Genomic DNA, 72,089 nt, shown 5'->3' on the forward strand with positions numbered 1-72,089 from the left:
GTTTATTTTTGTGTATGGTGTTAGAAAGTGTTCCAGTTTCATTCTTTTACAAGTGGTTGACCAGTTTTCCCAGCACCACTAGTGAAAGAGATTGTCCTTAATCCATTGTATATTCTTGCCTCCTTTGTCAAAGATAAGGTGTCCATATGTGCATGGACTTATCTATGGGCTTTCTATTTTGTCCCATTGATCTATCTTTCTGTCTTTGTGCCAGTACCATACTGTCTTGATGACTGTGGCTTTGTAGTAGAGCCTGAAGTCAGGTAGGTTGATTCCTCCAGTTCCATTCTTCTTTCTCAAGATTGCTTTGGCTATTCGAGGTTTTGTTTTGTTTTGTTTTGTATTTCCATACAAATTATGAAATTATTTGTTCTAGCTCTGTGAAGAATATCGTTGGTAGCTTGATAGGGATTGCATTGAATCTATAGATTGCTTTGAGTAGTATACTCATTTTCAATATATTGATTCTTCCAATCCATGAACATGGTATATTTCTCCATCTATTAGTGTCCTCTTTGATTTCTTTTAGCAGTGTTTTATAGTTTTCTAAATATAGGTCTTTAGTTTCTTTAGGTAGATATATTCCTAATATTTTATTCTTTTCATTGCAGTGGTGAATGGAATTGTTTCCTTAATTTCTCTTTCTATTTTCTCATTATTAGTGTATAGGAATGCAAGTGATTTCTGTGTGTTGATTTTATATCCTGCAATTTTACTATGTTCATTGATTATCTCTAGTAATTTTCTGGTGGAGTCTTTAGGGTTTTCTACGTAGGGGATCATGTCATCTGCAAACAGTGAGAGTTTTACTTCTTCTTTTCCAATTTGGATTCCTTTTATTTCTTTTTCTGCTCTGATTGCTGTGGTCAAAACTTCTAAAACTATGTTGAATAGTAGTGGTGAGAGTGGGCACCCTTGTCTTGTTCCTGACTTTAGGGGAAATGCTTTCAATTTTTCACCATTGAGGATAATGTTTGCTATGGGTTTATCATATATAGCTTTGATTATGTTGAGGTATGTTCCTTCTATTCCTGCTTTCTGGAGAGTTTTGATCATAAATGGATGTTGAATTTTGTCAAAGGCTTTCTCTGTATCTATTGAGATAACCATATGGCTTTTATTTTCCAATTTGTTAATGTGGTGTATTACATTGATTCATTTGCTGATATTGAGGAATCCTTACATCCCTGGGATAAAGCCCACTTGGTCATGGTGTATGATCTTTTTAATGTGTTTTTGGATTCTGATTGCTAGAATTTTGTTAAGGATTTTTGCATCTATGTTCATCAGTAATATTGGCCTGTAGTTTTCTTTTTTTGTGGGATCTTTGTCAGGTTTTGGTATTAGGGTGATGGTGGCCTCATAGAATGAGTTTGAAGTTTACCTTCCTCTGCAATTTTCTGGAAGAGTTTGAGTAGGATAGGTGTTAGCTCTTCTCTAAATTTTTGGTAGAATTCAGCTGTGAAGCCTTCTGGACCTGGGCTTTTGTTTGCTGGAAAATTTCTGTTTACAGTTTCCATTTCCGTGCTTCTGATGGGTCTGTTAATATTTTCTATTTCTTCCTGGTTCAGTTTTGGAAAGTTGTACTTTTCTAAGAATTTGTCCATTTCTTCCACGTTATCCATTTTATTGGCATATAATTGCTGATAGTAGTCTCTTATGATCCTTTGTATTTCTGTGTTGTCTGATGTGATCTCTCCATTTTCATTTCTAATTGTATTGATTTGATTTTTCTCCCTTTGTTTCTTGATGAGTCTGGCTAATGGTTTGTCAATTTTAGTTATCCTTTCAAAGAACCAGCTTTTGGCTTTGTTGATTTTTGCTATAGTCTCTTTTGTTTCTTTTGCATTTATTTCTGCTCTAATTTTTAAGATTTTTTTCCTTCTACTAACCCTGGAGTTCTTCATTTCTTCCTTTTCTAGTTGCTTTAGGTGTAGAGTTAGGTTATTTATTTGACTTTTTTCTTGTTTCTTAAGGTATGCCTATATTGCTATGAACTTTCCCCTTAGGACTGCTTTTACAGTGTCCCACAGGTTTTGGGTTGTTGTGTTTTCATTTTCATTCTTTTCTATGCAAATTTTGATTTCTTTTTTGATTTCTTCTATGATTTGTTGGTTATTCAGCAGCGTGTTGTTCAGCCTTCATATGTTGGAATTTTTAATAGTATTTCTCCTATAATTGAGATCTAATCTTACTGCATTGTTGTCAGAAAAGATGCTTGGAATGATTTCAATTTTTTTGAATTTACCAAAGCTAGACTTATGGCTCAGGATGTGATCTATCCTGGAGAAGGTTCCGTGTGCGCTTGAGAAAAAGGTGAAATTCATTGTTTTGGGATGAAATGACCTGTAGATATCAATTAGGTCTAACTCATCTATTGTATCATTTAAAGTTTGTGTTTCCTTGTTAATTTTCTGTTTAGTTGATCTATCCATATGTGTGAGTGGGGTATTAAAGTCTCCCACTATTATTGTGTTATTTTAATTTCTCCTTTCATATTTGTTAGCATTTGTCTTACATATTGTGGTGCTCCTATGTTGGGTGTATATATATTTATAATTGTTATATCTTCTTCTTGGATTGATCGTTTGATAATTACGTAGTGACCTTCTTTGTCTCTTTTCACAGCCTTTGTTTTAAAGTCTATTTTATCTGATATGAGTATTGCTACTCCTGCTTTCTTTTGGTCTCTACTTGCATAGAAAATCTTTTTCTAGGCCTTCACTTTCAGTCTGTATGTGTTCCCTATTTTGAGGTGGGTCTCTTGTAGACAACATATGTAGGGGTCTTGTTTTTGTATCCATTCAGCCAGTCTTTTTCTTTTGGTTGGGGCATTCAACCCATTTACGTTTAAGGTAATTATTGATAAGTATGATCCCATTGCCATTTACTCTATTGTTTGGGTTCAAATTTATACACCGTTTTTGTGTTTCCTGTCTAGAGAGTATCTTTTAGTATTTGTTGGAGAGCTGGTTTGGTGGTGTTGAATTCTCTCAGCTTTTGCTTGTCTGTAAAGCTTTTGATTTCTCCTTCATATTTGAATGAGATCCTTGCTGGGTACAATAATCTGGGCTGTAGTTTATTTTCTTTCATCACGTTAAGTATGTCTTGCCATTCCTTCCTGGCTTCAAGAGTTTCTATTGAAAGGTCAGCTGTTATCCTTATGGGAATCCCTTTGTGTGTTATTTGTTGTTTTTCCCTTGCTGCTTTTAATATTTGTTCTTTGTGTTTGATCTTTGTTAATTTGACTAATATGTGTCTTGGGGTGTTTCACCTTGGGTTTATCCTGTTTGGGACTCTCTGGGTTTCTTGGACTTGAGTGATTATTTCCTTCCCCATTTTAGGGAAGTTTTCAACTATTATCTCCTCAAGTATTTTCTCATGGTCTTTCTTTTTGTCTTCTTCTTCTGGGACTCCTATGAATCGAATGTTGGAGCATTTAATATTGTCCTGGAGGTCTCTGAGATTGGCCTCATTTCTTTTAATTCGTTTTTCTTTTTTCCTCTCTGATTCATTTATTTCTACCATTCTGTCTTCTAATTCACTAATCCTATCTTCTGCCTCTGTTATTCTACTATTTGTTGCCTCCAGAGTGTTTTTTTATCTCATTTACTGCATTATTCATTATATATTGACTCTTTTTTTATTTCTTCTAGGTCCTTGTTAAACCTTTCTTGCATCTTCTCAATCCTTGTCTCCAGGCTATTTATCTGTGATTCCATTTTGTTTTCAAGATTTTGGATCAATTTCACTATCATTATTCGGAATTCTTTCTCAGGTAGATTCCCTATCTCTTCCTCTTTTATTTGGTTTGGTGGGCATTTATCCTGTTCCTTTACCTGCTGGGTATTCCTCTGTCTCTTCTCCTTGTTTATATTGCTGAGTTTGAGGTGTCCTTTCTGTATTCTGGCAGTTTGTGGAAGTCTCTTTATTGTGGAGTTTCCTCACTGTGTGTGGGTTTGTACAGGTGGCTTGTCAAGGTTTCTTGGTTAGGGAAGCTTGTGTCGGTGTTCTGGTGGGTGGAGCTGGATTTCTTCTCTCTGGAGTGCAATAAAGTGTCCAGTAATGAGTTATGAGATGTTTATGGTTTTGGAGTAACTTTGGGCAGCCTGTGTATTGGAGCTCAGGACTGTGTTCCTGTGTTGCTGGAGAATTTGCTTGGTATGTCTTGCCCTGGAACTTGTTGGCCCTTGTGTGGTGGTGGGTTTCAGTGTAGGTATGGAGGCGTTTGATGAGCTCCTGTAAGTTAATGTTCCCTGGAGTCAGGGTTTGGACTTAATCCTCCTGCTTCCAGTTATCAGTCTTATTTTTACAGTAGTCTCAAAACTTCTCCTTCTATACAGCACCATCAATAAAACCTCTAGGTTAAAGATGAAAAGTTTCTCCACCATGAGGTTCACAGTGTTACATGGAGAAGAGAAGAGGGAGGAGGGAGTTAGAGGTGACCCAAATGAGATGAGGTGGTATCAGTAGAGGAGTAAGTGGGCTAGCCAGTAATCACTTCCTTATGTGCATTCCACAACTGGACGACTCAGAGATGTTCATGGAGTTATACAGAGAAGAGAAGAGGAAGGAAGGAGACAGAGGTGGCCAGGAGGATAAAAGAGGGGAATGAAAAGGAGAGAGACAGATCCAGCCAGTAATCAGTTCCCTAAGTGTTCTCCACCGTCTGGGACACACAGAAATTCACAGAGTTGGGTAGAGTAGAGAGGGAGGAGACACAGGCGACCTGGTGGAGAAAGAGGAGAGTCCAAAGGGGGAGAGAGCAGTCAAACCAGTAATTTTGCTCCCACATAAAAAATGGGTACTGAAGATTGGGTTCTTAAAGGTACAAAATTGGTAACAAATACCTAAAAGCAAAAATTAAAAATCTAGAGTAGAGTTTGGAATTTCAAAAATATAATGTTAAAGAAAGGAAGAAGGAAAAGAACGAGAGAAAAAGAAAAGAAAAAAATTCACAAAAATTATAAGAAAATATAGGTACAAAATTGATAACAAATACCAAAAAGCATAAATTAAAAATCTAGAGTAGATTTTGGAATTTCAGAAATACAATGTTAAAGAAAAGAAGAAGAGAAAGAAAGAAAAAAAGTCACAAAAATTATTTTTAAAAATATAGGTACAAAATTAATAACAAATATCAAAAAGCCAGAATTAAAAATCTAGAGTAGAGTTTGGAATTTCAAAAATACAATGTTAAAGAAAAGAAGAAAAAAAAAAAGAGAAAAAAAAAAAAAACAAGGTTACAAAAATTATAAAGAATATATATATGAAGTTTGCTTTAAAAAAAAATAGGGTCTTTTTTTTTTTGCAAAGTAATAGTAGGTTATAAAAGTGAAAATTAAAGGAGTAATAGAGGTCTTAATTTTTTTTTTTTAATTAAAGAAAGAAAGGATGATCATAAAAATAGTAAAAATATATCTAGGACTTTCTCTGGTGTTGTGGGGTCAGTTCATTTTCAGCTAGTTCCTTGGTCCGGCTTATATTTCTCAAGATCTATAGGCCCCTTCCTATGTAGTCCGTACTAACGACAGGGTTTCAATCTATTGCCTGTCGCTTCCAAGGTGGTTCCCTCTGTTATAGGTTCTTCTGTTTGCTGGTCTCTTCAGTGTCTGATTTCCACCCTGATACAAAGGGGGCGGTGGTGGACACTTTTTTTTTTTAGGCTCACTTGTTCAGTCGCGCTGTGGGGAGGGAGGGACGTTGCAAACAAATTAACACTGGCATGTGCTCGCAGTGCCTCAGCCACACTGGGCCTGCCCCCGCTCAAGGTGCCTGTAGCCTCCCTGCCCACACTGCTCAGGCTCTAGGTTGCTCCGCAGGGAACCATCCGAGGCTGGCCCTGGGCTGCTGCGCCTCCCAGGTCTAAGCTGCTCAGGTTCAGGCACTCAGGTAGTCCTCAGAGGCGCAGACTCGGTTGGGCCTGCGTTTTGTGCCCTTCTCAGGTCCGAGCAGCTCAGGTGATGAGGTGTTTGGCAAGCACGGTTGCTGCGACTTATCGCCTCCCCACCGCTGGGTTTTCTGGGTGTGCAACCGGCGCACCTTCTCAGGCGGATATTGACTGTCCAGAACCCCAAGAAGTCTTAGTTAGCAAAGAAGCCTGCTTACTGTTTTGTAGATGTCTCTCTGGGGCTGTGATTGCCCCCTTCCGGCTCTGGCTGCCTGTCACCAGAGGGGGATGATCTGCAGCCGGCTATCTCTGTTCAGTCCTTTGTGCCATGCACGGGCCTGGCAGTGTCTTAGGTTAGGGCTGGCTTTTCGTGTGGTAGTTATCCCACAGTCTGGTTTGCTAGCCCAAATTAGTTTGCTCAGGTAGCGCTTGGGGCATTCAGGCCAGATCCTTACTCTAAGCGATGCAGCCTGCGCCTCCCTGCCCAGACCCCGCTTGCTAGTGGCAGGTGCAGGCATCTGTGCTGCTTCTCTGCTGGGGGAGTTACTGTTGGGCTCGTAATCTGTGGGTTTTAATTGTTTATTTATTTTTCCTCCCTGTTATATCGCCCTCTGTGCTTCCAAGGCTCGGCACAGACTCGGCAGTGAGAGTGTTTCCTGGTGTTTGGAAACTTCTCTCTCTCTCTCTCTTTTTTTTTTTTAATTTTATTTTATTTTTAAACTTTACAATATTGTATTAGTTTTGCCAAATATCAAAATGAATCCGCCACAGGTATACATGTGTTCCCCATCCTGAACCCTCCTCCCTCCTCCCTCCCCATACCATCCCCCTGGGTCGTCCCAGTGCACTAGCCCCAAGCATCCAGTATCATGCATCGAACCTGGACTGGCAACTCGTTTCATACATGATATTTTACATGTTTCAATGCCATTCTCCCAAATCTTCCCACCCTCTCCCTCTCCCACAGAGTCCATAAGACTGTTCTATACATCAGTGTCTCTTTTGCTGTCTCGTACACAGGGTTATTGGAAACTTCTCTTTTTAAGACTTCCTTCCTGGGACGGAGCTCCGTCCCTCCCTCTTTTGTCTCTTTTTTTGTCCTTTATATTTTTTCGTACCTCCTTTCAAAGACAATGGGTTGATTTTCTGGGTGCCTGATGTCCTCTGCTGGCATTCAGAAGTTGTTTTGTGGAATTTACTCGGCGTTTAAATGTTCTTTTGATGAATTTGTGGGGGAGAAAGTGGTCTCCCTGTCCTATTCCTCCGTCATCTTAGCTCCTCCCCCAATATTTTTCTATATAAGTGTACACACTTTAAAACACAAAGCTTAATAAAATATGAGGCCTCTGTTCATTTGAATAATAAATCATAAAAGAAAAAGTTTATTGCAATCATATAGATGCATAAATGTGATATACTGTCCTCAGAGATAAATCATATGTTAAAAGGATATATTATCTTGGCCTCTGTAGGATTTTATGGAATCTGGTGTGGAGAAGCCTCTGCATGTTGGACCAGCAACAGAATCAGGTCTAGACTGTGCCCATAGCTATTGTAAATAGTGCTGCTATAAACATTGGAGTACACTGTCTTCTTAAATTACGGTTTTCTCAGGGCATATGCCCAGTAGTGGGATTATTGGGTCAACTGGTAATGTTATTCTTAGTTTTTAAGCAATCTCCATACTGTTCCCCATCACAATATTATAAAGTAATTATACTCCAATTCAAATAACTTTAAAAAATAAAAATAAACAAAAATAGAAACACTTCCATGCTGCCATGAATTTATTTTGACTATGTAGAGAAGAAGGCATGCCTTGTACATTGTTTTACATGCCGTTTACATTGCATATTGCAGTATATGCAAATATAGAAATAAACACATATGTACATACACAGACAGATATACTAACATAGAAAGGACCGAACAAAGAGAACCCTGGTATGATTTTGTCTGTATCCTTTCTCTGAAGGATGCTCTTTGATAAGTTATTTTGTGTTTTATTTAATCTATTAGATTTAATTCTTAGGAAAGATAGTTTAATTCCCTAGTAGGTCCTCACCTCAGAATATGGAAAATATTCGTTTTGTGTGTCCTCCATATGTATTTTAGCATTTCCCTGCCTCTGTTCATCCTTTCATCATCTTTCAGCCTTGGCAATTTTGTGGGACCATAATCTTTCAAGTTCAAGTGATATATATTTATTCATCTACCATTTCCAACTAAGTCTGGCATGGTGGGGTCAGAATGGCAGTGAGTAAGTATAGCATCATTACACGTGTCAAGATATTCACAGCATAGGAAAATAACAAAGAATTAGAAGTAGACATTGATGGCTTATACAACTAAATTAAGTGTGTGAGGAAATGTCTCTTTCCTTTAGAATTATTAATTTAAAAAATGGTTCATGAAAGAGCTTCCTACAAGCAATGTGAAAGTGTAGATGGAGTTTTTGAAGACAAAGGAGGCGTGAACATTTCCAAGTAAGAAAGTGAATGAGACTCGAAAAAAAGGAAGAAGTATTATAGTGACTCTGAGCATTAAAGCTTTCACATCTGGTGAAACAGTCAAGTTCAATGTTTACCAGATCTATGTGGTCAAGAGCAGGGCAATATGAATGTGAAGTTTATAGAAAGCACACAAGGTGAGCATCATTTTAAGCTACAGAATTTTGGCTTCATTCTCCAATGGTGATTCGCTATTCTGAATTATGTGTTTATTCATTTTGCTCATTTTCCTACTTCATTCAGTAAACTATCTTTGCATCATAAGGACATCAGTCATTTTCTTTTGAATAAATTGATATTTTTCTGCTTTACTGGTTATTCTGGGCATCACGGGGCTTCTTTGGTGGCTTGGTGGTAAAAAATCCTCCTGTAAGGCAGGAGATGCAGGAAACACTGGCTCAATCTCTGGGTGGGGAAGATCCCCAGAGAAGGAAATGGCAACCCGCTCCAGTATTCTGGAAAATCCCATGGACAGGGCAAAAACAGAAGTTGTAGTACTCCCCAAACTAAAGAAGCTTTCTCCTCATCTCCTTCTCTCAGAGACCACCTAAGTTTATTAGGTTATTTTTCTCCCTCATGTCTATTTCTTTCCTACAACTATGCTTTTTGAACTGTTTTAAATGTTTCATCAAATAAAGAGGGGAAACAGTCATATTAAAATGGAGAGCCATGTTTCACTGTCCATAGAAAACTTAATAACTGGAATTTGGGTACTACTTCCCCATAATTGAGGTTATAGATAATCTGGTTTTGACAGCTCACCTTGTATTATTTCTGTTCTAATTTTGCAGCTGAAGTTGAGAAGATGCTGTGTGTGTTTGTGTGTGTGTGTGTGTGTGTGTGTGTGTGTGTGTGTGTGTGTGTGTTGTGAGGTGTGAGAGTTCTTATGGCAGGAGGAGCTGAACTCATATATACAAATTATTCTCCTTAAAATACAGACAGCAGAGAGTAACATGGAAACTTACACTGCCATATGTAAAATAGACAGCCAATGGGAATTTTCTATATGACTCAGGGAACTCAAACAAGGCCTTTGTAACAATCTAGAGGGGTAGGATGGGGAGGGAGATGGGAGGGAGGTTCAAGAACGAGGGGACATATGTATATGTATGGCATCATGTTATTTGGCAGAAAACAACAAAATTCTGTAAAGCAATTACCCTTCAATTAAATACAAAATCAGAATGATGGCCATCATAAGATTAGAGCAAAAATATATTAAATAAAATCAACAAAATTTATAATGTGCAAGAACAACATGTGAATGATGGACTCCCTGTATCTTCATTCCTTAGCACTCTGCCCTATTTCTCATCACTCTCCCTCTTGGTCATTTCCCCTTGACACGCAAACTTCCACTTGAGCCTTGACTATCAGAAACTTCCACTTGAGCCTTGACTATCAGACCCTTCCTCAGGGTTTTTGCACTGGCCCTTCCTTCTTCCAGGCCCACATTTCCTGAGATAACATTGACACCCCAGACCCTCTTCCTTGATATCTCTGTTCAAATGTTACATTGTTTGCCAGCCTAGCTGAACATCCAGTAAAATATAACACCTTTACTACTACCTTCTATATACCTTCTCTATTTTTCTTCATTTGACATTTTATTATATTTCTACTTGTTTACATTCTTTCTCCATCATTGAACTGTAGGGACTTGTGACTCTCAGCATACTCTGTTTATTCAGGAGATGGTGAGTACTCAATATATAGCCTCAATACTTTGTCGAAATCCCTTATTCAAAGTTTACAATACATGACCTCTTGGTGAAAAGACAGAGATAAACAGGAATTTGTAATCAGAGGATGTCCCAAAAGGGGAAAGTTTCACACCAAAACTATAGGTGTGGATTTCTTGACCGCAAAATATAAATTGTACATTTTAAATTATACCAGTAAGGTCTATTTTTGTTAAATCAGTCTTATTATTATTTTTACTGCTAGGTAGAGCCCTGCACTACATGGAATCGGGAAACAATACACAAATTTCAGAATTTCTTCTTCTGGGATTTTCAGAGGAACCAGAACTGCAGCCCTTCATATTTGGGCTTTTCCTCTTCATGTACCTGATCACTGTGTTTGGAAACCTGCTCATCTTTCTGGCTGTGAGCTCAGACTCCAAACTCCACACCCCCATGTACTTCTTCCTTTATAACCTGTCCTTTGTAGACATTTGCTTCACTTCCACCACCATCCCAAAGATGCTGTGGAACATCCAGAGGCAGAGTAAACATATAAGTTATGCAGGCTGTATTAGCCAGATACACTTTTTCCTACTCTTTGCAGGGCTGGATAACTTTCTCTTGACTGTGATGGCCTATGACCGCTACCTGGCCATATGTTACCCTCTGCACTACACAGTCATGATGAACCCCTGGAACTGTGGACTGCTCATTCTGGTGTCCTGGGTGATGAGTGCTCTGAATTCCCTGTTACAAAGCTTAATGATACTGCGGTTGTCCTTCTGTGCAGGCTTGGAAATCCCTCACTTTTTCTGTGAACTCAATCAGGTTATCCGATGTGCCTGTTCTGACACCTTTCTTAATGACATAGTAATATATTTTGCAGCTGCAATCCTGGGTGGTGGTGCATTCACTGGAATCATTTATTCATACTTTAAGATAATCTCCTGCATACGAAGAATTTCATCAACTCAGGGGAAATATAAAGCATTTTCCACCTGTGCATCTCACCTCTCGGTTGTTGCCTTATTTTATTGTACAGTCTTATCTGTGTACCTTAGCCCTGCTTCTACCCACAGCTCACAGTCAAATATAACAGCTTCAGTGATGTATACAGTGGCCACGCCCATGCTGAACCCTTTCATCTACAGTCTGCGGAATAAAGACATAAAGAGGGCTCTGAGAAGATTCATTGTGATGGCATCTCTAAAAATGCCAACTTACCTCTGATTGAAGAAGTGTAAATGATTGCCAGGCTAAAGAAACTGGAGTAAGAAATCACTATTTTTTTGACCAGATTGTAGGTGTAGATGATGCTTTTTCTATTATTTCCTGCTATTTCCATTGCTTTGACCTTAACTTCTATCTACACTTAAGAGATTCAATTTTTTAAGATTTCCACTCTAACATATAAAATATGTTTCTGCTTTCACACAGTCAGAGAATAATAAATAAATGATCATGATATCTGGCTATTAGTCATTTATTAATGATATAGACAGGTGCAGATTAGTTGGCATTAATGGTGGAAGTTAGATTGGGCAAAAAAATAGATAAGGACTTTTTTCCAAGCAGAGGAAGTACCCAGGGGTTTATAAAACATGGTGGGTTCATATTGATATATGGTAAAACCAATACAATATGGTAAAGTAATTAGCCTCCAATTAAAATAAATAAATTTACATTAAAAAATAAATAAGGATCTGAAAAAAAAATTCAAATCCACCACATGTAGAAGAAAAACTAGTTCTTTCTTAATGAGAAAAGGAAGCAAAATTTAGCAGACATGCAGGACCATACCTATGGAGAAGAATCTGGTTGCCAACTAACTGAGTGCATCAACTAGGTAAGAATGGGCTAATTTGAAGTAACTGATAGGACAAGGAGTAGAACTGTGATGGATGCCTGATCAAAATTGTGTGGTCTTGGTGGGAAGGAAATGAAACTGGGAAGTGACTAATGAATTGAGAATGAAAGGAAGACTTGAAAGCCCTGAATTTTTGCTGGGCAGATGGTTGGATGGCATCACCAATTCAATGTACATACATTTGAGCAAAATGACCTTCCTTTCAAAATCTTTCCATACACTAGGATTGCAATGCCTCCTTCCCTTCATCTCTCCCTCCCTTTCTTCCTTCCCTCTTTCCTTCCTTTCCTGATTTCTTTTCTTCCCATCATTCTTCCATTTTTTTTAACCCCGCAATGACTATTTCTTGTCTTCTGTATCTTCATACCTTAAACACCAACTTCCCCCATCCTTATGTAAACTGATACCCTTACTCCTAACTCACTGAGAAATCAGAAGAACTTAGAAACAATTTTCCAAAGGGATGCACCTCCATAACAATCCACCCACCAACTCTACCACTAAAATCCCCGCCTTCCTACCTGTCACTCTAAACACTGCTGCTATGAAAGCCAGTATAAATATGTGTAGAATCTCATCAGCAAAAGGGAAGTATAAAGCATTTTCCACCAATGCATCTCACCTCTCAATTGTCTCCTTATTCTTTTGTACAAGCCTAGGAGTGTACCTTAGCTCTGCTGCTACTCCCAGCTCAAGTATACTGCCTTGGTGATGCACACTCTGGTCACACCCATGCTGAAACCTTTCATCTACAGTCTGAGAAACAAAGACATAAAGGGGGCTCTGAAAAGACTCTTTGTTGATGGTGAGTCCAAAAAAAGCCATTTATACTGGATTTGAAGAAATGCCCATGACTACAGAGCTCAAAGTTTGAGAGTTAGTAGTTGTCATTCTTTAATCAGATTGTAGATGTAGAAGTTGCCTTTTTATTTGTTTCCTGGAATTTTTTTTTTCAGCTGCTCTGTACAACGTAATTGCCTCATTATTAATGAAAATATCCAAAGGCTTCCTCTTCTTTTTCTTTCCTCCGGTGTCCCTTCTTTTTTCTCAAACTTTGATAGGAAATGTTGGAGATTCCCATGTATCTGATGGAACTACCATAATTTATTAAGAATCATTTCTTCTTAAATGACAAATATTGCCCCATGTAATATGTCTTCAGTTTTACTAAAAAGACTAGTCGTGAGTTACCAGTGTATTGGGGAAAAAAAAAAAAAAAACCTAAGCTTGGAAACTTGGTCATGTTTATAACATTACAGAGAGAAAAAACCTGAGACTACAGTTTTTGTTTTGTTTTGTTTTGTTTTTGTTTTTGTTTTTGTTTTTACGTCTATGTCCATTGTTCCTTTTTAAGATCACTTCCTGAATTGGTGCTCCTGATAATGAGGACTTTAGCGTACTAGTGTCTTTTTTTTTTTTTTATAATAGGCCATTGAGTTTTATTCTCCTAAATAGGATTCTGTTCTTTTAGCAGGCTCTATATCCACATTGACTATCATAGTTACTGGGAAAAAAACTGATTATCAAATACATGTCTGACAGTTTCAGTCTACACATAAACAGAAACGACAATAAACAGATTGACTTAATATGACCTTCAGGTCAGAGAAGACATTGAAAATCATGAAACAAACTTTAAATTATATTTTGTAACATTATGCATGTCATTCATTTTCAAACTATACATCTACTCAATAAATTAAGGAAAACCTCCTTACCCATAGGTAGAGACAGTAAGAAATAGAGGTATTAGCATAATATATAGGATGACAGAGGATGAGATGGCTGGATGGCATCGCTGACTCGAAGGACGTGAGTCTGGGTGAACTCCGGGAGTTGGTGATGGACAGGGAAGCCTGGCGTGCTGAGATTCATGGGGTTGCAAAGAGTCAGACATGACTGAGCGACTGAGCGACTGATCTGATCTGATCTGATATGAAGCAGAGAATACTGAGAAGGAAATATACAAAAATTTCATAAACTAATAAACAGGCATTTCATCTCCTAGACTATATGCCTAGACATTCACAACATCCATAGTTTTATCCATTTATGAATGAAATTTACATACTACAAGTGAATGTATGTTTCAGGGTCTATATTTCAGATTCAGTTGTAATTTTTTTGTCTAGATAGTTCATTAAAGATTAAAAATGTTTTTAAATTGTAAGAAAAAATTTAAAAATATTATGGAACATCAGCGTCAGTGTATAAGATGATTTCTTCATTGAGATGAAGGACTGATGAAACTGTTTTATATTTTCTTATTGAATCATCTTATTCTTCCTGCTTGAAAACTTGTAGTGATGCCTACAACCATTATTTTCCCCACTGTTCTACATAAAAAACCTAATTCATTCTAAATATGGTCATAAACAAAATGAGTAGTAAGTGATATTATCCACTTCATATCTCCCATATGATACAATAGAATTCCTTCAGTTTTCATGATCCAGATTCATGAAAGAACTTGAATTTCTGCCTACTCAAATCATGCAGGGTCAACAGTTTTTTTGTACAAATATGTATGTCCTTGCAAGCTCTACTTAGTATCTGGACAGGAATATCAATGAAGTCACTTTTAATGCAGTTCTGTAGGCTATCAGGATGCCCAAGTGGTCAAAGACATCAGACTCAAGTTAATACAATTTTGTGAAGAAAAATTAAAAAAAAAAAAAAAACTTGAGTAACAAAGTAATCAGAAATGCTGTCTCCAAATGTCAAAACATGGTCTAACATGGGGACAATAATCCAAAAAAGACTGGATATGCTATGTATAACTGACTCACTTTGCTGCACACCTGAAACTAACACAATATTGTAAATTAACTATATTCCAATAAAACATTTTTTAAAAGAAACAGTAGATTCTTGCTTCATTCACTTTGGTTATTATATTTTTTAGTGGGTTGCATTATCAGCCATCCTAAAATAAAATGGTAAAACGTAATGTGTGTGCATGCTAAGTCACTTCAGTCGTGTCTGACTCTTTGTGACTCCATGGACTGTAGCCCACCAGGCTCCTCCATACATGGAATTCTCCAGGGAAGAATACTGGAGTGAGTTGCCATGCCTTCCTTCAGGGCATCTTCCTGACCCAGGGATTAAACTGGTGTCTCTTATGTCTCCTGCATTGGCAGCCAAGTTCTTTACCACTAGCACCACCTGGAAAGCCCCAAAATATAATGTACTTATTATTTAATGGGATGGTATGGTTTGGAATTTTTCCAAGCTCTGTTAGTTTCCTCATGAGCCTGTAATTAGCTGTCTATCTCTACATAGGGTTTCTAAGGCTCATCTGTGCCTGACTATAGTGCTCTTCCATCTTAAACTAAACTATAGTTAGTTTGTTCATTTCTATATCTAGTTAATCTAGTTTACAGGAAAAAAATATTTTATCATATGTACATTGCCTTAATTTATTCCACTGCTCCTATGGTCATACATAACACTTTGCTTTCTTCCCAGTTAGAAGACATATCATCCACACTTGTTCAGTGTGGCTCAGCTACCTGTATTCAATCTGACCCTGAGTCATGCATCTTTAGATTTTTTTTTTCCCCTTTAACTAATTAGAGTATGCCATGCGATAAACCGAAGAAGGAAATGGCAACCCACTCCAGTACTCTTGCCTGGAAAATCCCATGGATGGAGGAGCCTGGTAGGCTGCAGTCCAAGGAGTTGCAAAGAGTCAGACAGGACTGAGCGGCTTCACTTTCACTTTTCACTTTCATGCTTTGGAGAAGGAAATGGCAACCCACTCCAGTGTTCTTGCCTGAAGAATCCCAGGGATGGCGGAGCCTGGTGGGCTGCCGTCTATGGGGTTGCACAGAGTCAGACACGACTGAAGTGACTTAGCAGCAGCAGCAGGAGCATGCGATAAACTGAGTATATTTAACTAGTAATAGAGGAAGTAGAGGGACTATCCTGGGGTGACATCAAAACACAGTGGCAGTGTAGGAAATCCTATACCTGTCCCCTCCTAGAAATATCAAATTGAAGAACTATCCATTAACCAGAATACCTTCATACAAGCAAAACATTCCAGGTGAGGCATTACAGCACCTTGATGAAGGAAAGTGCTTTTTTTAAAGATGCATTGAATAGAATTGGAAGGAAAATTTCACATTATCCTTGCCACTCCTACCCCAAATCTAGGCATCCCAGGATGAAGAGAGAAACATCCAAGTGGGGGAAAGACAAGTGAAGGAGGTATTTGACTTCACTTCATACTCCAGTGCCATGTCTTTAGTAGTGTCAGTCTAGCCCTTGTGGTCTAGACCTCAAACCAGTTCCTGCAAACACAAGTTCTGAATATACTGCAGCACCAGGCTATTCCTCATACTTTCAGTGTCCATGCAAGCTCCAGCAGACAGTTTATGCAGTATCCTTCAGACACAGGCTTGTGGCTCATCTAAGCACCAAGGCTGACCCCTGAGACCTAACATCCAGGTTTGACATGGAATCAACCCAGCATATGGTCCCCATTCTCTAGGAAATCTCCCTCAAACTAAAGATCTCAACCTTCACCAGAATAAAACCAAACTCTACCAATTGAAGTGTCAAGCCCATAGCAGGGGTCCCTGGCACCTGGTTGGCAACTTTGGTCAAAAATTTCATTCCTGATCATAGAACTACATGTCATACTCACCACCACAGACTCAAGCAGGTGATTTCAAGATCCAGCCCTTGCTTGTATGGTCTCAGACATTGGACAGACCACAGGGACCCGAGAATTAGGCAACTTGATTACTCAGACCCCAGGAGCACTTCCACCTGTGGACATCATCAGGGAACTCACTCAGTATCTTTTGTAAGATGACTGCAGAAGGACTTGGGCTACTATCATGAAGAAATTTTTTCAAATCTGTTTCCAGATTTTACTGTTTTCTACAGTGGATGAAACAATTTACATTCCCACTAACAGTGTAAAGAGGGTTCCCTTTCCCACAGACCCTCTCCAGAATTTATTAGCTGACATTTTAAAGATGACATTTCTGATAAGTTTGATGTTGTACCTCATTGTTTCTTTGATTTGCAATTCTCTAATACTTAGAGATGATCAGCATCTCTGTTCATTTCCAAGGCAAACCACTCAAAATCACAGTAATCCAAGTCTATGCCCCAACCAGTAACACTGAAGAAGCTGAAGTTGAACGGTTCTATGAAGACCTACAAGACCTTTTAGAACTAACACCCAAAAAAGAGGTCCTTTTCATTATAGGGGACTGGAATGCAAAAGTAGGAAGTCAAGAAACACCTGGAGTAACAGATAAATTTGGCCCTGGAATACGGAATGAAGCAGGGCAAACACTAAAAGAGTTTTGCCAAGACAGTGTACTGGTCATAACAAACACCCTCTTCCAACAACACAAGACAAGACTCTATACATGGACATCACAAGATGGTCAACACCGAAATCAGATTGATTATATTCTTTGCAGCCAAAGATGGAGAAGCTCTATGCAGTCAGCAAAAACAAGACCAGGAGCTGACTGTGGCTCAGAGCTTGAACTCCTTATTGGCAAATTCACACTGAAATTGAAGAAAGTAGGGAAAACCACTAGGCCATTCAGGTATGACCTAATCAAATCCCTTATGATTATACAGTGGAAGTGAGAAATAGATTTAAGGGCCTATATCTGATAGATAGAGTGCCTGATGAACAATGGAATGAGGTTCGTGACATTGTACAGGAGACAGGGATCAAGACCATTCCCATGGAAAATCCACATGTCTCCAAAGGATGGCCAATCATATCAGATCAGATCAGTTGCTCAGTTGTGTCCGACTTTTTGTGACCCCATGAATGTTACATGTGCACTTGTGAAGAATGTGTATTCTGCGGCATTCCATTTGGATGGAATCTTGCTACTCAAAGAGTGGTCCACAGACTAAGACCTGTAGTATCAACACCAGCAGAAGGTTTCTTTGATTTTCAGAATCTCTGGGCCTATGAGAACCTGATGAATCCTAATCTGCATCAGAACTACAATCTTGCATGATTCCTATGCACAATGAAGTTGAGGAAATGCTGGTCTGGAAGCAGTTTTCTCATCATCTCAAGTTAACAATGGAGAAGGCAATGGAACCCCACTCCAGTACTCTTGCCTGGAAAATCCCATGGATGGAGGAGCCTGGTAGGCTGCAGTCCAAGGAGTTGCAAAGAGTCAGACAGGACTGAGCGGCTTCACTTTCACTTTTCACTTTCATGCTTTGGAGAAGGAAATGGCAACCCACTCCAGTGTTCTTGCCTGAAGAATCCCAGGGATGGCGGAGCCTGGTGGGCTGCCGTCTATGGGGTTGCACAGAGTCAGACACGACTGAAGTGACTTAGCAGCAGCAGCAGGAGCATGCGATAAACTGAGTATATTTAACTAGTAATAGAGGAAGTAGAGGGACTATCCTGGGGTGACATCAAAACACAGTGGCAGTGTAGGAAATCCTATACCTGTCCCCTCCTAGAAATATCAAATTGAAGAACTATCCATTAACCAGAATACCTTCATACAAGCAAAACATTCCAGGTGAGGCATTACAGCACCTTGATGAAGGAAAGTGCTTTTTTTAAAGATGCATTGAATAGAATTGGAAGGAAAATTTCACATTATCCTTGCCACTCCTACCCCAAATCTAGGCATCCCAGGATGAAGAGAGAAACATCCAAGTGGGGGAAAGACAAGTGAAGGAGGTATTTGACTTCACTTCATACTCCAGTGCCATGTCTTTAGTAGTGTCAGTCTAGCCCTTGTGGTCTAGACCTCAAACCAGTTCCTGCAAACACAAGTTCTGAATATACTGCAGCACCAGGCTATTCCTCATACTTTCAGTGTCCATGCAAGCTCCAGCAGACAGTTTATGCAGTATCCTTCAGACACAGGCTTGTGGCTCATCTAAGCACCAAGGCTGACCCCTGAGACCTAACATCCAGGTTTGACATGGAATCAACCCAGCATATGGTCCCCATTCTCTAGGAAATCTCCCTCAAACTAAAGATCTCAACCTTCACCAGAATAAAACCAAACTCTACCAATTGAAGTGTCAAGCCCATAGCAGGGGTCCCTGGCACCTGGTTGGCAACTTTGGTCAAAAATTTCATTCCTGATCATAGAACTACATGTCATACTCACCACCACAGACTCAAGCAGGTGATTTCAAGATCCAGCCCTTGCTTGTATGGTCTCAGACATTGGACAGACCACAGGGACCCGAGAATTAGGCAACTTGATTACTCAGACCCCAGGAGCACTTCCACCTGTGGACATCATCAGGGAACTCACTCAGTATCTTTTGTAAGATGACTGCAGAAGGACTTGGGCTACTATCATGAAGAAATTTTTTCAAATCTGTTTCCAGATTTTACTGTTTTCTACAGTGGATGAAACAATTTACATTCCCACTAACAGTGTAAAGAGGGTTCCCTTTCCCACAGACCCTCTCCAGAATTTATTAGCTGACATTTTAAAGATGACATTTCTGATAAGTTTGATGTTGTACCTCATTGTTTCTTTGATTTGCAATTCTCTAATACTTAGAGATGATCAGCATCTCTGTTCATTTCCAAGGCAAACCACTCAAAATCACAGTAATCCAAGTCTATGCCCCAACCAGTAACACTGAAGAAGCTGAAGTTGAACGGTTCTATGAAGACCTACAAGACCTTTTAGAACTAACACCCAAAAAAGAGGTCCTTTTCATTATAGGGGACTGGAATGCAAAAGTAGGAAGTCAAGAAACACCTGGAGTAACAGATAAATTTGGCCCTGGAATACGGAATGAAGCAGGGCAAACACTAAAAGAGTTTTGCCAAGACAGTGTACTGGTCATAACAAACACCCTCTTCCAACAACACAAGACAAGACTCTATACATGGACATCACAAGATGGTCAACACCGAAATCAGATTGATTATATTCTTTGCAGCCAAAGATGGAGAAGCTCTATGCAGTCAGCAAAAACAAGACCAGGAGCTGACTGTGGCTCAGAGCTTGAACTCCTTATTGGCAAATTCACACTGAAATTGAAGAAAGTAGGGAAAACCACTAGGCCATTCAGGTATGACCTAATCAAATCCCTTATGATTATACAGTGGAAGTGAGAAATAGATTTAAGGGCCTATATCTGATAGATAGAGTGCCTGATGAACAATGGAATGAGGTTCGTGACATTGTACAGGAGACAGGGATCAAGACCATTCCCATGGAAAATCCACATGTCTCCAAAGGATGGCCAATCATATCAGATCAGATCAGTTGCTCAGTTGTGTCCGACTTTTTGTGACCCCATGAATGTTACATGTGCACTTGTGAAGAATGTGTATTCTGCGGCATTCCATTTGGATGGAATCTTGCTACTCAAAGAGTGGTCCACAGACTAAGACCTGTAGTATCAACACCAGCAGAAGGTTTCTTTGATTTTCAGAATCTCTGGGCCTATGAGAACCTGATGAATCCTAATCTGCATCAGAACTACAATCTTGCATGATTCCTATGCACAATGAAGTTGAGGAAATGCTGGTCTGGAAGCAGTTTTCTCATCATCTCAAGTTAACAATGGAGAAGGCAATGGAACCCCACTCCAGTACTCTTGCCTGGAAAATCCCATGGATGGAGGAGCCTGGTAGGCTGCAGTCCATGGGGTCACACAGAGTCGGACACGACTGAGCGACTTCACTTTCACTTTTCACTTTCATGCATTGGAGAAGGAAATGGCAACCCACTCCAGTGTTCTTGCCTGGAGAATCCCAGGGACGGGGGAGCCTGGTGGGCTGCCGTCTATGGGGTTGCACAGAGTCAGACATGACTGAAGCGACTTAGCGGCAAGTTAACAATTGCACTCCATAATTATTTGTATTGAGTACTGTAAGTGTCTAACAGTATTATTTCAGATATTGACAAATATCTCCCAATGGAAAATTATCTCTGTTTGAGAACCAGTGGCCTACGGTTGAAACATGGTGCATCCTGAGGGAATTCTGACCAAAACCCTTTCCTTGTTCAGTCTAAGCCTTTAAACAGATCATTTAACTGCTTAAAACACATTCCTTCAATGGAAAATTGAGCTCACAATAATTCTACTTCTTAGCACAAACTTTTCTTTTTTTTTCTTTTTTAACTTTTCTAAAACTTAAATCAAGTAGGCCTATAAGATGTTAATCTCGGGTTAAATAGCATTAAAATATCTAAATATGCTTTTTAATAATTAGAAAGTATTTATTGCCAACATCCGCTGGATCATCAAAAAAGCAAGAGAGTTCCAGAAAAACATTTATTTCTGCTTTATTGACTATGTCAAAGCCTTTAACTGTGTGGATCACAATAAACTGTGGAAAATTCTGAAAGAGATGGGAATATCAGACCACCTGACCTGCTTCTTGAGAAACCTATATGCAGGTCAGGAACCAATAGTTAGAACGGGACATGGAACAAGAGACTGTTTCCAAATAGGAAAAGGAGTACGTCAAGGCTGTATATTCTCACCCTGCTTATTTAACTTCTATGCAGAGTACATCATGAGAAATGCTGGGCTGGAAGAAGCACAAGCTGGAATCAAGATTGCCAGGAGAAATATCAATAGCCTCAGATATGCAGATGACACCACCCTTATGGCAGAAAGTAAAGAGGAACTCAAAAGCCTCTTGATGAAAGTGAAAGAGGAGAGTGAAAAAGTTGGCTTAAAGCTCAACATTCAGAAGATGAAGATCATGGCATCTGGTCCCATCACTTCATGTGAAATAGATGGGAAAACAGTGAAAACGGTGTTAGATTTATTTTGGGGGCTCCAAAATCACTGTAGATGGTGACTGCAGCCATGAAATTAAAAGATGCTTACTCCTTGGAAGGAAAGTTATGACCAACCTAGATAGCATATTCAAAATCAGAGACATTACTTTGCCAACAAAGGTCTACCTAGTCAAGGCTCTGGTTTTTCCAGTGGTCATGTATCAATGTGAGAGTTGGACTGTGAAGAAGGCTGAGTGCCGAAGAATCAATGCTTTTGAACTGTGGTGTTGGAGAAGACTTTTGAGAGTCCTTTGGACTGCAAGAAGATCCAACGAGTCCATCCTAAAGGAGATCAGTCCTGGGTGTTCATTGGAAGGACTAATGCTGAGGCTGAAACTCCAGTACTTTGGCCACCTCATGCAAAGAATTGACTCATTGGAAAAGATCCTGATGCTGGGAGGGATTGGGGGCAGGAGGAGAAGGAGACAATAGAGGATGAGATGGCTGGATGACATCACCTACTAGATGGACATGAGTTTAAGTAAACTCCGGGAGATGGACAGGGAGGCCTGGAGTGCTGTGATTCATGGGGTTGCAAAGAGTTGGACACGACTGAGCAACTGAACTGAATTGAACTGATTTTATAGTAAGGACTAAGTATCAGCTCTTAACTTGTGATAAAGTGTTACATTCCTAAATTTTGGGGCAAATGTGTCAAGAAGCCAAAGAATGTAGCATCCATAAAAAGTGCAAAAGTTAGTCATTCATTGTGTCCAACCATTTGTGACCCCATGGGCTTTAGCCCACCTGGCTCCTCTGTCCATGGAATTTTTCAGGTAAGAATACTGGAGTGGGTTTACCACTTCCCAGGAGATCTTCCTGACCCAGGGATTGAACCCAAGGTCCTGCATTGCAGTCAGATTCTTTACCATCTGAGCCACTGGGGAAGCCAATTTTTTGGGCAAGTGTGTCAAGAAGCCAAAGAATGTGGCATCCATAACTATATATCAAAAGAACATTGTCCTCCCTTTAGTTGAAGGAAGAAAGAACAGTTTTCTGACAATAAAGTTCTGTGTGCTCACCACAAATTAATCTTTTAAGGATCAAAGTGACTTCAACTTGAGAGTTCCCTTAGTCTCAACCTTTGGAAAAATATTAAACCAAGGGTTAGGATAAGGTGGTCCAAGTTAGACCCCTGAAAAACATACAAGATTAAATTTTGTGTGTGTATTTATTTTTCAATAAGGCTAATGAGATTTTGGAGAAGGGAATGGCAACCCACTCCAGTGTTCTTGGCTGGAGAGTCCCGGGAACGGTGGAGCCGGGTGGGCTGCTGTCTCTGGGGTTGCACAGAGTCAGACATGACTGAAGTGACTTAGTAGTAAAGAGTGGATTCACTTGACTTTGAACCTGGTCTCTTGACAGCAAAGGATCATTAGGAGAATTTTTCTTTCATTTGATTTCAGTGACACAGAAAGAAATCATGTACATAGTAGAAATAATGAGAGGGAAAGGTGCCTAATAAGCAGGTATCAGTTCAGTTTAGTTGCTCATTCATGTCCGACTCTTTGCAACCCCATGAACTGCAGTACGCCAGGCCTCCCTGTCCATCACCAACTCCAGGAGTCTACCCAAACCCATGTCCATTGTGTCAGCGATGCCATCCAACAATCCTCTGTAGTCACCTTCTCCTCCTGCCTTCAATCTTTCCCAGCATCAGGGTCTTTTCAAATGAGTCAGCTCTTTGCCTTAGGTGGCCAAAGTATTGGAGTTTCAGCTTCAATATCAGTCCCTCCAATGAACACCCAGGACTGATCTTTAGGATGGACTGGTTGGACCTCCTTGCAGTCCAAGGGACTCTCAAGAGTCTTCTCCAACACCACAGTTCAAGAGCACCAATTCTTCAGCACTCAGCTTTCTTTATAGTCCAACTCTCACATCCATACTTGACTACTGGAAAAACCATAGCCTTGACTAGACGGACCTTTGTTGGCAAAGTAATATCTCTGCTTTTTAATATGCTGTCTAGGTTGGTCATAAGTTTCCTTCCAAGAAGCAAACGTCTTTTAATTTTAGTAAGCAGGTATAGAAAGCTATTATTATCTCCCCTGCTGACGTCCCTTAGTGTTTGCATCCTTAAGCTGGACAGGACACAGAATTGCTTTTGGAGTCATAAGTCTGGATCAGGGGCCAATGCCTTACTACACTCTGCTGTCTTGTCTGGTGACAGCTTTAGTCTTCATCATCAACCACCGAAGGAATGATTCACATTCCACAAGAGACTTTCTTCTAAGAAACTCCATCACAGGAATTACTCTAGGAAAGATTTAGAGAAAATGAAACCTGAGAAGTTTTACCTGAAATCAGCTAAGTGCCTGAACAGCCTAGTCCAGAGATGAGAGATAACTGTTTGTATTCTTGGTTAACTAGTAATGTATAATTTATTTACTTAATATAATAATAAAATGTGTCTGTTTGAGTCTGCAACACAAGCTGACAATTAAGTGGTGGGAATAAAGGTCCAATTAGAGGACACTGTAAAATAAGTGAAATAACATGGTTCCGTGAAAATTCAAACATATGTGAGTTATGCTGTTCAGAGGAACAGAAACATGTATTATGTGTGAGGGACTATGCAGAACACCAAGTAATTTTTTAAATTTCAAATTTAGGGTGTATTTGAGCATGCTCTGTATTCATTGAAAAGATCCAAATCAAAGGAGGTAGCTATTACTTTGCAACAACAGTTAGTGAGATATCTATTTCACAGTATCTTTTCTAATGCTGTGTGCTCATATGAAAAAAAAATGCATTTAATAAATCTGAAGAGGAACACTAGGTACTTTTTTTTTTGCAACTATTTCATTATTTGTGGTTTGCATGTATTGATATTTTTAGTTTTTTTACACATTTACTTTTTTATATTTTCATTTTATATTATATTTTATATTATATTTTTATTTTATAGTATAAAAAGTTCTTGGCACAGTAGATATGTGTGTGTATGTATATATATACATATATATATATATGTATATATATACACATACACACACATATATATACAAAATGGTCTGAGTTTTAAAGATGCTTTTTATTCCATATTTTCAGAAAAATTGATTTTTCCACTAACTGCTATTTGATGTAAATTCACTTACATATATATATATATATATAGAGAGAGAGAGAGAGAGAGAGAGATGTGAGAAACTGTATATATTTTGCATTGTTAGTTATATTAATTTTGTGATGTCTTACCATGTTACATTTTATGCAGAAAAAATTTTCCTCTATGCTTGGTAGTAATAACAGCCTTTTATATGTATAACACTCTTATTGTGTGTCTGTATTTCTTTAATGGTAATTTTTTTCCTTTTTCCATTAGATTTGCTTTCAAAAATATCAATGCAGGGGACCTGGTTTCGATCCCTAGGAAGATTCCCTGGAGAAGGTAATGGCTACCCACTCCTGTATTCTTGCCTGGAGAAATCCATAGACAGAGGAGCCTGGTGGGCTACAGTCCATGGGGTCACAAAGAGCTGGATACGACTGAACGACTAAGCATAACACAGCACAGCACAGCAAGCAACTAACACTTTCACTTTCCTTTAATTTAGGGTATAGATAATCTGTTCTGCTTTTGAGAACATGCTTTGTATTATTTCCATCCTAATTTTGCATCTGGAGGTGAAATGATGGGGGGTGTGTGTGTGTGTTGTGAGGCATAAGAGTCCTTAGAACAGAAGGACCTGAGCTCATATAAGCAAATTATTCCCCTTGAAATACAGATACCATAGTATTAAAATTAAAAGTGGATGCATTCCCATGTACAGAATTCCTTGGGAATAAAATTAATAAAGTATAAGAACAGCATGTGAATGAGGGACTCCCTATATCTTCATTCCTTAGCATTGTTTGTCCAATCTCTCCCTCTTGCTCATTCCTCTTGACACTCAAACTTCCACTTGAGCCTTTAGTATTAGAAACAATTGCCTTCTTCAAGGTCTTTGCACTACCCATTTTTCCTGCCAGGTCAACATTTACTGAGGTAACTTTGACATCCCAACCTCTCTTCCTTGAGGTCTCCGTTCAAATGTTACCTTGTTTGACAGCCTAGCTATATACCCAGGAAAGAATATCACCTCATCCACCACTTCCTATATATCTTCTCTGTTTTTATTAATTTTATTTATCAGTATTTGACATGTTATAAGATTTCTATTGTTTATGTTCTTTCTCCATCATTGAACTGTGAGGACTTTTGTCTCTCAGCACACTCTACTTCTTGCTTAGGAGATGGCTGGTACTCAATATATACCTTCAATGTTTTGTCAGAATTTCTCATTCAAAGTTTGCAATGCATAATCTCTTGAGGGAAAGACAGAGATGAACAGGAATTTACAGTCAGAGGATGACTGAAGGGAACAAGATTCACACAAAAATTATAGGTATTGATCTCATGACTGCAAAATACAAATTGTAGAATTTCAACTATGTCAGTAAAGCCCAGTTTTGTTAAATCTATTATTTTTTTTTTATTTCTAGGTAGTGCCCTTCAGCACATGGAATTAGAAAATGATGCACAAATTTCAAAATTCCTTCTTCTTGGATTTTCAGAGGAACCAGAACTGCAGTCCTTCATATTTGTGATTTTCCTCTCCATGTACCTGATCACTGTGTTTGGAAACCTGCTCATCATCCTGGCTGTCAGTTCAGATCCCGACCTCCACACCCCTATGAACTTCCTCCTCTCCAACCTGTCCTTTGCAGACATCTGTTTCATCTCGACCACCATCCAAAATATGCTGTGGAACATCCAGACACAGAACAAAGGTATAACATATGAAGGCTACATCAGCCAGATAAGTTTTTTCCTGCTCTTCTCAGGGCTGGATAACTTTCTCCTGACTGTGATGGTCTATGCCTGCTACCCGGCCATGTGTCACCCTCTGCACAACATAGTCATCATGAACACCAGGATCTGTGGACTGCTGGTGCTAATGTCCTAGATCTTGGGTGCCCTGAATTCCCTGTTACAAAGCTTAATGATGCTTCGGTTGTCCTTCTGCACAGACTTGGAAATCCCTCACTTTTTCTGTGAACTCAATCATGTTGTCCAACATGCCTCTTCTGACACCTTTCTTAATGACACAGTAATATATTTTGCAGCCGCAATCCTGGTGGCAGTCCATTCACTAGAATCATTTATTCAAATTCTAAGATAGTTCCCTCCATATGACAAAATTCATCAACTCAGGGAATGTATAAAGCATTTTCCACCTGTGCATCTCACCTCTTGGTTGCTACCTTATTTTACTGTACAGTCCTATCAGTGTACCTTCTATCCACAGTTCACAGTTAAATATAATGGCCTAGGTGATGTACACAATGGTCACACCCATGCTGAACCTCTTCATCTACAGTCTGTGGAATAAAGACATAAAGAGTGCTCTAGGAAGATTCATTGAGGTGGCATCTCTAAAAATGCCAACTTGCCTGTGGTTGAAGAAGTGAACATGATTGCAGGGCTCAGAAAATCAGAGCCAGCAGTCGTTGTTCTTTGATCAAATTGTAGGTTTAGACTATGTTTTTTTCTATTATTTCCTGATATTTTATTTTCTTTGACTTCAACTTCTATTTACATTTAAGAAATTAAATTTAAGTTTTCTGCTCTAATATATAAAGTGTTTTTCCTTTTGTATATTTTTTTGCTTCACACAGTCAGAGAATAATTAACAAATGATCATGAGCTCTGGTTATTAGTAAATCATTAGTCAGATATGTATCGGAGAAGGCAATGGCACCCCACTCCAGTACTCTTGCCTGGAAAATCCCATGGACGGAGGAGCCTGGTAGACTGCAGTCCATGGGGTTACTAGGAGTCAGACACGACTGTGTAACTTTCAAGTAGACAACTTGAGCGACTTCACTTTCACTTTCATGCATTGGAGAAGGAAATGGCAAGCCACTCCAGTGTTCTTGCCTGGAGAATCCCAGGGACGGGGGAGCCTGGTGGGCTGCCGTCTCTGGGGTAGCACAGAGTCAGTCACGACTGAAGCGACTTAGCAGCAGCAGCGAGATATGTATGTATATATATACATACACCTATATATATATATATATATATATATATATATATATATATATATACAGGTGCAGATTCAGTTCAATTCCATTCAGTCTCTCAGTCATGTCTGACTCTTTGCAAACCCATGAACTTCAGCATGCCAGGCTTCCCTGTCCATCACCAACTCCCAGATCTTACTCAAACCCATGTCCATCGAGGGGCAAATTAGTTGAGATTAAATGTAGAAGCCAGATTGGGGGAGAAATAGATGAGGACATATTACCAAGCAGAGGAAGTGAACAGGAATTTATAAAGCATCAGAATTCAAATCCACAACTATAGAAGAAAAACTAGCTCTTACCCAATGAGAAAATGAAGTAAAATCTCCCAACATGCAATCCTGTACTTATGGAGAAGAATGGTTTGCAGCAAATTGAGTGTATCAGCTAGGTAAGAATGCACTGATTTGACGTAATTGATAAAACAAGGAGTTGAAAATGTAATGGATGTCTGACCAAAAGTGTGTGATCTGGGTGGGAAAGCAATGAAGCTGGGATTGACTAATGAAATGAAAATAAAAGGAAGAGTTGAAATCTAAATTTTGCTGGGCAGATGATTGGATGACATCACAGACTTAATGGACAAGAGTTTGAGCAAATTCTGGGAGATAGTGAAGGATAGGGAAGCCTGATGTTCTGTAGCTCATGTGGTCGCAGAGAGCCCAACATGACTTAGTGAGTGAACAACAACAACAACAACAATCAAAAGAGGAGAAACAAGAACAGATAGAAAGCTGTGATAAAAGAGTACAATATAGGAAGTTATTAATAGGATTGAAGAAGATGCTAAGAGCTGGGGGACTTTCCTTTCAAAATCTTTCCACACACTAAGATTGTAATGCCTCCCTCCCCTCATTCCTCCCTCCATCTTTCCCTCTCTCTCTTCCTTCCTTCCTTCTTTCCTTCCCTCCTTTTCCCTTTCCTCTCCTTCCCACCATTCCCTTCTTTTTTTTTTAACTCTTGATGACTATTTCTTGTCTTCTGTATTCTCATACCTTAAACACCATCTATCCCATCCTTATTTTAAACTGATACCATTGGCTCCAAACTCACTTAGAAATCATAATAATTCAGAAGCAATTTTCTAAAGCGATCTGCCTCCATAACAATCCACCCAGCACCTCTACCACTAAAATCTCTGCCTTCCCACTGTTACTATAAACACTGCTCCTATTAAAACCAATATCTCCATATGTATCCTAGACACATTCTCTTCCCCTACCAAAGAAAATCTTCAGAAAATCTCCTGTCTTATGTAGCATCAAATTTGCTGTCACCAGTAGATTACACACCAAATTATTCAAACACACTGCCATTTTCTCCATATTTCTTGATGAAGTTTATAATATGTGGTTTTTGTGTTAATAAAATTGTGTTATTTTGACCCCACATTCCCCTCTAGATACTGCCCCTGTATCTCTGGTCTCCACTTCATGAAAATTTCTCCAGAGAGCATTCCAAAAGTACTAGCTCCTCTTTCTCTCCTCTATATAATGGAATGTGAATAGAGAACTGCCAGATGTATAATCTGGATTAAAAAAAAAAAAAAGCAGAGGAACCAGAGGTCAAATTGCCAAGCTCCATTGGATCATCAAAAAAACTAGAGAATTCCAGAAAAAAAAAATCTACTTCTGCTTTATTGACTATACTAATGCCTTTGACTGTGTGCTATTTGCTATTTGCTAAGTCACTTCAGTCGTGTCTGACTCTGTGCGACCCCATAGGCGGCAGTCCACCAGGCTCCCCTGTCCCTGGGATTCTCCAGGCAAGAACACTGGAGTGGGTTGCCATTTCCTTCTCCAATGCATGAAAGTGAAAAGTGAAAGTGAAATCGCTCAGTCGTGTCCGACTCTTCGCGACCCCATGGACTGCAGCCCACCAGGCTCCTCCATCCATGGGATTTTCCAGGCAAGAGTACTGGAGTGGGGTGCCATCGCCTTCTCCGTTTGACTGTGTAGTTCACAACAAAACTGTGGAAACTTCTTAAAAGATGGGAATACCAGACTATCTTTCTTTCCTGCCTTCTGAGAAACTTATATGCGGATCAAGAAGCAACAGTTAGAACTGGACATGGAACAACGACTGGCTCAAAACTGGGAAGGGAGAAGGTCAAGGTTGTGTATTATCATCCTGCTAATTAACTTACATGCAGAGTACATTATGCAAAATGCCAGATTGGATGAAGCACAAGCTGGAATCAAGATTTCCAAAAGAAATATCAATGACCTCAGATATACAGATGAAAACACCCTTATCACAGGAAGTGAAGAGGACTTAAAGAGCTTCTTGATGAAGGTGAAAGAGGACAGTGAAAAACCTGGCTTAAAACTCAGCATTCAAAAAACAAAGGTCATGACATTCAGTCCCATCACTTCATGGCAACTAGATGGGGAAACAATGGAAACAGTGACAAACTTTATTTCGGGGGGCTCCAGAATCACTGTGAATTGTTACTGCAGCCATGAAATTAAAAGATGCTTGTTCCTTGAAAGAAAAGCTATGACCAACCTAGACAGCGTGTTAAAAAGCAAAGACATTACCTTGCCTACAAAAGTCTATCTAGTCAAAGCTATGGTTTTTCCAGTAGCCATCTACAGATGTGAGAGATCGACAACAAAAAGGGTGAGCACTTAAGAACTGATTCGTTTCAACTGTGGTGCCGCAGAAGACTCTTGAGAGTCCCTTGGACTGCAAGGAGGTCAAACCAGTCAATCCTAAAGGAAATCAATTCTGAATATTCATTGGAAGGACTGATGCTGAAGTTGAAACTCCAATACTTTGACCACCTGATGCAAAGAACTGACTCATTGGAAAAGACCCTGATTCTGGGAAAGATTGAAGGCAGGAGATGGGGACGACAGAGGATGAGATGGTTGGATGGCATCACTGTCTCGATGGACAGGAGTTTGAGCAAGCTCTGGGAGTTGGTGATGGAAAGGGAAGCCTGGCGTGCTTCAGTCCATGGAGTCAGAGTCAGGCATAATAAGCAACTGAACTGAACTCAGATCTTTTATGATTAGATATCTATTTGCACAAATCCAAGGGGAAATGACCTATATTCTGGTCTACAATAAGATAGACCAGAAACAAGGACAGGGATCATCTTTGAGCAGTAATGTGAATCCTGATTTTTAGATTCATTTTACTCTACTATATCTTTCCAGCACTACAAATAGACACACAGATAATATATCCTTAAGAAACAAACATTTTAAGATTTGAAGATGTTGTAAATTAAAGCTTTACAAAACAAAACTATTAAAGGAAAAAATAAGCTAAAATCAGAGTTAAAGAATTAAAAAGAAAAAAATATTTAACTGAGAAATAAGTTTCAGAGCTAATTCTTTGACAAAAGTCAAATAGAAAAAATCAGATATTGAAAAAAAGCAATAAAGAGAAAGATTAGGAAAAAATTAGAAAAGAGAAAAATGAACACATGCATAAGAAAATGCTTAAGTTTGCAAGATATTATAACTGTAAGTCAAATTTTTGAAAACGTTTAAGAAATGAATGCATTGATTAATTTATTGGTTGATTTAGGATGGAGGATAACATATCAATAGTTAAGAAAAGAATGAAATGAACATCACAACTTACCTGAGAATGCCATGGAAATGTGTGACATGAATATTGGATGAAATCCCCTTTAAGTCTTAGAGAAAAAAGAAAGTCTACCATCACTAATACTGTTTACTACCTACCTAAGGGCTTCCCTGGTGGCTCAGACAATAAAGAATCTTCCTGCAATGCAGGAAATCTGGGTTGAATCCTGGGTCATGGAGATCCCCTGGAGAAGGGAAGGGCTACCCACTCTGGTATTCTTGCCTTGAGAATTCCATGGACAAAGAAGCCTGGCAGGCTACAGTCTGTGGGTCACACAGAGTCGGACACAGCTGAGTGAATCACTTTACTCTGAGATCTAAATATCATTGTTTGAAGATAATAGATTGGTGGCTGATAGTGAATTGACAACTGAAAACCTCTTTTCAATGAATATGATTTTAGTAAGGCAACTGATATAAAACAAATATGTAAACACCAATAACTATTTTAAGGTGACATTCAGTAGCACATAGTTCATTCACAGTGTTTTGCAAAATCACTTCTGTTGTCTGACTCTTTTGTGACCCCATGGAGTGTGGCCCGCCAGCCTCCTTTGTCCATGGGATTTTCCAGGCAAGAATACTGAAGTGGTTGCCATTTTCTTTTCCAGGGTATATTCCCGAGCCAGGGATTAAACCTGTGTTCCTGCATTGACAGGTGGATTCTTTACCACTGAGCCACCAGGGAAGTCCTAAAAAAAATTAAAATAAAACAAAATAATCACTTCTATCTAGTTCAAAACATTTCATCACTATGGGTGCTTCTTGTACAATTTTTTTAATTTATCTGTAAATCTCAAATTGTTCAAAAATAAAAACTACCCCAAAAAAGAGAGTGAAAGAAAAAAAAAAAATTAGTGTTCATCAGTACAGTTAAATCTCTTTGAAAAAAGATCACTATCACTTCAAATAATAACAAAAATAGAAATATCCTGGATCAGGGAACAGAAACTTGCAAATACACAAAGAGTAGTAAATTTACTCAATAAGCTAAAAATTTTTTAGGACTATCATGAGAAACATGTATTGCAAAAATAAGTCTTAACATTCTAACATGAAAGCAGGTAATGCTGACAGATCCTTAGCATTTGGTTTCAGAAGAGAAAGGAAGGAAGCTGACAGGAAGTGAGATTGAAAAGAACTCCAGAATTGAATTGTGTAGAATGTTTTAGTAAACAAACTTTTACCATTGCATTATCCCCACTTGTTAATACTCTGAGAGATCTGCCTGCCTTCACAGCTGTTTACAACAGCACACACTCTACTGCCATCACTGAGCCTAGTCCCCTGGATACTTTCTTTCCTGAGTGATGGATGTTCAACTCAACTCCAAGGAAGTGCAGAAGGGTGACATCAGGAGTCACTTCTCAGAAACAGCACAGCTGAACTTCCTCCTTCCTGGGACAATGCAGTGAGAGCTGCAGTGAGAGAAGTAAGGGGCATATTTACTATTTCTGTGGCTTCAGAGATTGAATTCTCACAACTGCTCATTAAGTTAATTTTTCCATTGTTACTCTATTCTCAGAGAAATTTGGTTCCCATGAGTGAGGAAGCCAAAATACAAAGGGGCTTCTTTCTAGTTTCCTACCCATGGGAGCATCTTAAATGTGAGGTACACATATCCCCTCCTCTTGCACCTTAGTCACGATGCTCTTTTCTCCATGGATCTAATATCCATTTTCTTTCCCATGAACATTTCTTTAACATTTAAGATTTAATTTCTTTGACTATCTAAGACATACTGGCAAATTGTTCATAACTAAGCAAGTCCCAAGCACCTGGACTTGGAGTTGTCAACAAAGAATTGGGACATGCACATCTCTCAACAAAACCATTTCCAATGACTTCCATTCACACCGTAATGTTGGAATCTACAGGAATTTCTAGGCATACAGTGAAAGAAATATGAGAAGAGGTGGATGGCTGGCAGTAGAGGCAGGACTCTGCAGGTATCTATAGCTTCATACGGTCAAAACAAGTCCATTGGACACTCATTATTCCAGCCAGAGGAATAAACCATTTTTATTAATTCACAAGGGATTCATTTTAAAGTTATAATCAACATTAACAATCTGTAAGAAAATAAAAACCAGGAAGCACTTTGGACGACTGTTTTGAGTGACTGTTTTCATCTTGAACAAAGACATCAACAGGATGAAATCTTTTCTGTTGGTTTCTGCCACACAACAACATAAACCAGCTGTAAGTTTACACTTATCCCGTCTGTCTTGAGCCTCTCTCCCAATTCCCCCATCCCACCACTCTAGATTGTCACAGAACACTAGGTTGAGTTTCCTGTATTATACATAAACTTCCTACTAGCTGTTTTACACATTGCAGGTGTGTAAAACATATCTATCTTAATGCTTTTCTCTCAGTTCATCCCACCCTCTTATTACCTCCACTGTGTCCACAAGTCCATTGGCTACACCTGTGTCTCTCTATTCCTACCTTGAAAATTAGTTCATCAGTGACTTTTTAAAAATTGAAATATAGTTGACATATTATATTACTTTCACATGGAGTATATACTGATTTGACATTTGAATACATTGCAAATGATGACAGAGATAAATCTAGTAAACACTTGTCTCTATGCAAGATTATAACAATATTACTGACCATATTGTCAATGTGCCATATTAATTTCCCATGGTGTATGTATTTTATCACTGGAGATTTTTACCTCTTGATCCCATTTCCCTGTTTTTTCCCCCCACACCCTGCCTACAAGCAAACACTCACTTGTTTACCAAATCTATGATTCTGTTTTCAGTTTACTTTGTATGCTTGTGTGTTTTGATTCTTAGATTCTACATGTAAGTGACATCACATGGTCTTTGCCTTTGTCTAATTTATATCACTTAGCATGATATCCCTAGGTTTTGCAACTGGCAAAATTTCGTTTTTATATGGCTGAGTAATCAGCTCAGTTCAGTCATTCAGTTGTGTCCGACTCTTTGTAACCCCTTGGACTGCAGCACACTTGGCTTCCCTGTCCATTACCAGCTCCCAGAGTTTGCTCAAACTCACATGCATCAAGTCGGTGATGCCATCCAACCATCTCATCCTCTGGCGTCCTCTTCTCCTCCTGTCCTCAATCTTTCCCAGCATCAAGGTCTTTCCTAGTGAGTTAGTTCTTTGTATCAGGTGGCCAAAGTATTGGAGTTTCAGCTTCAGCATCAGTCCTTCCAATTAATAGTCAGGACTGATTTACTTTAGGTTTGACTAATTTGATCTCCTTGCTATCCAAAGGACTCTCAAGAGTTTTATCCAACACAATAGTTCAAAAGTATTGATTCTTCAATGCTCAGCTTTCTTTATAATCCAACTCTCACATCCATACCTGACTACTGGAAACACCGTAGCTTTGACTGGATGGACATTTGTCAGCAAAGTAATGTTTTAATATTTAATCAGCTTTTTAATATGCTGTCTAGGTTTTGAATGTTGAGTTTTAAGCCAACTTTTTCACTCTACTCTCACTTTCATCAAGAGGCTCTTTAGTTCTTCTTCACCCTCTGCCATAAAGATGGTGTCATCTGCATATCTGAGGTTATTGATATTTCTTCCTACAATCGATTCCAGTTTGTGCTTCATCCATCCTGACATTTTGCATGATGTACTCTGTATATAAGTTAAATAAGCAGGGTGACAATATACAACCTTGTTTTACTCCTTTCCTAATTTTGAACCAGTCCATTGTTCCATGCATGGTTCTAACTGTTGCTTCTTGACCTACATACAAGTTTATCAGGAGGCAGGTAAGGTGGTCTGGTATTCCCATCTCTAAGAATTTTCCACAGTTTGTCATGATCCATGCAGTCAAAGGCTTTAGTGTAGTCAATGAAGCAGAGGTAGATGTTTATCTGAAATTTTCTAGCCTTCTCTATGATCCAATGGATATTGGCAGTTTGATCATTTGATCCTCTGCCTTTTCTTAATACAGCTTGAACCTCTGGAAATTCTAGGTTCATCTACTGTCAAAGCCTAGCTTGGAGAATTTTGAGCATTACTTTGCTAGCAATGGAGCCTGGAGGTCTACAGTCCACAGGATCACAGAGTCAAACATGACTGAGCACACACACACAGACACACACACACACACACACACACACACACACACACACTCTCACACACACACACAAAGTTAGGCAAAGACTGAGAGGTTAACAGAAATTTGTAAACAGACATGGCAGAGGGGACACTTTAATGGGGGCAAATTTCACACCAAAATTATAGCTATTGGTTTCATGACTGCAAAATACAAATCACAGAATTTCAACTATATTAGTGATGCTTTATGAAGATTGTTCATATTATTTTTGCACTGTTTCCAGGTAACCCAGCTACATGAAACCAAGAAATGGTACACAGATATAAGAAATTCTTCTTATATTATCAAAGAAACCAGAACTACAGACCCTAATATTTGGGCTTTTCCTGTCCGTGTACCTGATCACTGTGTTTGGGAACATACTCATCATCCTGGTTGTCAGCTCTGACTCCCACCCCCACCCCCAAATACTTCTTCCTCTCCAATCTGTCCTTTGTATACATCTGTTTCATTTCCATCACCATCCCAAATATGCTGTGGAACATCCAGACACAGAGCAAAATTATAACATTTGCACACTACATTAGTCAAGTATATTTTTTAATATAAATTTATTTATTTTAATTGGACAAGTATATTTTTTTACTATCTTTGCAGGATTGGATGGCTTCCTCCTGGCTGTGATGGCTGATGACTGCTTTGTGACCATCTGTCACCCCCTGCACTACACAGTCATCATGAATCCCCGGTTCTGTGGACTGCTGGTGCTGGTGTCCTAGATGATGAGTGCCCTCATTTCCTTGTTACAAAACTTAATGATTTTGTGGGTGTCTTTTACAGTCTTGAAAATCCCCCACTTCTGTGAATGTAATCAGGTGGTCCAACATGCCTGTTATGACACCTTTCTGAATGACATCGTGATGTATTCTTCAGCTGGAGTACTAGGTGGGGGTCCCTTCATTGGAATATTTTACTCTTACTCTAAGGTAGTTTCCTCCATAAGAGGAGTCTCAGCTCAGGGGAAGTATAGAGCATTTTCGCCTGTGCATCTCACCTTTCAATTGCTGCCTTATTTTTTTTTTTTTTTTGCCTTATTTTATGGTATGCTTCTAGGAGTGTATCTTAGCCCTGCTGATATCCACTGGTTAAACTCAAGTTTAGCAGCCTCAGTGATGTACACTTCAGTCACACCCATGCTGAACCCCTTCATCTATAGTCTGTAAAATAAAGACATAAAGAGGTCTCTGAAAAGATTCATTTGGATGGTTTCTAAAAAAAGGCCAACTATTCTGGGACTGAAGAAGTACCCGTGATTGCAGGGCTCAAATCAATGGAGCCTGAAACTACTTTTATTGGATCAAATTATGGAAGTAGAAATTTCTCTTTCTATTGTGTCTTGAAATTTCCATTTCTGTGACTTCAAATTCTCTCTACACTTAAGCAACTCAATTTATCAACTTTTCTGCTCAGATACCCATAGTTTTTCCGTTTGTCTATCTCTCCTTCTTTCACAGAACTTTCCCAAACTTACAACAAATAGTTGCAAAGTTCTGGTTCTTGAGAATATGGATGTCTTAAGAACAATCTCTTCTCAGGTGAAATATTATCACAAGTTTTTTTTTTCTTTTGTTGTACTAAGAATAGTTGTGAGTTGTATTACTCATATGGAATAAACTCTACTTGGCACCTTCTCTGTGAAATGTATGTAGCTCACCTTATTAGACTTTTTTTTCCTGTCTCATATATAGATAGTTTGCCATTTGTTTTCCTTCTTTTGCAAAATTTTCCCCAATCTTGTATCAGAAATATTTGGAAATTCCTGCTTTTACCCCCTATAGGGCAGCCTGAATGTCTTATGAATAATTTCTTCTCAAACTATATTTATTATCCCAAGGTTTTTTTCCCCTTTGTATACTGGAGTTATTAGTTGTATTTCTCATGTGAATAAAAACTACACTTGAAAACCCAGACAATGTATATTTTATAACAGAGGAACATCTGAGACCACAGTTTGCCATATTTGCATACATCATTTATTTATATATGATTACCTTAACTGCTCTTCCTGATAATGTAGACTTTAACTAATAATGTGCTTTATAGATGGGATCTCCAGGTGGCAGTAGTGGTAAAGAACCTGCCTGCCAATGCAGAAGCTGCCCGTTCAATCTATGAGTCAGGAAGATATGCTGGAGAAGGAAATGGCAATCTACTGCAGCATTCTTGCTTGATGAATCCCATGAACAGAGGAGCCTGGTGGGCTATAGTCCATAGGGTCTCAAAGAGTCAGACACTACTGAAGTGACTTAGCATGCATGTTCATGCTTTAGAGGTGGTGACTGAGTTTTATTCTCCTCCTTAACATCCCGTATTTTTATTCAGTCATGTCCACATCCTTGCCATAGCGACTGGCAAAATGTTTATCAAATATGTATCTCCATGTGAAGTCTACACAGAGACACAAATTTGAATAGATAGGTTGACTTAATATGGTCTTTGAGTCAAGGAAGACCTTAACTATATATGATGAAGCAAAATTTTAAATTATATTTTATATTCAGTTCAGTTCAGTTCAGTCGCTCAGTCGTGTCCGACTCTTTGCTACCCCATGAATCGCAGCACGCCAGGCCTCCCTGTCCATCACCAACTCCCGAAGTTCACTCAGACTCACATCGATCAAGTCAGTGATGCCATCCAGCCGTCTCATCCTCTGTCATCCCCTTCCCCTCCTGCCCCTAATCCCTCCCAGCATCAGGATCTTTTCCAATGAGTCAACTCTTCACATGAGGTGGCCAAAGTCCTGGAGTTTCAGCTTTAGCATCATTCCTTCCAAAGAAATCCCAGGGCTGATCTCCTTCAGAATGGACTGGTTGGATCTCCTTGCAGTCCAAGGGACTCTCAAGAGTCTTCTCTAACACCACAGTTCAAAAGCATCAGTCCTTCCATGCTCAGCCTTCTTCACAGTCCAACTCTCACATCCATATATGACCACTGGAAAAACCATAGCCTTGACTAGATGGAACTTTGTTGGCAAAGTAATATCTCTGCTTTTCAATATGCTATCTAGGTTGGTCATAACTTTTCTACCAAGGAGTAAGTGTCTTTTAATTTAATGGCTGAAGTCACCATCTGTAGTGATTTTGGAGCCCCCAAAAATTAAGTCTGACACTGTTTCCCCATCTATTTCCCATGAAATGATGGGAGAAGATGCCATGATCTTTGTTTTCTGAATGTTGAGTTTTAAGCCAACTTTTTCACTATACTCTTTCACTCTCATCAAGAGGCTTTTGTGTTCCTCTTCACTTTCTGTCATAAGGGTGGTGTCATCTGCATATCTGAGGTTATTGATATTTCTCCTGGCAATCTTGATTCCAGCTTGTGCTTCTTCCAGCCCAGTGTTTCTCATGAGGTACTCTGCATATAATTTAAATAAGCAGGGTGACAATATATAGCGTTGACATACTCCTTTTCCTATTTGGAACCAGTCTGTTGTTCCATGTCCAGTTCTAACTGTTTCTTCCTGACCTGCATACAAATTTCTCAATTGGCAGGTCAGGTGGTCTGGTATTCCCATCTCTTGAAGAATTTTCCACAGTTTATTGTGATCCACACAGTCAAAGGCTAAGCAATAAATTTCATTTTCATGCTGTATTGAAGTAAGTGTGGAAGACTGAAGCCCAGGCAAAAGGTTTTCTTTTTTTTTTTTTTTTTTTTTTTGCTTTTTTGGTTTGTTCCATTTGGATGTAGAATTATTTGAAATATTTATTTTTATTATTGAATTAGCTTTTTACTGCTTAAAAATGTACATTTCTCCCTACAAATGTGAATCCTCTACTGATCTTAATGAAATAATTCCTCTTTCATAAATTTTGTCATATTTGCTAAAGTAATTTTTTTTTGGTTAGTCTAGCTAAAGTTTTGTCAATTTTATCTTTTCAAAGAACCAGCTCAGTTTTTTAAAAAAAATATTTGATATTGCTTTCCTCACCATTATTATATTTATCTCTGATTCTATCTTTGTTTCCTTTCTTCTTCTAATTTTGGACTCAGTTTCTTCTCCCTTTTCTAATACCTAGTCATAATTTTTCTTTTATTTTACTAAGACTAGTAATCAAAATAGCATGGTGCTGGCATAATAAGATACATGTTAAGACCAGTATACCACAGTGGAGAGCCTGGAAGTAAACCCATGCATACATGATCACTTAATATTTGACAAACCAGCCAAGAATGCTCAGTGGAGAAAAGACTGTCTCTTTAATAAATGGTCTGGCCAAAACTGGGTATTCACACTTATAAAGATGAAACTAGACTCTACTCATACCTCTCACAGTTCTACTGTCTTAGCAATTTCAATTATACAATACAATATTTTCAACTATATTAATCATGCTGTTTATGAGATCTTCAACCTTATTATCTTTTGTAAAAATTTGGACTCTCTTGCCAACCACTCCTCAATCCCCATGCCCAGCACCTTACAATAACCATTCTACTTTTCTTCTATATATTTATTTTTTATATTAAACACAAGCAATATCATATAATGTTTATCTTTCTCTGACTTACTTCACTTAGCATAATGCTTTCAAGGTCCATCCATATTGTTGCCAATGACAGGGTTTTCTTCTATTTAAAGTTAAATTTCCTTGTCTATTTCTACCACACTTTGTCTACTTATCTGTCAACAGTTTGTCTCCATACAATGACTGTTGTGAATGAATGTAGGCCTGCAGATAGTCCTTGAAGATAATGTTTTTCACTTCCTCTAAATATATCCTAGAAGTGGGATTGCTGGATTATATTGTAGTTCTATTTTAATTTCTTGAGGAGCTTCCATACAGTTTTACATTATGGCTGTACTAGTTTACTATCCCACCAACAGTACTAAAGTGTTTCCTTTTCTCCACATCTCCTCCAGTATTTATTAGCTCTTGTCTTTTCAATAAAATACATTCTAATGGTGTGAAGTTATATCCCAGCATAGTTTTGATATACATTTACCTGAATTGTCATGGTAATTGACCACCTTTTCATGTACTTGTTGGACAACTGTATATCTTTGTCCTTTGGAAAAATGAAAAAATGTCCAAAGGAAAAATGTCCTTTGCCCTTCTTTTACTTCCAGTATTCTTTAGATATAATTGACATGTAGCACTATGTAAACTGGGGCTTCCCTGGTGGCTCAGGCAGTAAAGAATTTGCCTGCAATGCAGGAGACCCAGGTTCAATCCCTGGGCAGGGGAGATACTCTGGAGAAAGAGAAGACAACTCACTCTGGTATTCTTGCCTGGAAAATCACATGGATAGAGGAGCTTAGCAGGCTACAGTCCATAGGGTCACAAAGAGCTGGACATGACTGAGTGACTAACAATTTACTGCTGTATATATAAGGTAGTAGTCAGTCAGCGTGCTTGGTAAGAAGCTACTCCTCAAATCACAATGGCTTACAATAATTAAAGTGTATTTTTTATCATATTAGACACGTCCTGCAAGGTGTCTATGGCTCTGACCTGATTGTGCTAGGTTGCATGCATATCTTTATTCTGGGAGTCATGCCGATGGACCAGCTCCTATGTGAAAGGTGCTCTTTCTCCTGATAGAGAGGGACAGTAGTAGAAAGGGTAGACTTTCCTAAAGCTTCTTTGAGCTTCTCCTTTGGCACTGAGCACCTCATGTCTGCCCTCATTCTATCCAGCAAAGTATGCAACATGTCCAAGTTCAAGAAGTGCTTATTTAGTGAACAGTGTTTCTCAACCTCACCACTATTGATGTTGTGATAGGTAATTCCTTGTGTTAGGCGATGTACTGTGCATTTTAGTTTTGTTAAACAGTATCCCTTGCCTCAGCACACTTTGTTTCAGTTGCACTTCCCCAGATATGACAATCAAATATTTCTCCAGATATTTCCAAGTGTCCTCTAGAGCCAAAATCATTTCTGATTGAGAACCACTGGCCCAGAGCAAAAGAACTAGGAAATATTCTGTGTTGTAATCAAAGCACATGCCTTACTCAGTTCATAACTTTGAGCCAATCACCTCACAATTCTGAAAATTTAGAAGACGATTCAAAATTGTATAGTCCTCAAAGGATGGCCTGTTGTAAAATTTAAATCAGACAATAAATATATGATTCTAAGCTCTGCCTCAGATCAGATCAGATCAGTCGCTCAGTCATGTCCAACTCTTTGTGACCCCATGAATCGCAGCACGGCAGGCCTCCCTGTCCATCACCAACTCCCAGAGTTCACTGAGACTCACGTCCATCGAGTCAGTGATGCCATCCAGCCATCTCATCCTCTGTCGTCCCCTTCTCCTCCTGCCCCCAATCCCTTCCAGCATCAGAGTCTTTTCCAATGAGTCCACTCTTCGCATCAGGTGGCCAAAGTACTGGAGTTTCAGCTTTAGCATCATTCCTTCCAAAGAAATCCCAGGGCTGATCTCCTTCAGAATGGACTGGTTGGATCTCCTCGAAGTCCAAGGGACTCTCAAGAGTCTTCTCTAATACCACAGCTCAAAAGCATCAATTCTTCGGTGCTCAACCTTCTTCACAGTCCAACTCTCACATCCATACATGACCACAGGAAAAACCATAGCCTTGACTAGATGAACCTTTGTTGGCAAAGTAATCTCTCTGCTTTTGAATATGCTATCTAGGTTGGTCATAACTTTCCTTCCAAGGAGTAAGCATATTTTAATTTCATGGCTGCAGTCACCATCTGTAGTGATTTTGGAGCCCAGAAAAAGAAAGTCTGACACTGTTTCCACTGTTTCCCCATCTATTTCCCATGAAGTGGTGGGACCAGATGCCATGATCTTCGTTTTCTGAATGTTGAGCTTTAAGCCAACTTTTTCACTCTCCACTTTCACTTTCATCAAGAGGCTTTGGAGTTCCTCTTCACTTTCTGCCATAAGGGTGGTGTCATCTGCATATCTGAGGTTATTGATATTTCTCCTGGCAGTCTTGATTCCAGCTTGTGTTTCTTCCAGTCCAGCGTTTCTCATGATGTACTCTGCATATAAGTTAAATAAGTAGGGTGACAATATACAGCCTTGACGTACTCCTTTTCCTATTTGGAAGCAGTCTGTTGTTCCATGTCCAGTTCTAACTGTTGCTTCCTTACCTGCATACAAATTTCTCGAGAGGCAGATCAGGTGTTCTGGTATTCCCATCTCTTTCAGAATTTTCCACAGTTTATTGTGATCCACACAGTCAAAGGCTTTGGCATAGTCAATAAATCAGAAATAGATGTTTTTCTGGAACTCTCTTGCTTTTTCCATGATCCAGCGGATGTTGGCAATTTGATCTCTGGTTCCTCTGCCTTTTCTAAAACCAGCTTGAACATCAGGGAGTTCACAGTTCACATATTGCTGAAGCCTGGCTTGGAGAATTTTGAGCATTACTTTACTAGGGTGTGAGATGAGTGCAATTGTGCAGTAGTTTGAGCATTCTTTGGCATTGCCTTTCTTTGGGATTGGAATGAAAACGGACCTTTTCCAGTCCTGTGGCCACTACTGAGTTTTCCAAATTTGCTGGCAAATTGAGTGCAACACTTTCACAGCATCATCTTTCAGGATTTGGAATAGCTCAACTGGAATTCCATCACCTCCACTAGCTTTGTTCGTAGTGATGCTTTCTAAGGTCCACTTGACTTTACATTCCAGGATGTCTGGCTCTAGGTCAGTGATCACATCATCGTGATTATCTGGGTTGTGAAGATCTTTTTTGTACAGTTCTTCTGTGTATTCTGTGTATTAAAGCTCTGCCTATTGTTTGTCAAAAAAATCTAAGTGTATCTCTTATAATTATCAAACATTTTATAAGTAAAGGGTGAATAAACAGTTTAACACTTCTATTAAAAATACAAAATTCCCAATTGATATGAGGAAAGCATTATGAATCCAAGGGTTATTTTACCCATGATTTTATATCAAAGGGACACACTTCTCTCCCTTGTTGAAGTAATAATACTAATTTTCTGGATATATCAAGAGCTGCCTTCTCACCATAAACCAGTGCCTTCAATACCCAAGATACCGAGTCAAGACAGGTTCCTCAGTCTTAGACTTGGAGGAAATTATGATTGAAGTTTATAAAAACATTTTAGTGTCAGACCTCTGGAAGCCAGGAGAGAATCTGGAATAGCAATAAGAACTTAATACACTTTATTTCTCACCTGGTCACTTGGGATCAGCAAATCAGTGGGGGGAAAAAAAATCCATTCTGTCCAGACAAGTTCCCCTGAGGAAACGATGTGATCAAGGTTGGAGTAACAAGGGAAAATGTGCTGAGCACGTATAATGAGCAGGTACAGAAACTATACGGAGCTATGACCATCTCCACGGCTGCAATGTCTGAGCAGTTTCACCTCGAGCTGGAGTGGGCATGTTTTTTGCATTTGCACTCCCAAGTCCTGTTCTGCTTCACTCCTTCCTGCTCTCTTGTTGGAAGACAGACCTTCAGTCTCCATCATCAACCATCCAGGAAGGAATATGGATTTCCACATAAAGATCTTCCTCTCAGCTGTCCCAGCCAGGTGAGTAAAAGACTCCAGTGGGCATTGCAGGAGAAAGTTAGAGACAGTGAAACCTATGAAACCTATGAACATTTACCTGAGGTCATTTGAAAAGACAAACATCTGGCCTGGAGCATAGAAGTCTCTGTGATTGTTTGATTGACTAATTTATAATAAATTTATTTAATATGTTAAAAAGATAAACGTCTATCAGATTCAGCAAGTTAAGGATTGTTGTTGACAGTTATGGGATGGGAATGAAAATCTAGTTGGATGAGATTCAAGAAGAAGTGGGGGCGGGGGGTGGGTGGTTGTTCAGTTGCTCAGTAATGTCCAACTCTTTGCAACCCCAGCATGCCAGGCTTCCTTGTCCTTCACTATCTCCTGGAGTTTACACAAACTTATGCCCACTGAATCGGTAATGCCATTTCAGCCATCTCAGCCTCTATTATCCCCTTTCCTCTTGCCTTCAATCTTTCCCAGAAGTTTTACTATTTAAGGGAATAGGAAAATAAACTATTAGATTAGGAATGGTTTGCAGTGAAATGAGGACATTTCATTTATTTTTTTAATTTTTAAGATGGGGTGTATTTGAGCAACTTCTATATTCATTAGGATCCCAGGTGGCATAGTGGTAAAGGATCCACCTGCCAATGCAGGAGACACGAGACACAGGTTTGATTTCTGGGTCAGGAAGATTCCCCTGGGGAATCTTCTCCTGGAGAATCTTCCTTGGAAAATTCACTTTGGTATTCTTGCCTGGGAAATCCCATGGATAGAGGAGACTGGCAGCTTCAGTCCATTGGGTCACAAAGAGTCAGACATGACTGAGCATGCACTGAGCACCCGCAGATCAATGGAGGAGTTATTGCTCTGTAGCCACAGTTCTTGAGATACACATTTCACAGAAGCTCCACTCACCCTGCATATTCACTTGATAAAGAAATTGCATTTAATATATAAACAGGCATATGTTAAAGGGATTAACTTTGCAATTAGTTCACTAGCTGAGAGACTGAACATAGTTTTAGATTTATTAGCCATTTACTTTCTCTACTGCTAATTGTCTATGTAGGCTTTTTATTTTATATACTGGTGTCTGAGTGATTTTATTCCTTTTTTTGGCTGTATTATTTCCTTTATAAATCATTTCATCACCAACTCAGAAAATGCCAGGAATGGTACTCCAACATGTGGAAGAAAGAGAGAATTAGATATATTTTTAATACTTTGAAAAGTCTTGCTGTTGAAAATAGAGATACATGTAGTGCTTCTCTCCCCACCATTCCTCTTCCCCACATAGGTTTGTTAGGTGACTTTTTGTGACACCATTTCACCCAAAACTGGTCTAAGCTGCAACCAGTTCCCTTACTACAGATTCCCTACTCCTCTCTCCCTTTATTCTTGTTTTTTTTTTTTATTGCATTCTTTCAAGCAAAAAGTTATTACTTTTATTTTTTTAATTTAATTTTATTTTTTAACTTTACAATATTGTATTGGTTTAGCCATATATCAACATGAATCTGCCACAGGTATACACGTGTTCCCCATCCTGAAGCCTCCTCCCTCCTCCCTCCCTGTACCATCCCTCTGGGTCATCCCAGTGCACCAGCCCCAAGCATCCAGTATCGTGCATCGAACCTGGACTGGCGACTCGTTTCATATATGATATTATACATGTTTCAAAGAAGTTTACTGTTTACCATTTAAATATTATATATAAACATATATATATGCTTTCTATATATATAGTTGCTCAAATATACCCCATCTTAAAGCATATATATAAATATATATATGCTTTCCAGGTGGTTCAGTGTGTAAAGGATCCACCTGCAATGCAGAAGATGCAGGCAGACACGAGTTTGATCCCCAGATCGGGACAATCCCCTGGAGGTGGGCATGGCAACTCACTCCAGTATTCTTGCTTGAGAAATCCCATGGTGAGAGTAGCCTGGTGGACTACAGTCTGTGGGGTTGCAAAGAGTCAGACATGACTGAAGCGACTGAACATGCAGGCACGCATACACATGTATGTATGTATGATGTATTTATTGGATTGTGTGAGAGTTTATAAATTGTGAGTTGCCCAGTCTATCAGTTGGTCATATTTTGTCCTCTCGCCATTGCTTTTTTTTTTTTTTTTTGTATAATGTTTGAATAACCCAAATTAATTTCTTTTTTTTTTTATTTTTTTTAATTTTATTTTATTTTTAAACTTTACATAACTGTATTAGTTTTGCCAAATATCAAAATGAATCCATCTCCATTGCTTTTTAAACATAGCAGTCATCCTTTGCTGCCACCTTGTGGAACACATGTGTTTGTATTCAGCTTAAGATTGCTTACATCTTTTTAAATGATATTTGGCAAATCTAATACAGTTATGTAAAGTTTAAAAATAAAATAAAAAAATAAATAAATAAAAATAAAAACTTCACTAAAGTAAAAAAAAAAAAAAAAAAAAAGCATGTTTGAACACATTTATGTTTATACATTCGGAGACGGCAATGGCACCCCACTCCAGTACTCTTGCCTGGAAAACCTCATGGACGGAGGAGCCTGGTGGGCTGCAGTCCCTGGGGACGCTAAGAGTCGGACACGACTGAGTGACTTCACTTTCACTTTTCACTTTCATGCATTGGAGAAGGAAATGGCAACCCACTCCAGTGTTCTTGCCTGGAGAATCCCAGGGACAGGGGAGCCTGGTGGGCTGCCATCTATGGGGTCTCACAGAGTCAGACACGACTGAAGTGACTTAGCAGCAGCAGCAGCATGTTTATACATTTGGAATTTGTAGTGTTAGATACTGCTTCCTTCACTGTTTGTTTGTTTGCTTTTTATTTTATTTTCTTAATTTAATTTTATTTTTTAACTTTACAATATTGTATTGGTTTTGCCATACATCAACATGAATCCACCACAGGTATACACATGTTCCCCATCCTGAACCCTCCTCCCTCCTCCCTCCCCATACCATCCCTCTGGGTCATCCCAGTGCACCAGCCCTAAGTTTTTTAAAAATTATATTTCCAATCCTTTTCATAAGATTACACCCATTTCATTTATATTTAAACTTATGTTGAGTGTTGTTATTTTGTATATTTTCTTTCAGATTCATCTTACTCTTTTACTAATATTCAACATTGTTTAGTAAAATTGCTTTGAATCAGCTATATTTAATCTGCTTTTGTTTCCTCTGATATTCTTTGTGTTTTATAAAATTTATTTCTACATAAATGCACACCTTTCTGAAACCTCAAGAGTGAACAGTGAACAAATCAGGTGAGGTCCCTGTCTGTTAGGGTCTCACATTCTGATGGAGAAAGAAGATCACAATAAAATAAATGCATATGTGACAAAAAGTTCTCAGGCATAAGCCAAATGAAGACAGGGGAAGGTTTTTGTAGCATGTGAGAGGTTTTATAGCATATTTTGTGGGGGAGGACTTTATCTTTGGGATAGGAATCAGAATCAAAAGTAGAATGTGACCAACAGGTTTGTCAAAAAGAGATCAAAATGTATACCTGTGGCGGATTCATTTTGATATTTGGCAAAACTAATACAATTATGTAAAGTTTAAAAATAAAATAAAATTTAAAAAAAAAAAGAGAGATCAAAATACAAAACCCAAGAATAACAAAGAAAGATGCAACAGAAAAAAAAAAAAAAAAAGATAGAGAGAGAGAAAAGAGCCAGCTTCATCCACTATTGGACCGTATTAAAAATGGTGGTGTTCATATGTGCGTGGATTTATCTCTGGGCACGATACTGGATGCTTGGGGCTGGTGCACTGGGACGACCCAGAAGGATGGAATGGGGAGGGAGGAGGGAGGAGGGTTCAGGATGGGGAACACATGTATACCTATGGCGGATTCATTTTGATATTTGGCAAAACTAATACAGTTATGTAAAGTTTAAAAATAAAATTAAATTTAAAAAAAAATGGTGGTGTTTCAGTCCCTAAGTTGCATCTGACTTTTGTGACCTCATGGACTATAGCCCATCAGACTCCTCTGTCCATGGGATTTCCCAGGCAAGAATACTGGAGCGGGTTGCTATTTTCTTCTCCAAGGGATCTTCCTGACTCAAGGATAAGATCTGGGTTTCCTGAATTGCAGGAGGATGCTTTACTGACTGAGCCACCTAGAAAGCTCATAATTTTAAAAGTAATAAATGCACTCAAACACAGAAAAGACAGGAATAATTAATTCCCACACCCAGGGGAATGAGATGGATACTGTAATAACACAGTGGAGGAATAAAGATGCAGTGAGTGTGTGGTTCCTTGGGTCTGGGGTCACTTTAACATGCACACTGCTTCATGTTTTCTCTGCAAACTGATTCTTCTGCTGAGCTCTTTATTTTTATTGTTTCTCTCTTAGCAGGAACTAGGCTTCTTTCAAAACTATTCTTGTGTTTACTGCAGTGGATAAGAAATGTTTCAGGATGAGGAACACATGTATACCTGTGGTGGATTCATTTTGATATTTGGCAAAACTAATACAACTATGTAAAGTTTAAAAATAAAATAAAATTAAAAGAGAAAAAAAGAAAGAAAAAAAAGAAATGTTTTTGACTGTGTCCTAGAGTAAAACAGGTGGCCCAAGTGGTAAAGAACCCACCTGCCAATGCAGGAGATGTAAGATGCATGGGTTCAATCGCTGAGTCAGGAAGATCCCCTGGAGGAGGGCGTGGCTACCCACTCCCATATTCTTGCTTGGAGAATCCCGTGTACAAAGGAGAGTGGCAGGCTACAGTCCAAAGGATTGCAGAGTCAGACATGACTGAAGTGACTTCACATCCTCGCAGGCAGAGTAAAAAAGGAGATTTACATATGATCTAGTATGTGTGTACAGATAAGGAATAAATACGCATGTATGCACCTATGCATGCACACACATACAAACACACAGGGAAGCTAAACAAAGAAAACCAAAAACATTTACCACATATGACACATCCTGATATTTTCTTTTGTGTTTTACTGTATTCTGTTTTGGTCTTACAAACTGCATAGACTGTAGCTGTAACAGGTCTGAGCCTCCGATAAATATAAAAAACATTCCTCCAGCATGTCTTCCATCTCTACGTTACTGTTTCCCAGCTTAATTTTGTTTTCTCATCATAGGCAATGTCTGTGAGAACACATTCTTTCATCCCTTTATGCAATATATATTTATTCAGCTACTGTTTCCAACTAAACTAAGCATGGGGTGTTAAGGATTATGTGTGACACTGATACATGGCTCATGACACTCACAGTCTAGCAGAGAATATAAGATATGGAATTAAATTAAAATTACACACTGATAACCTTACTGTGTAAATAATTGTAAGAGAGTATCTTTTTGTGGAAATGTTTTAAAAAAGAAGATTCATATAGATGATATCAGTTCAGTTCAGTAGCTCAGTCGTGTCCAACTATTTGCGACCCCATGCACTGCAGCATGTCAGGCTTCCCTGTCCATCACCAACTCCCAGAGTTTAGTCAAATTCAAGTCCCTTGAGTCAGTGATGCCATCCAACCATCTCATCTTCTGTTGACACTTCTCCTACCACCTTCAATTTTTCTCAGCATCAGGGTCTTTTCCAATGAGTCAGTTCTTTGCATCAGGTGGCCAAAGTATTGGAGTTTCAGCTTCAATATCAGTCCTTCCAATGAACACTCAGGACTAATCTCCTTTAGGATTGACTGGTTTGATCTCCTTGCAGTCCAAGGGACTCTCAAGAATCTTCTCCAACATCACACTTCAAAAGCATCAATTCTTCAGCACTCAGCTTTCTTTATAGTCCAACTCTCACATCCATACATGACCACTGGAAACACCATAGCTCTGACTAGAGGGACCTTTGTTGGCAAAGTAATGTCTCTGCGTTTGAATATGCTATCTAGGTTGGTCATAACTTTCCTTCCAAGGAGTAAGCATCTTTTAATCTCATGGTTTAAGTCACCATCTGCAGTGATTTGGGACCCCCAAAAAATAAAGTATGTCACTGTTTCAATTGTTTCCCCATCTATTTGAAATGAAGTGATGGGACTGGATGCCATGATCTTAGTTTTAAGCCAACTTTTTCACTTTCCTCTTTCACTTTCATCAAAAGGTTCTTTAGTTCTTCTTTGCTTTCTACCATAAGTGTGATGTGATCTGCATATCTGAGGTTATTGATATTTCTCCCAGAAATCTTAATTCCAGCTTGTGCTTCATCCCAACCAGCATTTCTCACGATATACTTTGCATATAAGTTTAATAAGCAGGGTAACAATACACAACCTTGACGTACTGTACTCCTTTCCCAACTTGGAACCAGTCTGTTGTTCCATATCCAGTTCTAATTGTTGCTTCCTGAACTGTGGTGTTGGAGAAGACTCTTGAGAGTCCCTTGGACTGCAAGGAGATCCAACCAGTCCATTCTGAAGGAGATCAGCCCTGGGATTTCTTTGGAAGGAATGATGCTAAAGCTGAAACTCCAGGACTTTGGCCACCTCATGCAAAGAGTTGACTCACTGGAAAAGACTCTGATGCTGGGAGGGATTGGGGGCAGGAGGAGAAGGGGACGACAGAGGATGAGATGGCTGGATGGCATCACTGACTTGATGGACTTGAGTCTGAGTAAACTCCGGGAGTTGGTGATTGACAGGGAGGCCTGGCGTGCTGCGATTCACAGGGTCGGAAAGAGTTGGACACGACTGAATGACTGATCTGATCTGAACCTGAATACAGATTTCTCAGGAAGCAGGTAAAGTCATCTGGTATTCCCATCTCTTGAAAAACTTTCCACAGTTTATTGTGATCCACACAGTCAAAGACTTTTGTGTAGTCGATAAAGCAGATGTAGATGTTTTTTTGGAACTCTCTTGATTTTTTTAACATAAATTTATTTATTTTAATTGGAGATTAATTAATTTACAATATTGTATTGGTTTTGCCATACATCAACATGAATCCCCCACAGGTATATGCGTGTTGCCCATCCTGAACCCCCCTCCCTCCTTCCTCCCCATACCATCCTCTCTTGCTTTTTTGATGATGCATCAGATGTTGGCAATTTGATCGCTGGCTCATCTGGTTTTTCTAAATCCAGCTTGAACATCTGGAAGTTCATGTTCATGTACTGTTGAAGCCTGGCTTGGAGAATTTTGAGCATTACTTTGCTAGTGTGTGAGATGAGTGCAATTGTGCAGTAGTTTGAGCATTCTTTGGCATTGCCTTTCTTTGGGATTGGAATGAAAACTGACCTTTTCCAGTCCCACGGCCACTGCTGAGTTTTCCAAATTTGCTGGCAAATTGAGTGCAGCACTTTCACAGCATCATCCTTCAGGCTGTGGCATAGCTCAACTGGAATTCCATCACCTCCACTAGCTTTGTTCATAGTGATGCTTCCTAAGGCCCACTTGACTTCACATTCCAGGATGGCTGGCTAGGTGCATGATCACACCATTGTAGTTATCTGGGTCATGAAGATCTTTTTTGTACAGTTCTTCTGTGTATTCTTGCTACCTCTTCTTAACATCTTCTGCTTCTGTTAGGTCCATACAATTTTTGTCCTTTATTGTGCCCATCTTTGCATAAAAAGTTTCCTTGACATCTCTAATTTTCTTGAAGAGATCCCTAGTCTTTCCCATTCTATTGTTTCCCTCTATTTCTTTGCACTTATCACTGAGGAAGGCTTTCTTATCTCTCCTTGCTATTCTTTGGAACTCTGCATTCAAATGGGTGTATCTTTCCATTTCTCCTTTGCCTTTTACTTCTCTTCTCTTCATAGCTATTTGTAAGGCCTCCTCAGACAACCATTTTGCCTTTTGTCATTACTTTTTCTTGGTGATGGTCTTGATCACTGCCTCTTGTACAATGTCATGAACCTTCATCCATAGTTCTTCAGGCACTCTATCAGATCTAATCTCTTGAATCTATTTGTCACTTCCACTGTATTATCATAACGGGTTTAAGTCATACATGAATGGTCTAGTGGTTTTCCCTACTTTCTCCAATTTAAGTCTGAATTTGGCAATAAGGAGTTCATGATCTGAGCCACAGTCCGCTCCCAGTTTTGTTTTTGCCAACTGTATAGAGCTTCTCCATCTTTGGCTGCAAAGAATATAATCAATCTGATTTTGGTATTGACCATCTGGTGATGTCCATGTGTAGAGTCTTCTCTTATGTTGTTGGAAGAGGGTGTTTATTATGACCAGTGTGTTCTCTTGGCAAAATTCTATTAGCTTCATTCTGTACTCCAAGGCCAAATTTCCCTGTTATTCCAGGTGTTTCTTGACTTCCTACTTTTTGCATTCCAGTCCCCTATAATGTTTTAAAAAGACATCTTTTTTGGGTGTTAGTTCTAGACGGTCTTGTAGGTCTTAATAGAACAATTCAGCTCCAGCTTCTACAGCATTACAGGTTGGGACATAGACTTGGATTACTGTGAAATTGAATGGTTTGATTTGGAAATGAGCAGAGATCATTCTGTTGTTTTTGAGATTGCACCCAAGTACTACATTTCGGACTCTTTTTTGACTATGATGGCTACTCCATTTCTTCTAAGGAATTCTTTACCACAGTAGTATATATAATGGTCATCTGAGTTAAATTCACTCATTCCATATTCAGTCTAAAAAATAAGATGGAGTCTTTTTATTAATCAGAGGAAAATTGGTTTACAATGTTGTTTTGGTTTCTGCCAGACAACATTGCAAATCAGCCATAGTTATATAAGACGGACTTCCCTGATAGCAGTTGATAAAGAATCTGCCTGCAATGCAGGAGACCCCAGTTCAATTCCTGGGTCGAGAATATCCACTGGAGAAGGGATAGGCTTCAGCCCACTCCAGTATTCTTGGGCTTTCCTTGTGGCTCAGCTTGTAAAGAATCTGCCTGCAATGTGGAAGACCTGGCTTTGATCCCTGGGTTGGAAAGATCTTGTGGAGAAGGGAAAGGCTACCCACTCCCGTATTCTGGTATGGAGAGTTCCATGGACTCTATAGCCCATGGGGTTGCAAAGGGTCAGACACAACTGAGTGACTTTCACTTTCACTTTTCACTTTTATATACGTGTGTGTGTGTGTGTGTGTGTGTGTATCACCTCCCTCTTGAACCACCCTCCCCTACCCCTATCCCACTCCTACAGCAAGCCAGGCTGAAGACAAAATTGTCATATTTAAATAGAGCCCTGTTTTATCTGTCCAGGGCATTTAGGTACTATTGAAGCTGAAGCTCCAATCCTTTGGCTATCTGATGCAAAGACCTGAGTCTGCAAAAACAGTATTGGATTTTAGGTACTATTACTAAACTTAATAAGATTGACGGGAGAAGTATCAATAACCTCAGATATGCAGATGACACCACCCTTATGGCAGAAAGTAAAGAGGAACTCAAAAGCCTCTTGATGAAAGTGAAAGAGGAGAGTGAAAAAGTTGACTTAAAGCTCAACATTCAGAAAACGAAGATTATGGCATCTAGTCCCATCACTTCATGGGAAATAGATGGGGAAACAGTGGAAACAGTGTCAGACATTATTTTTGGGGCTCCAAAATCACTGCAGATGGTGATTGCAGCCATGAAATTAAAAGACACTTACTCCTTGGAAGGAAAGTTATGACCAACCTAGATAGCATATTCAAAAGCAGAGACATTACTTTGCCAACAAAGGTCCGTCTAGTCAAGGCTATGGTTTTTCCAGTGGTCATGTATGGATGTGAAAGTTGGACTGTGAAGAAAGCTGAGCACCGAAGAATTGATGCTTTTGAACTGTGGTGTTGGAGAAGACTCTTGAGAGTCGTGCAAGGAGATCCAACCAGTCCATCCTAAAGGAGATTAGACCGGGGTGTTCTTTGGAAGGACTGATGCTAAAGCTGAAACTCCAATACTTTGGCCACCTGATGTGAAGAGTTGACTCATTGGAAAAGACCCTGATGCTGGGAGGGATTGGGGACAGGAGGAGAAGGGGACGACAAAGAATGAGATGGCTGGATGGCATCACCGACTCTATGGACATGAGTTTGGGTGAACTCCGGAAGTTGGTGATGGACAGGGAGGCCTGGCGTGCTGCAATTCATGGGGTCGCAAAGAGTCGGACACGACTGAGTGACTGAACTTAACTACACTTAAGGAGGAAAGATAATCTAATGTTGACAGCTTGGCTTGTGACATTGTTTTCCTAATTGTGTGCCTGAGATTGAGAATAGCCTGATCATTGCAAGGAGGCCTCTGGCTATCTCCAAATTTTCTGATACTATTTCTCATCACTCTACCTAATGGACTTTCCTGTGGATACAAAAGCTTCCTTTCAAACTTGATTTTCTAAAACAAATACCTTTTCAGGTCCTTTCACCTTGGGACTATCTCTGTCCACCACACACATTTCCTTCAGATAACCTCACATCTCCGGCCCTCACTTCCATGAGGTCTCTGTTCAGATGTTTGGTGGACTATCTGAACACTCCATAAAATATTTTTGTTGTTGTTGTTCACTCAGACATGTTCAATTCTTTGCAACACCATGGACTGAAGCACATCAAACTTCCCCATACTTCGCCATTTCCTGAAGTTTGCTCGAACTCATGTCCATTGAGTCAGGTGATGCCATCCAACCGTCTCATCCTCTGTGGCCCTCTCCTCCTCCTGCCCTCAATCTTTCCCAGCATCAGGGTTTTTTGCAGAGTCAGCTCTTTGCATCAGATAGATAAAGGATTGGGGCTTCAGCTTCAGCATCAGTCCTTCCAATGAATATTCAGGGCTGACTTCCTTTAGGATTGACTGGTCTGATCTTGCAGTCCAAGGGACTCTCAGGAGTCTTCTCCAACACCACAGTTCAAAAGCATCAATTCTTTGGCCTTCAGCCTTCTTTACAGTCCAACTCTCGCATCTGTACATGACTACTGGAGAAACAATAGTTTTGACTATAAGGACCTTTGTCAGCAAAGTGATGTCTCTGCTTTTTAATATGCTATCTAAGTTTGTCATAGCTTTTCTTCCAAGGAGCAGGCATCCTTTAATTCCATAGCAGTCACCATCCATAGTGATTTTGGAGCCCAAGAAAATAAAGCATAATACCCCCCCCCCCATTAACTTTCTTCTTCATACTAGATCGCTTTCCTCATAGCAACTATCTCTCAGGACAGTATGCTCTTTATCTAGAAGTAGGTCAGTCCTCAATTTATAGTCCCCAAAACATGGGAGAATTTCTCATCTAAACTCCCCAATACATGACCATTTGGGGAGGAGGCTGAATATGGGCCAGAAGTTGGTGCTCAGAGATGGCACAGGGGATCTCTTGAAGGAGAAATTTTCATACAAAAATTATGGATTTTAATTTTTGAATGCAAAATTGCAGAATTTCAACATTGTTACAATTCCAATTTCAGATAAAACTAGTCATGTCATTTGTTTTTTTGTTTCCAGGCAGTCACTTCTACTGCATGGAATTAGGGAATGATACAGAAATTTCAGAGTTTCTTCTTCTGGGATTCTCACAGGAACCAGAACTGCAGCCCCTCATATTTGGACTGTTCCTCTCCATGTACCTGATCACCGTCTTTGGAAACCTGCTCATCATGCTGGCAGTCAGCTCAGATGCCCACCTACATACCCCCATGTACTTCTTCCTCTCCAACCTGTCCTTTGTAGACATCTGTTTCACCTCTACCACTATCCCAAAGATGTTGTGGAACATCCAGACCCAGAGCAAAGTTATAACCTATGAAGGCTGCATCACACAAATTTATTTTTTCCTACTCTCTGCATTATTGGACATCTTCCTCCTCACAGTGATGGCCTATGACCACTTTGTGGCCATCTGTCACCCCCTGCACTACATGGTCATTATGAACCCTCGGCTCTGCTTTCTGCTGGTTCTGGTGTCCTGGACCATCAGTGTCCTGAATTCCTTGTTACAAAGTTTAATTTTGTTACAGCTTTCTTTTTGCACTGTTGTGGAAATCCCTGACTTTTTTTGTGACCTCAGTCAGATAACCCAACTTGCCTGTTCTGACACCTTTCTTAATAATATGGTAATGTATCTTACAGTTGTACTTCTGGGTGGTGGTCCCCTGGCTGGTATCCTTTATTCTTACTCAAAGATAGTTTCCTGTATATGCAGAATCTCATCAGTTCAGGGGAAGTATAAAGCATTTTCCACCTGTGCATCTCACCTCTCAGTCGTCTCCTTATTCTTTTGTACGAGCCTAGGAGTGTACCTTAGCTCTCCTGCTACCCACAGCTCACACTCAAGTGCAACAGCCTCGGTGATGTACACTGTGGTCACACCCATGCTGAACCCCTTTATCTACAGTCTGAGAAATAAAGACATAAAGGGAGCTCTGAAAAGATTCTTTGTGATGGCAAGTCTAAAAAGGTCAATTATTCTGGATTTGAAGAAGTGCCCAAGATTGCAGATCTCAAAGTCTCAGAGTTAGTAGTTGTGATTTTTTAAATCAGACTTTGGAAGTATGAGTTGCCCTGTTATTTATTTCCTAGAATTCTCATTTTTTTCCAACTACTATACACAATTTAATTACTCACTTAATTACTCTTCTCTGTCAGATATCCAACCATTTTTCTTTCCTTCTGTTCTTTATTCCTATTTTTCCTACTTTATCCCCAAGCTTTGATATCAAAAATTTGGAAATTCTCATTTATCTCATGAAACTGTTTGGGTTTATTAAGAACAATTTCTTTTAAAATGACAAATACCATCCCAGGTGATGTATCTTAGTTTTGCTAGAAGAATAGTCACGAGTTACCACTTCATCATAAAGAAAACTAAACTACAGAGTTCATCTTTATAACATTGTGGGAGAGGAAAAACCTGAGACTACAGTTTTTCACTTCTGGGTCCATCATTCCTTTTTATGGCCTGAACTGGTGTTCCTGATAATGTAGACCTTAACATAACCATCTATTTTATAAAAGGTCATTGGGTTTTATTCTCCTGAATAGGATTCTATTCTCTTATCAGACTCTAGATACACATTCCCTACCATAGTCATTAGCAAAGCTGATTATCAAATACAGATCTGCCAGTGTAGTCTACACAGAAACAGAAACTGAAATAAATCAATTGACTTAATATGATCTTCAGCCATATTATAACTTAGTCAGAGTCATATGATTTAACATGAATCAGAGATGGCATTGTATATAATTAAACAAATTTTAAATTATACTTTGTATTATTACGCATGCTATTTATTTTAAGCTGTATGTATATTCATTAAAGTATGAAATATCAGTGTAAATGTATAAGGTGATTGATGAACCTGTTTTTATTTTTTCTTATTGAATTATCTCACTCATCCTACTTAAAAATTTCAGGTGATGCCTACAGCTATTACTTTTTCCATTGTTCTAAATAAAACTTAGCATCCATTCTAAATGTTGTCAGAAACAAAGTAAGCAGTGAATGGGCAGTATCATTCACTATTTATCTCACATACACAAAGCAATTCCTTCAACTATCAAAACTGAATCATAAGAATGTGCTTTCCTGTATAGACATAAGACCTAGGGTCAGCCTGTTTTGTACACAAACATGCATGTTCTTGCAAGCTCTCCTGGGTATCAGGAAAGGAACATCAGTGAAGTCACTTTTATTTTTTTTATTATTATTATTTTTTACTTTACAATATTGTATTTGTTTTGCCATATATCAAAATGCATCCACCACGGGTGTACATGTGTTCCCCATCCTGAACCCCCCTCCCACCTCCCTCCCCATACCATCCCTCTGGGTCATCCCAGTCACCAGCCCCAAGCACTGAAGTCACTTTTTAATAGAGTTGTGTAGGAGAAAAAAGTTTGATGAGAGTAATCGGAAATGCCATTTGCAAATGTTAGAACACAGTGAAATATAACAAGCAACAGATTATTATCTTTGCTCTTAATATCGTTCCACTGATGATTATATTTGTTATCAGGCTGAGTAACTATCCATCATAAAATAAAATATTAAAACATAATGTATTTATTATCAAATGAGATGGTATGGTTTGGAGTTGTTCCAAGTTATACTAGATTTCTTATGAGTCTGTAATTAGCTGCCAGTCTCTGTAATTAGCTTTCAGTCTCTATACAGTTGGAGAAGGTAATGGCAACCCACTCCAGTATTTTTGCCTGGAGAATCCCAGGGACAGAGGAGCCCAGTGGGCTGCCGTCAGTGGGGTCATGCAGAGTCGGATACGACTGCAGGAACTTAGTAGCAGGAGCAGCAACAGCTCTATATGGTACTTCTAAGGCTCACCCATGATCCTGTGCCTGGGTGTAGTGCTCGTCTCTATAAAACCAAACTATGGACAGTTCATCCATTTTTATTTTATATATTTTTTTGTTGTTGTTGTTACAGTTTTTATTTTTATTTTTTTTATTTCATACATGATATTACACATGTTTCAATGCCATTCTCCCAAATCTTCCCACCCTCTCCCTCTCCCACAGAGTCCATAAGACTGTTCTATACATCAGTGTCTCTTTTTATCTAGGTTAACATAGCTTAGGTTAACATAACATAGCTTATGAGTTTGTCATAAGTAAGTTGTCTTAAATGAGATTGAGGGCCAAAGAATTGATGCAGTCCCTTGGACTGCCAGGAGATCAAAAAGAAATGATTTTCTTTCATCCTAAAGAAAATCAGCCCTGAATATTCATGGGAGGACTGATGCTGAAGGCCCAATATTTTGGTCACCTGATGTGAAGAGCTGACTCATTGGAAAAGCCCCTGATGCTGGGAAAGATTGAGGGCAGGAAGAGAAGAGATTAATAGAGGATGAGGTGGTTGGATGGCATCACTGACCCAGTGATGGGAGTCCGACTCTTTGTGACACCCACGGACTGTAGCCTGCTAGGCTCCTCTGTCCATGGGATTCTCCAGGCAAGAATACTGAAGTGTGTTGCCATGCCCTCCTCCAGGGGATCTTCCCGACCCAGGGATCCAACCCGGTGTCTCTTATGTCTCCTGCATTGACAGTGGGTTCTTTACCACTAGCGACATGTGGGAGTGAAAGTGAAAGTTGCTCAGTGTGTCTGACTCTTTGAGACCCCGTGGACTGTAGGCAGCCAGGCTCCCCTATCCATGGGAATTCTGCAGGTCAGAATACTGGGCTGTGTAGCCATTCCCCTCTCCAGGGGATCTTCCCAACCAGGGAATGAATCCAGGTCTTCTGCGTTGCAGGCGGATTCTTTACCTTTTTAACCACCAAGGAAACCAGTGCCACCTGGGAATCCCATTGAACAGGGTAAGGAAAGAAAGTTTCATATGACTCCCATCTCCTCTACCCCAAGTCTGAACATCCCAGTGAGAAGAGAGACACCTCAAAGTGGGGAAAGAAGAGTGAAGTGAACATCTGTACTTATAATTTGGAGTAACAAGAGGAATATGTGCCTACTGAACAGATATAGGGAGCAAAAGTCTTCATAGTTGCAAATTCAGGGCTTAATGGGACACCATTGTTTCTTTGGGGTGTTCAAAGCCTGACTCAGAGACCGGCATTTCACTCCTTCCTGCCATCTTGCCAGGGGAAAGATTTCAACCTCTACCATCAAACCATCCAGGGGGAATTTGTGATTCCTCCTGGAGACTGTCCTCTCAGAGATCACAATCCTTGAGTCTGAAAGCCCCGTAGACACTGTAGGAGTGAATCAGAGAGAAAGAAAACCAAGAATGTTTACCTGAGCCAATCCTCCCTAAACTATGGCCTCCAATTCACTGTGATTGGTTGTTTGTTTCCCTCATTAATTAATTTATTTATTTATGATGGCTAAGAAAGAAGTGAATACTGTACTCAGCAAGGCAAGGTCAATGTTGAAAATTAAATTGAAGTGTGTGTTAAGTCACTTCAGTTGTGTCTGACTCTTTTGACCCTGCAGAATGTAGCCCACCAGACTCCTTTGTCCAGGAGAATGCTGGAGTGGGTTACCATGCCCTCCTCAGGGGATCTTCCTGACCCAAGTATCGAACCTGCCTCTCTTACAACTGCTGCATTGGCAGGAGGGTTTTTTTTACCACTAGTGCCACCTTGGAAGCCCAATTAGAAGATAGAATGGGGGATGTAAAGTGCTTCTGGTAAAAGTGGAAAATAAGTCCAAGGATCTTCATAATTAACTGGAGTAGAGAAATATCCTTATTAGGAGAGGAGGGAATACACAGTGAAGTGATGGCATTCTTTTTATTTGAAAAGATGGTGCATAATTGACTGTATATTAATGAGAAACACAAACCAAAGAATTCTTGAAAGTATTCTCTTGCAATAGCATTTCATTAAATATATTTCTCATGGTATCCTCTCAGTGTGGGTATTCACATGAAAGAAAATTATATACTATATCAAAGCAGACATGGTAATGACCTTTACTTTCAAATTATTTCATTATCTGTGAAGGTGAATATATTTGTGAGTTTGTTAGATATGTACTTTCTCCATCATAAATTGTCTATGGGAGTCCTTTCCTTTTGTATAATACTAGTATTTCTACAGCCATTTTTCTTCACATTCATTTAAAAAAGCAAAAAGGGCTTTTAGTTTTGTTGTTGTTGTTGTTGTTTTAACCAACTAGCTGTTTTACATTTGGTTCATTTATGCATGTATAGGCTTTTTGTTGAAGAGGTAAATACTAATTTTCTAGAGTTATTGGGAAACATCCCCTCACAAGTCAATGTTTTGAAATTCCATGGGACCTAATAAGCACAGGTTATCATTCTCAGATTTGGAGAAAACATTAGATCAAGGTTGAGATTAGGTGTAATGAGGTGAGACTCCTGGAAGGCAAGAGAGTTCATGGAGAACTAAGAATAGACTGGAGTCACCTGATTTCTACTAATCTGGTCTCTTGGGAACAGAGACTCAATAGGAATCATTTTCTTTGTGTTCAGATCAGCGTCCCACAGGGAAATTATTAACTCTGAAGTTGGGGCAACAATGGAAACAGTGCCTAAGGAGCAGCCTAGGGAGCTATAACTATCTCCTCTGCTGTAATTCCTTAGTGCATGCATTCCTGGTGCTGGAGAGTTGCTTTTGGAGTCTTATCATAGCTCAGGAACCAATGCTTTGCTCCTTCCTGTTGGCTTGTCTGGAAACAGAGCTTCTGTCTCCATTGCTGATCATCCAGACAGCAATTCAGACAACCATACAGATTTTTCTCTTAGAGACATTATCCAGGTACATCTGAGAACTCAATAAGTAGGTGAAGAAAAAAGGTTCAGAGAGAAATGAACCTGACTTTTACCTAAGCTCACATAAGAACCAGACCACTCTAGCCCTGAGACAAGAGATTGTCATGTGTCTATGCTAGAGAGACTAATTAACCTATAATTAATTCATTTAATGTAGTAAAAAGAGAAGTGTCTTCTGAACTTAGAAATACAAGGAGTATCATTGCAGCTAACTCATGGAATAGAAAGTTCAGCTGAGTGAGAATGAAGAAGGAATTCGAGGCATAGTGTAGTTCCAGTAAAATTAGACCATGGATGAGGATATTTACAGTTAAGGGGAGTTGTATTATAGAATATTAGGTTCAGAGTCTTGTCCAGTGAACTAAAGGCATTTTTTAAGTGCTTAAGATGGGATGTATTTGAGCATTTGTTTACTAGAAAGACTCATTTTTTGATTAGATAGTTTGTTTTTATTATATTGAGCCACACAAACTGTTATTAAATTTTGGAGACTAATCCTTTGTTGATTGCATATTCTGTAAATATTTTCATGTTTTGCATCTTTTATTTTCATGTTTGTCCATGTATCATGTTTATGTTTGAGTATGTTTGTGTGTTGATTAGAAACAGACTAAGGGAGGTGGATATTTGTTTGCACAGATGTTCCTCATGTTGGATATCCATATGGATAACAAATTGTACCTAATATGAAAAAGAGTTATGCTAACAAGCTCTACTTTACAACTATTTCATTACTGAAAGGTGGGGAAGCAACAGTGACACTTGAAACGTTGGGGAAAAAATCAAGTTCGTCTCATTGGCAGTGATAACCATTCATTTGTTAACAGGAAGGAACTATTCTATTTACTTATTGAATAAATCTGTTGAGCACCTCCAGACAGTGTGCACTACTTTCTTACCACGTAAAAGAGAACGTTAGCATTTATAATGGTTCCATTGACCACCCCCATGACAAAAAAAAAAAAAAAAAAAAAAGCCAATATGTGGTACATCCAAGAATCAAAACTCAGTTTTCAAGTGCCCAGAGTCTTTTCATATGGTATCATTTTAAAAAATATTTCACCATTTCATTTTTTTAATGTACAATGGTTATTGTACCTTGTATATTTTCTGTTTTAAGTTGAGACTTTATTTCCTACGACCATTACTCTAATGGAATGTTTAATCAGTAAAGGGTCATAACATTGTAAAATGTTGTTTGTTTCTCTGGAGATTAAATTGTGCATATGTTCTTCCTGATTTATTAGGTATTCTGGGCATTGATGAGATATAACTGGGGTTCGAATATTGCCAGAACCAATAAAAAATTTTTTTCTCATCACAATTTCTCAGGAACCACGTGAGTATTCTAGATCTTTTCACCTACTGATGTGTAGATCTCTCCTCTGTTTTTAAATTGACTTTTATGTTTTCTTAAATACAGGACACAAAATGGTCATACAAATATGGATCTCCATGTTTAAATATCCATGAGAGGCTTACCAACTGGAATTTGAATATTGTTTCTACATTCTTTTATTTACTGAGGTAACATTGGTTTAAAACGTTGCATAAGTTTCATGTGAATATCATTGACTTCTACTACAGTGTGCTTACCACCAAAAGTTCATTTTCCATCCTTCACTACACAGTTCCCCCAATGCTCCCTGCGACAACTACTGTGTTCTCTGTATCTAAGTGTTTGTTAGAGTTATTTCCTTCCATCATGCCTCCTAGTTTAGATGAACATTTGTCCAAAATGGTAAGACTTATTTTGACTGAATAGTATTCCATGGTAGACACCTACCACATCTTCTTTATCCATTCATCTATAAATGGCTGCTTCCATATTTTAGTTGTTTTCAATAATACTGCAATGAACATTGGTGTGCATACCTCTTTTCAAATCAGTGGAAATTTTGGGCAGTGTGGGTAAAATATTCAGAAGTGGAATTTTTGGATGATATGTCAGTTTTATTTTTAAATTTTGAGGAATTTCCACACTGTTTTTCAATACTGGCACCACCAATTTATATTCCTACCAACAGTGCATAAGGGTTACCTATGGTCTTCATCCTCTTTAACACATTATTTCTAGACTTTTTTAAAATTTACTTACTTTAATTGGAGGCTAATTACTTTACAATATTGTATTGGTTTTGCCATACATCAACATGAATCCGCCACAGGTGTACAAGTGTTCCCAATCCTGAACCCCCCTCCCATCTCCCTCCCCATACCATCCTTCTGGGTCATCCCAGTGTACCAGCCCCAAGCATCCTGTATCCTGCATTGAATCTGGACTGGCGATTCATTTCTTATATGATATTGTACATGTTTCAATGCCATTCTCCCAAATCATCCCCCTCTCTCCCTCTCCCAGAGTCCAAAAGGCTGTTCTATACATCTGTGGTAATAGTCTTCCTAATGTGCCAGAGGTGATACCTCATTTTGGTTTTTCTTTGCATTTCACTAAAAATTAGTGAGGTTGGACATCTTTTCCTGTGCCTGATGGTCATTTGTATGTCTTCTTTGGAGAAGTCTATTCAGCTCTTCTTCCCACTTTTGAATTAGGTTGCTTGTAGTTTGATTGCTGACTTATATGAGTTATTTATAAATATTGGATATGAACCCTTTATCTGATACATTATTGGTGAAGATCATCTCCCATTTAGTAGGTTGCCCTTTCATTTTATTCATGGTTTGCCTTGCTGAGCAGATCTTTAATCAATGTAATCCCATTAGATTATTTTTTTTTCTGCCTTAGCATAAGTATCTAACAATATATTGCAAAAGAGTGTATTGCCTTTGTCTTCTAGAAGTTTTATGATTTCTCAGGTTTTGCATTCATTAGTTTAACCCATTTTGAGTTGACTTTTTGTTGTTGTTGTTGTTAGGAGTTAAATTTTTATTTTCTTGTTGCAATTGTAAGTGTGTTTGTATTCGAGGTTTTTTTTTTTTTTTCCTGCTAGTTCATCATTATTGCTTATAGACATTGCAGCTTTTTATATTGATTTTATACCTATAACTTCATAGTATTCATTTGTTATTTCTAATAGTATTTGGTGGGATCTTTAGAGTTTCCTACACAAAAATTTATGTCATCTGCAATTTATGATAGATTTACTTCCTTTCCAATTTCAAAAAATAAATGTCTTTTATTTTCTTGCCTCATTACACTGGCTAGGATTCCAATACTATACTGAGTAAGACTAGGAAGAGTGGGTACCTTTGTCATCTCTCTAATCTTAGAGAGATAGCATCTAGTTTTTCAACTTTGATTATGATGTTAGCAGTGAGTTTGTCATATATGGTTTTTATTATGTTGAGATAAATTCCCTCAATACCCACTTTATTGAGAATTTATATGGTTAAAGTTTTTATGAATCTTTTGAACTCTCTTTCAACATCAGCATCTTTTTCTGGATCTACTGAACTAATCATACGATATTTATTCTTCACTATGTTATTGCTATTTTCCATGTTAATGTACAGATGTTAAAACATCCTTGCATTCCAGAAACATAAACCACTTGACAACACTTTTTTATGGTGTGTGGTCCTTTTAAGAACTGTTGTATTCTTTTGTTAATATTTTGTTGAGGCTTTTTGCTCTATGTCCTTCAGATCTATTGCACTGTATTTTTTTGCTCTCATTGTTGTTCTAGTTTGATTTGAGAATCAGGGTAAATTTGGTCTCATGAAATTATTAAGGATGGTTTTCTCTCTTTTACTTTTTCACAGAGTTTGGGGAGGATAGGTAGTGTTTCAAAGAATTCACCCCTGAAGCTGTCTGGTCCAGAACTTTTGATTTGGGGGAGATTTTTTGTTACTGTTTTAATATCTGTACTTTTTAAAATTTAATTAATTTATGTATTTTACTTTACAATATTGTATTGGTTTTGCCATACATTGACTTGAATATCTGTACTAAATGATAGGTCTGTTCAAATGTTCTATCCTTTTATGATTCAGTCATGAAATGTCATATAATTCTAAGATTCTGTTCATGTTTTCTAGGTTGTCCAATTTGTTGACTTATAGCTATTCATAATCTTTTGTATTTCTCATGTATTCACTGCTATTTCTCCTTTTTCATTTCTTATTTTATTAATCAAAAACTTCTGCCTCTCTATTTTTTTTTTTGGTGAATTTAATACAGGTTTGCCAATTTTATTTGTCTTTTCAAAGAATCAGCTGTTAGTAAGACTAATCATTCCTATTTTTATAGTCTTTATTTCATTAATTTCTTCTCTGATTTTTATTATTTCATTCTTTCTATTGAATTTGAGCTGTGTCTTCTTCTTTTTCTACTTCCTTTAGATATAAAATTAGATTGTTTGTTGAGAGCATTCTTGTATCTTGAGGTAGGTCTGTGTTCTTATAAATTTCCCTCTCATTCTTTTGCTCATCTCAGAGATTTAGATATGCCACGTTTTCATTTTTATTTGTCTTCAGATATTTTTCTTAATGACTCCTTTGATTTCTCAATTGACCAATAGTTGTTCAGTAGCATGTTGTTTAGCCTGCATATATTCTTGATTTTTTTCAGTTCTCTTCTATAGTCGATTTGTAGTTTCATACCATTGTAATCAGAAAATGACTCATGAAATTTCAGTCTTCTGAATTTATTAAGACTATTGTTTACCAACATATGGGAAACAGTACTCTTGAGAAAGTTCCATGTGCACTTGAGAAGAATGTATATTCTGCTGCATTTGGATGGAATGTTCTGTACAAATCTATCATGTCCATCTGACCTAATGAAAACATAAAACTGTTGTTTCTTGTTGATTCTCTGTCTCAATGAGCTATGCAATGATGTAAAAGGAGTGTCAAAGTCCTCCTCTATTATTGTGCTACTGCCAACTTCTCCATTTAGGTCTCTTCATACTTGCTTTACATATGTCAGTTCCTCTATTTTAGATGGATATATCTTAACAACATTTAGTATAACTTTATCTTCTCCATTTTTAAGGTCTTTCTGAAGTCTCAGTTTGAAAAAAAAGCACCCTCATCCACTGTCTTTACACTTTTTTATATTATTCATAGAATCTGTCACCATGTGGCATGATATAAGATATTTATGTGCTTATATTCTTTATCATTATTTTTTAGCTTTTCTTTCTCAGAATTTTAAACCTAGAAAATGGCTAGTATTCAGCATATATTTCTCAAATGGATAAAAATATTTCTCATTAAAACTGTGTAATGCATTTTCCCTTGAGAGAAAATCTGAAAGCTTTCTCCACATCATAATCTAACTGGCACTACCTTAACAATTTAGATCTGTTTTTTCCACTTAGGTCAGTATTATGCCTCTCTCTCTAACAGAATTCCTAGTCAGAGATGTTACAAAACATCCTTTAAATGTGAGGATTCATTAAAAATACAGATGAAAATATGGATGAATAGATAGATAGGTAGATAGGTAGGTATAGATAGATATAGAGGTAATTGTAGCATTTTCAAATGAATAATACCCATTTGGGTAAAAATGATTCACACAATTTTTTTTTTTCATTCCTAGTCATCAACACCACAACATGATACCAGGAAATGATACACAAAATTCAGAATTTCTTCTTCAGGGATTATCAATGAAAGCAGAGCTACAGCCCCTTATATTTGGGCTTTTCCTCTTAATGTACCTGATCACTGGGTTTGGAAACCTGCTCATCATCCTGGCTGTCAGTTCAGACTCCCACCTCCACACCCCCATGTACTTCTTCCTCTCCAACCTGTCCTTTGTAGACATCTGTTTCACCACCACAACAATCCTAAAGATGTTAATTAATATACAGAGCCAGAGAAAAGCTATATCCTATGAAGGCTGCATCAGTCAGATGTATTTTTACATGCTCTTTGCAGTGTTGGATGATTTTCTTCTGACCGTGATGGCCTATGACCGGTATGTGGCCATCTGCCACCCCCTGCACTACACAGTCATCATGAGCCCTCGACTCTGTGGACTTTTGGTTCTGCTATCCTGGATCATTAGTACCCTGCTTTCCTTGTTAGAAACCTTACTTGTGTTACAGCTGTCTTTCTGTACAGATTTGGAAATCCCTCACTTTTTCTGTGAAATCAAGCACATTGTCCAACTTGCCTGTGATGATACGCTTCTTAATGATACCATTATGTATTTTACAGCAGTGCTGTTGGGTGGTGGTCCCCTGGCTGGTATCCTTTACTCTTACTCTAAGATAATGTTCTCCATACATGGAATCTCATCACCTCAGGGGAAATATAAAGCAGTCTCCATCTGTGCATCTCACCTCTCAGTTGTCTCCTTATATTATTGTTCAAGCCTAGGAGTGTACCTTAGCTCTGCTACTGCTCCCCACAACTCTCATTCAAGTGCAACAGCCTCTGTGATGTACACCGTGGTCACACCCATGCTGAACCCCTTCATCTACAGTCTCAGAAACAAAGACATAAAAAGAGCTCTGAAAAGAGTCATTCACATGGTAGTTATAAACAGGGAAATTGTTCTGGGTCTGAAGAAGCATCCTTGAAGAAGACCTCAAGCTTTGGAACAAAAACTCCTATTCTTTGATTAGATTATGGATGTTGAGCTTGCTTTTTCTATTTATTTCCTGGAATTTCTGTTTCTTTGATTTTTACACTTTAAATAAATTGTGCACTCACTTTTTGAAGCTTTTTCCTCTCTCTGATGAAAAGACAGTTATCCCCATTATCCACTTTCCTATTTTCAAAAAGTTTTTCCTAGCCTAAGAGCAGAAACACTTTGAAAGTCTGGTTAATTTCATGGTGCTACATGGATTACTTATGAATAATTTCATCTCAGATGATATATGTACATGCATGCATGCTCAGTTGCTTCAGCTGTGTCCCACTCTTTGTGACCCCGTGTACCACAACCATGGATTCTCCAGGTGAATATACTGGAGTGGGTTGCCCTGCCCTCCACCAGGGGATCTTCCCAACCCAGGCATTGAACCCATGTCTCCTGCATTGCAGGCAGCTTCTTTACCACTGAGCCATTAGGGAAGCCCCATGACATATGTATTATCTCAAATATTTTCAAAAGAACTACAAATACTGGAAAATGGATAACAAAGTGTCAATAAGCATATATTTATCATTAATATTTTAAATGCCAATGAGCTAAATGTTTCAATTAAAGACATAGGGTGGCTTATTGAGTTAAAAAAAAAAAAAAAGGCTCTTCTATCTTCTCTATGCTGTTTGTAAGAAACTCACTTCAGAGCTAAAGAACCACAAAGAATGATAGTAAAAGGATGGAAAAGATATTTCATGCATATGGAAAGTAAAAGAAATAGGAGATATGGAGAACATTATCTTAGGGGGAAAAAAATAGACTTTAAAACAAAGGCCAAAACTTTGTGTTTGTGCTTGGCTGAGGAGCCAATGAGGCCAAGCTACTATCTGTGGGATTATGACTGAATGCCTCTAAGTCAGAATCCCGCCCAGGCTGAAGGATTCGGCAGCGCCACAGGAGCCTCAGATAGCCAGTCCCCTGCCGTCTCCACCGACGCGCCACTGCCCACGAGCCTTGGGGCGTGGCATGGCATGCCCTGCCCCGAGAACGGACTGGGGTCTAGTGCAGATAACCCTTTGTCCTGGGACATGGGTAGCTGCCCCTGCCTGTCACGCACCGCACATTCATGCGGAACCTGGTGCTAAACCATTCCTAGTCAACCTGCTTCTGGATGGAGGTTTCCTTTGTAGCTGAGCAGCTCCCTCCCTGCGATCTACTTTTGACACAAGGGTTTGTAAGGGGTGGGGGGAGTAGAAATTTAAACAGATAAAGGAAAAAAAGCCAAAACTAAATATAAATACATTATATAATATTAAAGTCATCAATACAAGAAGAGTGCATAATAGTTGCTAACATATAGGTGTTTAGTACGGGCTTCCCATGTGGTGCTAGTGGTAAAGAACCTGACTGCCAGTGCAGGAGATGTAAGAGTCATGGATCTGATCCCTGGGTTGGGGAAATTCCCTGGAGGAATGCACGGCTACCCATTCCAGTATTCTTGCCTGGAGAACCCCATGGACAGAGAAGCCTGGCAGGCTACAGTCCATAGGGTCACACAGTGTTGGACACTACTGAAGTGACCTAGCACAACCCACACACATGTAACATAATATAGGAACACCTGGAAAAGACCCCAATGATGGGAAAGATTGAGGGAAGGAAGAGAAGGGAGCAACAGAGGATGAGATGGTTGGATGGCATCACTGACTCAATGGACATGAGTTTGAGCAAACTCCAGGAGACAGTGGAGGACAGGGAAGTCTGACATGCATGCTTCAGTCCATGAGGTGGCAAAGAGTTGGACACAATGCACTGACTGAACAACAACAGCGGGAAGTTGCTGTTGAGCACAGGGAGCTCAGCTGGCTGCTCTATGAAGACTTATAGGGGAGGGGATAAGAAGGAGACTCAAGAGGAAGGGAGGCATATATACTTACGGCTGTCACATGGCAGAAGCTAATACAATTTAGTTTCGATACAACAATACAATACAGAAACTACACTGTAAAGTAATTATATTCCAATTAAAATTTTGTTTAAAAAGACAATCATGGTCAATCTTAATATATTGAGGTCAGCTGGTTAACAACTTCCCTCTATCTACCAACTCAATCCCCCTCCTTATATAAAATAATATATTCTAAGGTTCTGTGGATTAGGATGTGGCCATTCTTTGGTGGCCCTTATTCTGATTATTAAAAAGTATCTTTCAGAAGTATAGTATTCGGAGTCACTTAAGTGCCCTTATATAAAAGAAACAAAGCCAAAATTTATCATGGCCTCTGGAATGAGTAAATATCATTCTTTCAAAATTACATGCAAAGGCCTTTTTTGGGTGCAAAAGGCTTAAAACTATCTACTCTAGACTCTAACAAAGGATCAAAGACTTACTACCCAAAGAATGGTCCACAGACCAAATCCTGAATGCATTATCATCACCCAGAAGTTTGTTAGAAATTCAGCATCTCAGGGCCAACCAGAACCTACTAAGTCAGAATGTGCATTATAACTGCAATCATAGGGGATTCTTATGTACAGTGAGTTTGGAGAAGCATTGGACTAGAATAGGTATTCTCATCTTCTCCCTGTTAACCTTGGGGCATAATAATTATTTGTTTTCTGTTCTATCCCACACATTGTGGGTGTTAGCAGCACTTTTTCAGATATCACCAAATATCCCAAGGGGCAAAATGATCTCTGGTTGGAAACCAGTGGCCCACAGGGAACTGGGAATATCCTGACAGAATTCCAATCAAGGTTCCCATCCCTCACTCAATTTATATCTTGGGCAAGTCACTAAATTCCTCCAAGTCCAATTTCTTCACTGGAGTACATACAGTATAACATCATAGAATGAACTTTCATAAAGATTAATTATAATCTGCAAATACAGGTTATATGGCTTAAATAGAGATCTAAATGTATCTGTTTTTTTTGTTTTTTTTAATCTTTATTATTTTTTTTAGATTTTTTCCTTTTATTTATTTTTTAATTTAAATTTATTTATTTTAACTAGAGGCTAATTACCTTGCAATATTGTGTTGGTTTTGCCATACATCAACTTTTTTTTAATGAAGGACTAAATGACAACCACTAATTTTACTAACTTAATTTGTGATACAAGTATAAAAATCCTACTTGTTTAAGCAAAAGTTTCATTGAGGCCAAAAGGTACAGTGTTCAAAGTTTCATATTAAAGAATCCAATTCTTTGCTTTGTTGAAAGGGTAACAGCAATTTTCTGCAGATATAGGACTCTGTCACCACCACAAATTAATGCTTTGAAGATTCAAAGGACCTAATCAAGACAGGTTCCTCAGTCTTATTTTTGAGAAAATGTGGACTCATAGTAGAATAAGGTACTAGGAGGTTATACCTCTATATGGCACAAGAGTTCATGGAGAAAGATTGATATTAATAGTATTCACATGAATTGTGACCTAGTCTCTTGGGAACAGAGAATCATTAAGAGGAACTTCTGTCTAGACCGGTGCACTAGGGGAAATCACATGCTTGAGGCTGGAGTAACAAGAGGGAAACGTCCCTAATGACCAGATCTAGGCATCCATAAATATCTCCTGCAGTCCCTCAGCTTCTACATCCTTGAATCGAAGGAGACATACTTGTGTTGGAGTCCTGTTGTCTGTAAAGAAACTGGCACTTCACTCCTTACTTCAGTCTTCTCTGAGAACATAGCTACAGACTTCGTCTTCAACCACGCAGGGAGGAATTCAGACTTCCAGAGACCTTCCTATCAGACTGTGTCTCCACGTGATCCTGGGAACACACAGCTCCTTCAGGAAAGATTCAGAGAGACTGCAAGCTGAGAAATTTTACCTGAAAGTCATAAGAGATTGTAATGAGAATAGCTGAGAGCCAAGACTTGGATGTGTGTGTTGGTCAACTAATTTGTAAATACATTATCATATGCTAAAAAGATAAATGTCTTTTAGATTTAGCAATACAGAGATCATTCTTGACAATTAAGTGATGAGAATGGAATTAAGTGGGCAAAATTTGGTTTGGAGGCATAAAGTGGTTCCAATAAAATTAGAACATATCCAGTTCAGTTGCTCAGTTGAGTCCAACTCTTTGTGACCCCATGGACGCCAGGGGCCTTCCTGGCGTAGCATGCCAGGCCTCCCTGTCTATCACCAATTCCTGGAGCTTACTCAAACTCATGTCCACCGAGTTGGTGATGCCATCCAACCATCTCATCCTCTGTTGTCCCCTTCTTCTACCTTCAATCTTGCCCAGAATCAGGGTCTTTTCCAGTGAGTCAGTTCTTCAAATCAAGTGGTCAAAGTATGAAGTTGCAGCTTCAGCATCAGTCCTTCCAATGAATATTCAGGATCGATTTCTTTTAGGATTGACAGCTTTGATCACCTTGCTGTCCGAGGGAATCTCAAGAGTCTTCTCCTACAACACAGTCATAATAGCTGCAGTGAAGT

The 72,089-nt window shown here is 38.9% G+C and overlaps 2 protein-coding genes and 2 pseudogenes across 2 annotated transcripts; all 4 read left to right on the forward strand.

Annotated features, from left to right (window-relative positions):
• Nucleotides 1-10,013: 10,013 nt before the first annotated feature.
• Nucleotides 10,014-11,315, forward strand: LOC129621528 (olfactory receptor 7A10-like). The gene has a single exon (XM_055538103.1). It carries the CDS (start codon nt 10,365-10,367, stop codon nt 11,313-11,315), a length of 951 nt encoding a protein of 316 aa, XP_055394078.1. The 5' UTR covers nt 10,014-10,364.
• A 1,348-nt stretch (nt 11,316-12,663) lies between these two features.
• LOC129621586 (putative olfactory receptor 7A2) lies at nt 12,664-37,307 on the forward strand (annotated as a pseudogene).
• Nucleotides 37,308-55,291: 17,984 nt separating this feature from the next.
• On the forward strand, nt 55,292-56,386 carry LOC129624564 (olfactory receptor-like protein OLF4). Its single transcript, XM_055542635.1, has one exon. The coding sequence runs from the start codon at nt 55,292-55,294 to the stop codon at nt 56,384-56,386; it is 1,095 nt and encodes a 364-aa protein (XP_055398610.1).
• A 10,199-nt stretch (nt 56,387-66,585) lies between these two features.
• Nucleotides 66,586-67,631, forward strand: LOC129624577 (olfactory receptor 7A17-like; annotated as a pseudogene).
• The last annotated feature ends 4,458 nt before the right edge of the window (nt 67,632-72,089 follow it).

Source organism: Bubalus kerabau, chromosome 1 (assembly GCF_029407905.1).
Source record: "Bubalus kerabau isolate K-KA32 ecotype Philippines breed swamp buffalo chromosome 1, PCC_UOA_SB_1v2, whole genome shotgun sequence".
Lineage (NCBI taxonomy): Eukaryota > Metazoa > Chordata > Mammalia > Artiodactyla > Bovidae > Bubalus > Bubalus kerabau.

What these genes read in the sequence shown, in the direction of transcription:
- LOC129621528 (XM_055538103.1), top strand. Translation starts at nt 10,365, where the DNA reads ATGGAATCGGGAAACAATACACAAATTTCAGAATTTCTTCTTCTGGGA.
- LOC129624564 (XM_055542635.1), top strand. Translation starts at nt 55,292, where the DNA reads ATGCAAAATTGCAGAATTTCAACATTGTTACAATTCCAATTTCAGATA.